General features: G+C 40.5%; 1 long non-coding RNA gene and 1 pseudogene across 2 annotated transcripts; one reads left to right on the forward strand and one right to left on the reverse strand.

Moving 5' to 3' along the window:
- Nucleotides 1-21,669: 21,669 nt before the first annotated feature.
- LOC144702960 (auxin efflux carrier component 7-like) lies at nucleotides 21,670-30,590 on the forward strand (annotated as a pseudogene). The gene is made up of 7 exons (XR_013581430.1): nucleotides 21,670-23,095; nucleotides 28,805-28,876; nucleotides 28,930-29,051; nucleotides 29,180-29,265; nucleotides 29,928-30,085; nucleotides 30,151-30,227; nucleotides 30,306-30,590. The product of XR_013581430.1 is annotated as an auxin efflux carrier component 7-like (transcript).
- A 5,098-nt stretch (nucleotides 30,591-35,688) lies between these two features.
- Nucleotides 35,689-39,454, reverse strand: LOC144703844 (uncharacterized). The gene is made up of 2 exons (XR_013581648.1): nucleotides 38,357-39,454; nucleotides 35,689-36,115 (listed from the first exon to the last, which is right to left on the reverse strand). It is a non-coding gene; the product is annotated as an uncharacterized LOC144703844 (long non-coding RNA).
- Between the last annotated feature and the right edge of the window lie 32,635 nt (nucleotides 39,455-72,089).

Consider the following 72,089-nt stretch of genomic DNA (forward strand, 5'->3'; position numbering starts at 1 on the left):
TATCTAGTATCTCTTCTTTCCACTGTCTCTTATCTTAACCACTTTCTTAATCCTTACTTTGTCCTAAATATCAATCTTAACCCCAAAGCCATATAGATATTCCAACAATTTACATACAGCAAAAAGGGAATTGTTGTTATTTATAACTTGTATTGCATAAGTGTCAAAATTACACATCCACTAGTTTGCCAACCTAGATTTTGACTTATCAGCATTCCATTGACCTGAAGGTTCTTGAAATAATTTCAAAGGAGAGTTATAAAGCCAAATTCTTTGATTCCCATGCCGAATTATTATTTGCAATACCTTGTCATGCAAGTGATTCATCTTCGACTTTTAAATAAGAGAATTCTTAGAGGTGTAATTTCTCAACTTTGGAAGTTCATGTAACTTCAAAATGCGACTATTTCCCGCATCATCTTGACAGAGATTAAGTTTTCTAATATCCCAATGTGGCTTATGTTCAATTTCAACAGGACAGTGACAATATTTTCCATAAACTTATCTCTATGGGGACATGACTCAGGGTGTTTAATGGGCAGTCCTATATGCCGATAAAGTACCATAGAGTATACTTGCACAATCTTTCCCATCTGGCCTTACAAATTTCTTCAGAATCTGTTTAATCTTTCTATAACTAACTTCCACCTACCTATTGGCTTGAGGATGGTATGGGGTAGTCATCTTTTGATGGAGTCCATACCGTTCCATCAAATTCCTCAAGTGGCAATTCTCGACGTGGCTACCACCATCACTAATGATTTCTATTGGGCATCCAACCTTGCTAATAATGTACGACAAAAGAAATTTAAGCACCACTTTGTGATCATTTGATCTAGTGGACATGGCTTCCACCCATTTGGAAACATAATCAATTCCTATTAGGATATATTCATATCCATCAGAAATCAGAAATGCTCCCATGAAGTCCATTCCCCATAGATCAAACACCTCAAGTTTTATGATTGGATGCAAGGGCATGTAATCTTGCTTGCACAAATTTACTGCATCTTGGCATGTTAAACAAACTTTACAGAATTCAGAAAAAATATATATGTGTAGGCGAGTAGAAGCCAGGCTGCAAAATCTTGAAAGCTGTAATTAAAGGAGAATAATGTTCCCCATATGGATAAGAATGGCAAGATTCTAAAATCTTCTAGTATTCTTCATAGGGTTCACACCTCCAAAGTATATGGTAAACCCATTGATGAAATAATTAATGTTCTTCTCAGAAATAGGGCTTTGTTTATTTACAGAGCCACTTTCTAGAATTCACATCTCAATCATTAGGTAGTTAACATGAATCTAAGTAGTCTACAATGTTTGCATGCCATGCTATTTTTGTTACTTGTACTTCCAATATCTGCTCATCATGAAAATGATAAAAACTGAGTGATGGCGAGTTGAAAGTAAATCAAAAATGACGCAGTGGAATAGGATTATCACACCCATGCCTTTCCTTATGTTCTAGATCAAAAGTTTTGTTAATAAAATCCATATAATGGGTATAGGTTTAGCTTGCTTTTTATTTAGTAAAACTTTCAAAGCTGCATAATCAGAAAAAAAAAATATCTTACGGCCAAATAAATATGCATGAAGTTTTTATAAACACAAAAAACTGCTAAGAACCCTTTCCAGTGGTGAAGTAGTTCACTTGTGTTTCTCCCAAGGTCTTTCTAGCGTAGTAGATGGCCACCCGCTTCTTCTCAACCCTTTGTTCCGACATGCCACTAGTGCAAAATCAAAAGCATCACACATTAGTACTAATGGTTCATCCTAGTCAGGGGTTGTAAAATTGGAGTTTGCATGATGACTTATTTGATTTTTAAGAAGGCAATCTTAGCTGGAAAATTAAAAAATGAAACCAACCTCTTTTTGAAGCACATTACTTAAGGGTTTTGAGAATTTAGCAAAGTATTTTATAAATCTCGTATAGAAGCCTGCTAGGCTGAGGAACCTGATAAGGTGCTATAGTTATCGTACAAGTGAAGTCCAAGGAAGGAATAGTTATACGAGTTCATATCCAAGGAGACAATTGTCAAGGGGTTCATGGTGGGTGTCAACTAATGGCTGACCCAAAGTCAATTTCTTGAAATGTAAAAAGTTGTCATCGGGATTGTCACATGATGACTTAGTAGGAAAGGGCTCAATCAGGCCTGTTAAGGAAAAGATGATGTAATAGCCCACGAGTGAAGAAGGGAGAAGAACAAGTATTAAAGGAGAAGGAAGGGCCCTTTTGAAAAGGGTGTTTAAGGAGGATCAGGAATCAGTTGGAAATCTGTCCTTCTAGCCTCTAGGTTGCATTCAACCAGGCTAAGAGTGGAGAGATGTATTTTCCGATCTCAAGCTTCATTGGAGGTCGATTTGTCAAGCTTATTATACAGTTGATCCAGCTCGGTGTTTAATCATCGACAAGCCAATGGAGGTGAGTTCTGTTCCTTATTTAATGCATTTTCTAGGAAATATTATACCAGAATCCTCTAAGTTGCTCGAGGTTCGTGGGAGGAGAAAGGCCCTTTATCACTTCTATTTTGACCTTGTCTACCTCCAGCCTACATTTGCTGACTTGATGCCCCAAAACTATCCCCTTTGGCAAATTAGAACCAACTTAGAACCAACTTAGAGCCAATTTAGAACCAGCTTATGGCCAACATATGACCCACTTAGTGTTGGATTCTACAGGCCTTGACATAGATGAAGATGATGATTCAACACAGAGGAAGACACGTAACAAAATCATAAGAACATTATTAAAACCGTGAAACAAAGTAGCTTTACACGAATCACATCCGCGAATTCTTGGATCTTGGAGCGAGCTGAGTCGAGCTACTCAAATGTGCAGCCTCCAAATGTATCCACACGATCCTTGGTGCATCGGGTCTCCTCCTTCGCATTGACGAGGCCCGTTCTTTCTTCGTCGTCGCCGTTATGTCATCCCTATCGTATCAGGGTTGGAGAGGGGTTGTCGGGAGAAGGGAGAAGAAGGCAAAAGGCCCCTGTACAATTCTGGCCTAGGTGAATTTATTTCAGGGCCTTCGCCTATTTATACTATGTATTGTTTATAAAAACCCTTAAAACTTAAGTATATCTTTTGACATCCAAAAGACCATTTGTATGTGATCCTCAAGGCCCATGTATCAGTCTAGTTAACGACTCCTACGGCCCAATAACTTTATTGGCCTTTTAAATTAATTACCTATATAGTCATATAGATTAATTAATATTTGAGTGATTTAACCCAATCAATTGGTTGAGTCTCCAAGCTACACCTCGTGTTTAGAAGTTAGAAAGGAGTGTGTGTCGACTCATTTTATGTAACCTATTCGTCATCGGTTACCGTGTATGTATAGTCCCTCATCGACTTGATGCTCCTTAGATGACTTAGGTTATGGTCAACTGCTAAACCCTAATCGGTTATCCGAGTTAGTACAAATACATTCGAAAATCATCGGAGAACTTTGCTCTGATATTTTACTATTTTGGCCAAAGACTTCATCACATCATTGTCCTTGAGCTATGTCACCTCATATACCAAGGGTGGATGATCCCATCTCGACCACTCAACCGTCTTTGTGAACTTCTTGATGTACCCGAACTAAGACCGTTTAGAATTCCATGATTAGAGACTTGTTGGCCATAGTCAATGTACAAATGTCCGTCCACAATATGTCTTTGGTGTCTCAGGTCTAAGGAACACTTACACAATTGTGATGTGAATCAACCTGATTGACAATTGCTTATAATACCATTCAGGTATTCGTACGGATCAATTCAATGAACTTTGTTCGTTAAAGAGCACTCACTATCTATCCTTAGTGTCCCCACACTAATGGCTACGGCACCGGCCATACGCATCACATGAGTGAGGCTAGATAGTACTATTCTTTCCGGATACTTTGATGACCTTCTCGCGTATCCTTCGAATAGGAATGTATAGAACACAGGCTTAAAGATTAGTGATCTCCATATTATGATCTCATCATAATTCACTTTGTCCAACCATGTATTTTTGTACTATAGTGAATATGTTCTACTAATGAACATCGAACGAGATGTGGAATGTGTGATTGGCTTACCGATAGAAAATATTTCCATCGCTTAGGACCAGCTTGCGATTCACCCATATCTGCAAAACCTTAGGTCAATTAGGCAAACATTCATCGAACGAAGAACCAACAATAGTAAAATAATCAATAAAGATGTCATAATAATATCCCATAAGTCAAAGGACATGGCACTCATGCATCGTTAAAAGGTGGTCAGTGCATTACACAAACCAAACGACAGTCTCCCAAAAGCAAAGGTTCTTACAAGGCAAGTAAATGTGTTTTTTTACTGATCATGTTCATGTATTAAAGTTTAATTATAACCATAATAACCATAAAAAAAACAAAAGTATTATCCCCCAAAAGCGTTTCTAAATTTGAGAAATAAATGTAATAGAGTAGTAGTCTTTCTTAGTGGTTAAATTTATTTTTATATAAGATATGTAAACTCTCCATGTTTGAAGTCTGGCTTGGAGTGTTTCTCCATGTTTATTCCTCTGCACAATCATCCAAGACTTCTTAGGCACATCATGAACAGGTATCACCCATGGGCTTTCAGAAATTGTATAAATAAAATCAGCCATCAACCATTTAATGATTTGATTTTAACCACTTCTAAAATATGAAGATTTAGGCACCTTTAGCCCTCTCTATATGGTTTGATGTTTTCGTAAAAAAAAAATCTATACTCATAGACCTCTCCACTAATGTCATGGATATAATTAATAAACCATCATATAGCTGATTTGTGCAAAGATAAAACTTTGAATGCCTCTTCTTTATTGAATTATAAATGAGGAAAAAAAATAACCGGATAAATTCTATGAGGTTCCAATATGCATACTTGAGAGACCTAGGTACAAGTTTGTGTTCTAGTTCACAAGAACAAATATTAGGTGGAACATGAACATCTAGATCATCTGATTCCTTCTCATCTTCATTACGAGTATTTGAACTTAAGGGAGATGCATGCAAATCAAATTATTTTTCATCCACAAATTACACTCACATGCTTCCTTGCCAGAATTTTATGAGAATTTCTATCTTCTCTTCGCCAAATGTCCCCTTACCCCAATTAGTCGTTGCTTGGACTGTTGCTAAGAAAGGTCTAACAAGAATTATGGTTTCATGGCCCAAATGTTCTGTAACCTTCATATCTGCCACAATAAAGATAACAGGAAAAAAAAATCTACTCTCGCAATCACATCCTCGACCTTCCTATATGGTTGTCTAATTGATCCGTCATCTAGCTGAAATTCTATCAAAATTGGGTATAATCTATGAAATTTAAACTTATTATAAATGGCTTTAAGCATAATATTTACACTTGGTCCCACGTCCAAAGGTTATCTACTAAATATCATCCCTCAATCTCCCATTTAATAAATGGCGCTTGTAGGTCTCTTTTATTCTGAGGAGTCTGATTAATAGAATAGAACTGATGCTTTCAGATAATCGAATCCTGCTATTATTCAAAACCTTTGAGTATGAAGGAATATTTTGAATTGTATCTACCAAAGGAGTAGTGATATTGGGTTGCCTAAAATATTTATGCAAGTGGCTATTACTAGGATAAATTTTGGAGGGTTTTAAGGCTTAGGGGGAAGCATTGGGAAATATCTAATATTTTGGGTTAGGCTCTAGTGTGCCCTTTTTTCTCTAGGGATTACTTAGAATCTTCTCTCAAATCATCAGCACACATAACACCTTCCTCTATAACAGGTTCTGCATAATGTATTTTCTCATATAGAACACTTAATTCCTTCTGTTTCCTTAATCTAGAAATTTCACTTAGATGCACATGTCAATGAAAAAATTCATGAGACTCAAAATTTTAAGTAGATGGAGAATGTTCTGAGTCATCAAAATCATTGAGAATAAAATAAATACTTTGACATTAACATAAGGTTGGGTTGGAATTCGACCTGAATTTCGGCTAGTGGTGCGAAAGTCATCGATTATACCTTTATTCTTATTAACTCTTAAATTCCCATGAGAATTTTGTTCTCATTGTCCAGTATTATTCCTCTCTAAATTATCCATTCTGACATCCATTATTCTTTGTTTTTCTAAGAACTCCTCTTGCTTTAGCATCATCTGCTTCAACATATTCATCATAGAGCAAGAAGATATATCTTAAAAAACAAAACTCAAATAAGTTTGATTGTTCTGCTGATGAAATGGATATGGCTGGAAGCTGTTTTTATATTCTCTAATCCATCCCTTATTTCCATATTTCCCTCTGATTTAAGCTACTTGCGTTAGATTATATCCATCACATGCATTCACCAATTCACTGGTAGGACAAGTGTCATCAGCATGATCAAAACTCTTACAAATGGAACAAAGGTGAGAAGGATGTTTGCGAACAGTATAGGGGGAAGTAAAATTTGGAGAGGAATTCATTATTTTCTTCATATTCTGGGTAAGCTGGTCGACAACCCTACCCACACTGCCAAAGTCCCCATCCACCTTCTCGTTCAACATGTTTGATTGCACTAGCATCAATCAGACCTCCATGTTCTGGCTCTGAAACTCTATCGCGATGACTCAACCCTGAAGAGATGCAGAACTATTTTCCAATTTCTCAACAATACTAGTAGCTTCAACAATTGTTTCATGTATAACGGTACATCCACTAGCCCTACCTACTGTACCTCTCTTGAGGTCATTAAATCCATTATAAAAAAAATTGAACCATTTGCCAAACAAGAAGACCACGATGACGGCATTTTCTAACCAGATTTTTCAATATTTCCCATGTCTCAATAAAAGAATGAGTTACATGAAAAATATCTAATTGATGTTCTATAAGCACGAGTCCTCCCAACTGAATATAACTTTTGCAATAAACATCTCTGCATTCTCCTCGAGTTAGGAAAACTATTACCCTTAGTCCTGAACCAATCTTTTGCCTTATCCCTTGGAGTATGCGGGAACATTCTCACATTGAAAGCATCTGAAGTTACGCTTGCAATGCAATAAGAATCCAATTTCCCACAAATTCATATATGTACTCATAAGTATCTTCATTAAATTTTCCATAAAAATAATGGCAAAATCTGTCGAAGATGAGGATCTATTTTAAGATTCACATTTACATCTATGGTTCTAGAGACTCTACGATGAATGTTATACTCAGCAGGCTCATAGCATTTCCTCAATCTCATCATTCTATTCACGTCATTAGGAATGTTAGCCATATTCTTAATCTTGTCGGCAAGTATCACCTCAAATTATGCACCTGACTCCTCCAAATTCATTGACTTTCCACAAATTATAATGTTATTCAATGTGGGTTCTGCACTCTTAAACATCCAAATAAAGAAAAGCAATAAAATAAATAATTACAGAGAATATCAAGGAGAAAAGTTTAGAGGTCACCTAGTGCTCATTTTTCATTCCTCTCATGAAAGATATTTATGCTTTTTGTACGTCATTCAAGCATATATTAAATATATAAGGCAGAATTTGCAAACTTTGAAGCGCCAAAATTACATTTGCCTAGCCTCTCCCACAACAGCACTAGTTGATAAGCCCAAATTAAAGGTTTTAATGTCAATGTTTCAGTCCAGACATAACCCAAAGAATTTATGAAAATTTCAATTTAATTACTCCATAATTAGTATACGGCAAGTAAGGGGTCGATCCACAAAGTGGCAGAAATTTAATTTTTGGATGTTATTTGTATGTATTAGCATAAAAGAAATACCTTTAAGAGAGGGAAATATATTTTTAGTTTTTTTGGATTTTTAGTTAATTTATATACTTCAATATAGTATTTTAATCTAGAGCATAAATATAAAGACAAAACATGAAAACTGTTTTATACTAATTTTCCAAACACCAGAAATAACAAATCAATATTTTCATATTTTCTAGAATTAAATTCACAATGAACAGAATTAAAAATGAGATTAAGAGCTTAAGTTTGCTTAGATATTGGAATTCTATAATTAAAAGAAAACACTATATTAATTTACAAGATCTTTTCTGAATTTTTTAAGATTTTCTTAAACGCCTAAAATGATTTTAAGAATGTTTCCCAGTTGTTTTGAATTTCTTAAAATCCTAAAATAATTAGTATACATTTTGGGAGATTGCCGGCGACAACACCGGTGGCAGACGCCCCGCGATGGGTGGCGGATGGCGATGTTGGGGGTGTGTGTTCTTCTTTGGGCATTTGGGTCATTGAGGTTGATTTGGGTCCATTTAGGCCGCCCTATTCTATATGGCCCAATAGGTGTGGGCCAAATCTGGTCAGAACTTGACACACCCACTGTTCGTGGGGGGACTAGCAGGCTAAACATGTGCTGCACGACAATTACGGCGGTGATGGGGGGATAAGAAATCCAATTTTTTAAAACATAGACGATGAAGTTGTTGTGCTATTTTTTTGGGAAATGTTGCATACTTAGTATCCAAGAACATGACAGAGAAAATAATCAAAATGAGAAGATAGGGAAACAAAATGGAGAAAAGGTGTATATGCAGTTTGAAATGGAATTTTAAGGCAATCTTGGTGAGATCTCTTTTCACCAATTTGGGGGAACAAATAAGCGATATGGTTGAAGGCCCATAGAGATAAAAGTCGATTGTAGTGAAAAATGTGGGAAAACAAACATTTAGAGTGGCAATGTAAAGGATTTAAAAGGGAAATAGAGAGATAATGATAAGAAAATGGAAATTTAATGTCATAACCCTCGATGCAAGTTTACTGAGCCCCGAATGCTTTGTCTCAGTATAAGATCCTTATATGTTTGCAGGATCATGCACTTTTAAATGTAAACAAAATGAGAAATTGAATAGAAGCTTCAACAAATTTACATCAAGTAGGTTTAAAAAGTTCAATTCTAAAAAAGCCTTGTCCTGTTGGCCAGCCTCTTGCCAGAGCACTACCAGAACTACGGGAAAATCATTGTCAAAAAGAGTATTTGTACATAGGAAGAGTTACTGAAATACCCCTTTGGGAATTTCGTAGTATATTTTCTTTTCATTTCGCCTCTTTCTCTATTGGTTGAGAAGATTGCCTTGTGATTTTAACATTCTTTTCTTTTAAGGTGTTTGAAAACTAATAAGCACTTCCAGTCGTTTCCCCACACCCCTGGTTGCTCTTTCGGAGAACCACAAGACCATTTGTTCATTTCAAGCCCATTGGAATAATCATTGAGCTCCCAATTACTGTCCAACGCCTTAGGAATTGTATCTTCTCATTCAGTAAATTTATTGCAGATGTGGGAGTCTGAAATACTAATCAGTAATAAAACTACTCGACTTCAAATATTAAAAGCAAACTCATCTATAATGTCTGCAAATAACCATGCATGTATCAAGTTATCAATTAGAATGTCATAGACTACCAATAAAATTGTACCACTGGTGAGGCTTGATGATCAGACCAATTTCAAGGTAATTTCTTATAAGGCTGACATGATACACATCACAATTTAGTAGCAGAAACTGCATGGTATGCATATTTATCAAGGTTTCATATACAATTGCTTCCTACTGGATTATCCAGCTTTGTGTACATAATTATTTTTTAAAATAAATTAAAATTTTCTTTTAGTATTGTGAAAAAATAGTATGAGATATTTCTGTATAATCAAGTCGACATAATTCAATAAAAAGTAAAACAATTAAACATTAGACGAGCCAATAGCAAGTGTCCAATGCGCCGATATCTGGAAATAACAACGCTATCAAACTTCAGGGAAAAAGGAAAAAAAATAAATCTGAAATAAATTTATTTACACATAAGGGCTTATAGATCAGATGCCCCATAAAATTAGGACATTGTTGTAGGATGGTATCATTTTATAATGCCAAGAATACAACTCGTTTGCGAATGAATTATATTTAAATTTTGATATTACTCAAGTTATTTTATAACACATTGCAATTTAATTGATAAACAGCTGGACAAATAACAGAGATCATCAGTCAAGATGCAATTGCTGCTTGTCACGATTACTATACTCAAAAAGAAACTAAGGTATAGAAGGTTATAAATAGTGGGTAAGAGAGTAGCTTATGTATAAATTAAGCGCTTTCTGTGTTATTATGAAAAAAGATTTGAAGAAAATTAATTGATTTTAATTATGGTAGAGACAAATATTATCTAAAACAGATGTTGTGTATGAGAATATAAATTTATTTTGTCGTAAGGTTTAAATTGTTTCTGGATTTGTAGCACAATTGAAATGAGTTCCGGACGTAAAGAGTAAGTCAGAATGCGGCAATAAAATAATAAAGCTTGGTGGAGAAGAATCCACTATAAGATGAAACCATAATCCGTATTAGGCCTGTCGTTCTAAAGGTAACTAGGGAAAACTAGTTGCTATGAGCCAGAAATTAGATTTTTGTGGTATGATTTTCCGCATTTATTGGGTAAGCGCCTTGTTGGGCCTTCTTACGTTCCTTCATGTCAATAATTGGAATAATGAATTATATGGAAAGGACCTTGTGACTGCATTTTATACATGTCTGCGATGCTCCTTAAAAGCGATTGAGACTCTGCCAGGAAGGAAGGATCGCACATATGAACAATGAAGAATTACATCCACTAAAGAAAAGGAAAAACAGTTGGTTTCTCCACCGGGATAGCGCGTTCTCTGACGAAAAAATAGGTGTTATTTAAGTCATACAGTCGTTGGGATTGTTCACTTCCTAAAAACTTGCCGCGTGTGAAGGTTGCCTGGTTGACTTTAAAACTGGCAAATAGAAGTCAGCGCCACAATAAGTGAAGGCATTAGAGATTTGAGGTCCACTTTGATCATCAGAAATCAGTGGGTGAGAAAAGGGGTGTAAGTGGAGGACGCGATAAACGATTAAAAGTTCAATCTGGCTTGCAATCTGGACGACTTTTTTCTTTTCCAAAGCCGTAGTTATTTAAACGTAGGCTGAAACAATTAATGTTTGGGATTGGAGACGAATAAAATAGAAAACTTTTATAGATGAATCGTAAAAATTACCAATAACGTAAATGTTTGAATGGTTGGTGATTGCTTCATCGGTTGTCGCAAGGCATTTCTCTATTTTTCCTCTAAGCGATATACAAACCGATAGATGGTAACAAAAATTATTTGATAAAATTGATTCTCTTGCTTCTTGATAAAGTAGTTTGGGTTTTCGATGGCAAAATATGTAAGACATCTACCTAAGCTGTCAGCTAATGGGAACTGATATGTAAAGATATCCGTACAAGAATAGGGCGGAGGATGGAGGGAGACCAATAATGAGCATGATCGAAATAAAGAGGTTGATTGTGAAATATATTTGTAAATATATAGGGAGCAGATAGAAAGATAGAAAGTGTTTAAGATCCATTTGCGTTACGTGCTTTCATTTTTCTCTAAAGCTGCCAGTTGCTCTCCACCTTATATCATTAAGATAATGTCTTTTATATTTAGTTACCAAGATGATTTTTCTTTATGATGCTCCAACGGCAGCGAGACAACGGTTTCATCAGGTGATACTGCTATGGCATCACAGCAATCTTTCTATTCCACACCTACTAACCTAGAGGGTAAAAACTGTTGCTTATTCAAACTTGACGGGCCTTTCTTCTCTCCTTTACTCTGTCAATTTCGTCGTTGTTTTTTCTTTCGTTCATGGCAAGGCAGTAACGACCAAGCAATTATCTTTTTGCTCTATAAATGAGCCACTTTTATTTTCTACACAGAAATGCCATCTAAAGTTTTGTTCAAAGCTGTAGCTCTCTCCTTCTCTCTTCTTTCTTCTAAGTCGTAAGTGGGTGTAAGAGCTGCCTACAAAAATGACTTCCCTTTGAGGACAACGGTAACAGCTCTCCTTCCCTTTGCAATCATATTCCGCATCCTAGAGATAAAGGGAGATAAACAAGGAGATGGATAAAGGGACAGAGCGAGAGAGTAAGAGGAGAGAGAGGGAGAGAGGGATGGGGTTCGGAGAGAGAGACTGAGAGACAGAGAAACTGGGAGAGGGAGAAAGAGAGAGCATCGTTGGTCGGTCCCATAGAAAGTGAGAAGCCCATAGATCAGGTCCGCCTTCTTCGACCATTAACTCTGCCCACCACATTTGAAGCCCATTTATACGTATGTTTTATTAGTGCTATGGATGGGAAATTCCCTGTTCGCCGTCAAACGTGTTGAAGCTGTTGGAAGCAGAAATGCTAGCAGTCTCGTGAGAGTGCTTGAGACGGAAGTGTAGCTTGAAGAAGGAGAAGTTAGATACAAAATGAGAAGAAGAAGAGTAGTTTTCCTTCCCTGATGATTGTGATATACACTACGCTCTTTATAGCAGTGTATGTGTAGCAGTTTGTGAGGAGATGTTAGTTATCATGGAGGGAGATGGTGGTGGTGCCTGGCGGCAGGTAATGATGCCACCTGTACTGGCTGCTCGTGCGCAGGTGATGATGTCTTCAAGTGACGAGAGGGTGACGCTTTGAGAAGCCGGTTGGCGCGTGGAATGATGTCCTCAACATTCCCCCGCAAGCTCAAGCTAGAGTGAAGGTTGAGCTTGTTCCTTAGAAGTAAAAAACATTTCTTGGTGAGGGGTTTGGTCAGGAGGTCAGCAAGTTGATATTGTGTGGACAAGAACGAAACCTACATTGAGCCTTGTGAGACATGATCACATACAAAATGAAAATCGATTTTGATGTCTTTAGTCTGAGCATGAAAAACCGGATTTTTACTTCGATATGTGGCTCCAATATTGTCACACCAGAGTACGGGACATGGCTGAGTTGGAATTTGAAGTTCTTGAAGAAGGGATCTTACCTAGATGAGTTCGGCAGTGGCATTGGCGACAGCTTTGTATTCCGCTTCAGTGCTGGAGCGAGCAACTGTAGTCTGCTTCTTAGACCCCCAGCTGATGATATTTTTCCCTAAGTAAGTTAAAAAACCAATGGTGAACTTGCGATCTGTAGGATCGCCTGCCCAATATGCATCACTGAAAAGGTGCAGTGTTTAAGGCGTTTTAGCATAAAATCAAAGTGAGAAATCATATGTACCTCTAAAGTATCTTAGCAGATGTTTGAGAAAGACCAAGTTACTTGGGTTAGATTTGAGCATGGATTGGCATGCTTTGTTCACTGCAAAGGCAATGTCGGGCCGCGTAAGAGTTAAGTATTGAAGGCTCGCACTATTTTTTGATATAAAACATCATCTTCTTTGAGATGTGATGACCACCTGATTTTAGAGGATCAGTGGTGGAGCAGGGAGTGTTAACTGGCTTACAGTCAGCTGTTTTCGCCAATTGTAAAATTTTTATGGCGTATTGTTCTTGAGAAAGAGATAAACCTGTGTGATCGAGACTCAGGTGGATCCCGATGAAGCTTTGGGCTGGACCGAGGTCACTAACGGCAAATTACGTGCCGAAGTTGTTGATGGTTTGAGAAATGAGTTGTTGACCTGGACTGAGAAGTAACATATCCATAAATGAGTATGTATAAGGGAGTTTGATTAGGAAAATTAAAAAATAGAGAGGGATCTGTGCAAGAACCAGTGAATTGTTGGTTAGTGAAGAAGGAACTTAGCTTTGTGAACCAGGCTCGTGGAGCTTGTTTGAGGCCATAGAGAGACTTGCGTAGCCGACAGACATGATCGGGGAGCTTTGAAGAGGTGAAGCCGGGGGGTTGTCATACGTAGATGGTCTCGCCCAGATCACCATGAAGAAAAGCGTTAGAGATGTCTAGTTCATGAATTTGCTAGTGATGATTGGCAGCTAGAGACAGAAGGATTCTTAATGAGGTCATTTCGAGAATTAGACTATACGTTTCGTGATAGTCCACTCTTGGGGTTTGACTGAACCCTTGGGCCACTAGTTGAGCTTTACACTGATCAAGTGACCCATCCAAGTGGATTTTGGTGGGGAAAATCCACTTACACCCCACAATCTTTACATTTGGAGGTGGGGGTACAAGATCCCATGTAGAATTCTTTAAGAGAGCCGAATATTCTTTGGACATGGCTTTGTGCCATAGAGGATCCAGTGGATGGTTCTGGAGGCAGTTTTGCAGAGAAATAGCAAGAGTGAATGGGGTATCTAGTCGACGGAGAGTATAACTCGGCTACAATTTTGAAATGTCTAGGTGGGGTCGAAGAAGGTGAGGTAATCAAAGGGCTAGAGGGTGTGAGTGTTGCCGGAGTGTCAATGGATGATTGTACGAGTGGAGACTGTGGTTCCATCGTAGATTGTGATGAGCAGAGACCATCTAGTGGATGATGGTTTCTGAAAGATGGAGGAACATGTACAGGTATATGTAAATTTGATAATGGTGACATAGAGGAATTGGGAGACTTGAATGGAAATATGTTTACATGAAAAATGACATCTCAGGATATTACTATTTTAGTTGTGTGTAAGTTAAGACATCTGTACGCGAGATGGTGAGAACTGTACCCAAGGAACACACACCTTTTGGAGCGAGAGCTTAGCTTTGAGCTGGTGTATGGCCTGAGATTTGGGTAACAGAGACACCTGAAACCTTTGAGAAATTTGTAATTGGGGGGTTGAGAATGGAGTACCTCATATGGTGATCGAAACTGCAGTTGAGCCATAGGTAGTCGGTTGATGAGAGAGACAGAGGTGACCGTAGCTTCATCCCAGTAGTGTTGTGGTATGGCCGCGTGATGCATAAGTGACAATGCTGTCTCGATGACATGTCGATGATTCCTTTCTGCAACTCCGTTCTACTGACGAGTGTGTGGATTGGATACTCTATGCTGAATGCCCTCCAGACGTAGATCATGATGTAGAGATTGGTATTCTCCCCCCCCCCCCCTTGTCGGATTGGAGAGCTTTGAGTTTGCAGTTGAATTGTCGTTCAACTAGCTTTTGAAAAACAGTGAAAGTTTCATACAAATCGCTTTTCCTCTTAAAGGGAAATAACTAGGTATAGCGACTAAAACCGTCAATGAAAGTAACATAATAGGAGAAATTGAAATGTGAAATGGTAGGATTTGTTCCCCAAAGGTCCAAATAAATTAGCTCCAGAGGATTGGACAAAGAAATATCATATTGTTTAAACGGTAACTGTTTTGCTTTGGACATTTCACATGATTCACATATGTTATGTCTGGGCAAATCAGTAAGTGGAACTCCAAAATGCGTAACTATGTTGTTCAAAATCTTAAATGCAGGATGACCGAGTCGCTGGTGCCATAGCTCGTGGGATGCCCGCGCAGCAAAAACTTGCGGAGGTTGTACCGTAGGCAGATGATATAGACCATCTCGTACGTCACCCTCGAGGAGTGTTTCCCTTGTCTGTCAATCCTTGATAAAGCAGGTGTGAGGGTGAAAGTCAACATAAACATTATTATCAAGAGTAAGTTGTCGAGCAAAAAGTAGATTTTTTTGAATTTTTGGTACATAAAAACATTGTGAAGTTGTATAGATTGTAAATAAACTAGATTTATCGGTGGCTTTGGTGGACAAACCTGTTCTGTCTCCTATGTAGAGCTTTTCTATGCCGGTGTAAGGAGTGGATGGATCCACAATATGTGGATCTGCGGTGACATGGTGTGTCGCTCCACTATCCGGATACCAATGGGTGACGTTGGCAGTCAACACTGATGGGGTAGAGGAATGTCCACTAAGGGCCATGAAATAGGCCTTCATAGGTGGATACATAAACTTCGTGTTCGGATTTGGTGAGCGATTTTGGGGAGGTCTTGGGCCGAAGCAGTCGTAGCAGATATCCGCACGATGACCAATCTTCCCACATATTTGACATTTGGGGCCATTCCTGGTGGCCTGATTTCCACCTTGTCATCCTCATCCTTGATTTCATCTTCCCCTATTTTGCCTTGACGACTGCTCAGCTTGAGTTTGATTTGCTTCGGGAGGAAACTATTCTTCAATTTGTTCTTCGTCACCAAAGGTGATTAAGTTCTCTTCAGCTCGAAGCATGGCAACAATAGAATCAAACGAAAGGAAGCTACAGTGTGTATTCACGCTAATTCTTAAAGCTTGATACTTGTGTCCCATACCTCGAAGCAAAACAATTTTCAGTGTTCGTTCGTGTACTATGTGGCCTATGGCACCTAGAGATGTAGCAATGTTGCGTAATTCTTGAAAGAATTCATCAATCGTATCCATACCTCTTCAGATGTTATGCAACTTGTAATGGAAATATATGTGGCTGTCAAGTCATTCACACATTCCATATCTCGTTCCATGTTCATTAATAGAACATATTCATTAGAGTGCACGTGTGATGCGTATAAGTAAGTCCATGAATACATGATCGGACTTAGTGAATTATGATAAGATCGTAATACGGAGAATACTGGTCTTTAAGCATGTGTTCTAAACATTCTTATTCAAAGGATACGCAACAAGGACATCGAAGTATTCGAATAGAATCGCACTATCTAGCCTCACTCATATGATGAGTATGGCCGGTCCCGTAGCCATTAGTGTTGAGATACTAAGGATAGATAGTGGGTGCTCTTTAGTGGAAAGAGTTCACTAAATTGATCTGTACGAATCCCTGTATGGTATTATACCGAAATGTCAAACAGGTCGATTCACGCCGCAATTGTGTAGATGGTCCTTAGACCTGAGACACAAAAGACGTCTTGTGGACGGACGATTGTACTTTGACAATGGCCAACGAGTCTCTAACCATGGGATTCTAAATGGTCTTAGTTCAGGTACATCAAGAAGTTCACGAAGACGATTGAGTGGTCAAGATGGGATCGTCCACCCTCGGTATAAGAGGTGACAGCTTATGTAAAATGATGCGATGAAGTCCTTGGCCAAGGCAGTGAATTATTAGAGAAGAGTTCTCTGATGATTTCCGAATGCATCAGTACTAATTCGGATGATCGATTAGGGTTCGACAAATGACCATACCCTAAGTCGTCCAAGGAGCGTCAAGTAGATGAGGGATTATAAATACACGATAATTTATGAGAAACAGGTTCCATGAATGAGTCGATACACACTCCTTTATATCTTGTAGGACACGAGGTGTAGCTTGGCACCCCACGTGTCGGAGTCTTGACCTATTGATTGGGTTAAATCGCTCATACATTAATTAATCTATATGATGATATGTTGAATTAACGTGGAAGACCAATAAAGCTTATTGGGCCACTGGAGTCGTTAGCTAGACTGATGCATGGGTGTAAAGGGTCACACGCAAATAGTCTTTTGGACGTCGGAAGATATACTTAAGTTTTGGGGGTTTTTACGAAAAATACCCACTTAGTATAAATAGGGGAAGGCCCTGAAAAAAATTCATGCAGGCCAGAATTGTTTAGGGGCCTTTCCCCTTCTTCTCCCTTCTCCCCACACCCCCTCTCCATCTCGGATGCGATCGAGACGACGTAACGACGACGATGGAGATTCAACGGGACTCATCAATGAGAAGGAGGAGATCCGATGTGCGAAGGACTGCGTGGATAGGTGTAGAGGCTGCACACGTGAGGAGCTTGACACGGCTCACTCGAAGATCAAAGAAATCACAGATGCATCCGTGGAAAGGTACTTCGTTCAATGTTCTTGTTGATGTTGTTCGATTCGTTCAAGTCTTTCGCTGCGAATCATTTTGTTTTGTTCATCCATGTCAAGGCCTCTAGAACCCAACAACTTGTTCGTCAACTCCATGACTTGTGCCTCTAAGCTGGAGGAGAGTTCATCCTTGAGTGTTTTCCATGCGTCAAGAGCAGTGACGCAGTCTTCGATAATTGGGAGAACGTTGTCGCTTATCATCGACATTAATATGGCCATGACGTTCATATCTTTCTTCCATCAGTTGCTTTCTAGATCTGAAAATATAGATTCAGACGAAGGTCTTTCATGAGTTAAGTGCTTACCCAGTCCCTGGGCCATGATGGTAGCTTGCACACAGCGTTGCCACACCAAGAAGTTCGGCCGGTTTAGCTTGATTCCTATATGTGGAATGTGGGTCACTGAGGCTTTCGCCGGCAATCGAGTTCTTCGTCGCCTTTGATGTTGAATGACTACTTCATAGGAGGATATGTCTTCAGCGCTCGTGGGAGCGTGCTCTAATACCATGTTGAAGCTGTTGGAAGCAGAAATGCTAGCAAACTTGTGAGGGTGCTTGAAACGGAAGTGTAGCTTGAAGAAGGAGAAGATAGATACAAAATGATAAGAAAAAGAGTAGTTTTCCTTCCTTGATGAATGTGACATACACTACGCTCTTTATAGCAGTGTATGTGTAGCAGTTTATACATTGAGTTAAACGAATTCAAATGAAGTCCGCCGTTTGTGAGGAGACATTAGTTATCATGGCGGGAGATGGCGGTGGTGCTTGGCGGCAGGTAATGATGCCACCTGTAATGGCTGCTCGTGCGCATGTGATGATGTCTTCGAGTGACAAGAGGGTGACGCTTTGAGAAGCCGAGTGGCGTGTGGACTGATGTCCTCAACAGAACGAACGGTGGTCGTGGATAGTTCCCGAATACAAACCCGCTTTTAAAACGGTCAACAAACCTATATTATCAGAGAGATAGAGAGAGATCGAGGGGGAATGGAGAGGGGACAAGAGGGGAGAGGGGCACAGGAGTACGGAAAGGGAGAGAGAGAGTGCATGGAGAGCGGAGGGAAGGGGGGCACAGATGGGGGAGCAAGATGGGAGGAGGCCATGGGAGAGGGAGAGAAAGGGGGGAGAACGGGAGAGGGGCGGAGAGAGAGAAGGTAGACCGGAGAGGGGGGCGGAGCGAGATAAGGTAGACGGGAGAGGGGGGCGGAGCGAGAGAAGGTAGATGGGAGAGGTTGGCAAAGAGAAAGAGAGGGGAGGGCATGGGAAAGAAGAGGTGGTCGAGAGACGGAGACAAAGAGGGAGAGAGGGGGGGTTACGGGAAGAGGGGTAGAGAAGAGAGAGCGAGAGAAGATTATGGGAGAAGGATGCGAGCAAAAAGAGAGGGAGTGAAGAGGTGGGAACCGGAGCACACTCCTCTCTCTCTGCTATTGTAAACAATCACCATTATTATGATAGAATAATGTTATCACTATACTATAATACAATTTCTCTGGGAATGCCACCTGTTCTGAAACAGGTTGTCTGCTCGCGGACTGTTTTCTCGCAAGTGTGTTCATGTTGGGGATCGTCAAACATCATCCGTCACGTCACATGTCACCATGACGGGCATGTGATGGATGACGTGACTGTGACGGTGACGGTGACGTGTGATGAGCTGTACGTGATGGTGACGTGGCGGTGACGGGATACTCTGGACGCGTGACGTGACCACAGGTCTGTCACGAATGACGATCGTGATGGATTAACATAGTGAAATAAATAATAACATAGTAAAATAAATAATATTATATTTTGACTATGCTTATTAACATAGTAAAAGTAAATATTATTATTTCCATCACCGGTGATGATGACGGTGCCACGGTGGCGGTTACGTGACGCAACGAGGAAGAAGGGACGTGTGACGAGTACGTGATGGAATTTTTCAAAATCCTCGGATGTGTGACGAGACGGTGGCGTGATGAACATTTCATCACGTCACTATTCGTCACGCATCGTCATCGGTCCCGTCACGTCTGAGGCGTCACGTCCCGGACGTGCCGTTCCCTAGTTCATGTTCATTTTTGTTCATGTTCATTTACACGTTAGCGAACGAAACATTTTTTTCCTATCCCTAATTTGCACTGTTTTAATCGATGGAAAACGCTGTATACAGTAGTGAAAATCTTCTTATGACAAGAGGGTCTTTTTTTTGGAAGAAAGTATATTATTTGGGTCCTCTGTTTCATAATGCACAGACAGGGATGGGACTTTTGTCCGCATACTAAAAAATAGTTCAGTCTAGGAGGTTTTTGTTCATGGATGAAATAACTGTCCCATATTGGGCTTTGGATGGGAGACGGGATGGTTCATGCATTCCATGTGAGTAAAGTCGGGGCCTGAGACCTCCATCTTGCCCTCTCACTTGCTGTGCCACGCGTTAAATTCTGAGTGGTTTTGTGGTACGGACCATCTTCGTCTTGGCCCACCATGTCCCGTCCTGGACGGCCGTGCACTACACTCTCTTTACCTCATGTTTTCTGGGTTTAACTCTAGAGCTGTCTTAAACTTGGGGTTAACTATAGACTGATCGGACAGCGGCGAACATTAAAAATTTGAAGAAATCAGCAATGCGTGATATTTTTGATCCGTCATCAGAGATATCCTTTCAAATTTACCCGCTAAGTGCTGCAGGCAATACTCTTAAGTTGACTTTTCGCTTTGATCTGAGATACATTCTGATGTGGGCTTTCTAAGAAACAAGAAAGTTTGTCAACAATGATTGTATTCAGTACTGGGAAATCGGTCTGGTAACTACTACAGAAACCAATGGTCGGTCGACCATTATCTAATATCCTGAATAACCAATAGTCGTTCGACCTCCTAAGAAACCAATGGTCGTTCGACCATTAGGTAACTTCAAGAGAAACCAATGGTCGTTTCACCATATCTTATAGCCACTGTTTTTGTTACTTTATTGCCAATAGATTAGGTAGAAAATGATTAACCGAAGTCATGCTGGAGATGTAGTTTGACCTTTTGATGGGAAAATATGTATAGATACCCTGTGACTTAATAAGGACATATATATATAAAGAGAGAGAAAGATAGTGCTAAAAAAAAAACAAGCGGATGGGGGGAGACCATGAATGATGAAGAGCCAAATAAAGAGGGAGAGCGTGAGTTATATACATTTACATTTGAGAGGGATAGAGAGAGAAAGAGATGGCAAATTGAAACCCATTTACGTTATAGCTTGCTCTCATTATTCTGGATACCACGAGTTCGGCTCAACCTCCCAACACCTATATTTACGGTCGTGTCTTCTCAATTAAGCGGTGGATAGCCACGACGGCGACACTGCAAGCGCAGCCAGGAGACGATTTTATCAGGTGATACTGCTACGGCAAAACGACAACCTTACTCTTCGACACTTTTCATAGCGTGAAAATCAACTCTCGGTTCACGACGACGACAGTAACGTCTAGCCAGGCCCTTGGAATCCTGATCCCCATCCGAGAGAGACAGTGAGAGAAAAAAAGGAGAGAGAGATAGAGAGAGAGAGGGAGATGAAGAGGAGTGCAACCTAGAGAGAAAAACGGAGAAAGAGAGAGAGAGACAGGGCTAGGGTGAGAGGGAGAGGAAGAGCTAGTGAGAATGAGAGAAAGCGTGAGAGAGAGAGAGAGAAAGAGAGAGAGAGAGAGAGAGAGATAATATCGTTGGCTGGTTCCACCTTAGACCAGGTTGGCCTTCTTCGACCATTAACTGTGCCGTCTGCATTTAGAGTCCAGCTATAAACGAGTCGCTTGATTATACTGTTTTTCTGAATGGATTTATTGAAAGTTTATGTCGACAGCTTAAATATCTTCTTCTTCTTTAAGCCTAAAATGTTATCTTGAAGTTGGGTCAACATTCGATTTGCAGAGTGTGTATGTAATATTCTTCAGACAACAGGGTCTTTTTTGAAAAAAAAATTCATTGTGTTATCTGTTTGTCCTAGTTAAGGATATCAACGTTGCACTGCTATGTTTCCAGGATTTAACTCTAGACTTGCCTAGCATTTTGAGTTGAACGGATACAAATGAGAGGGCGGCGAACAGTAAATATAAAGTAATTTACAATACGTGCTAATTCTTTGTTGCCGGCCGGATCATATAAATAGAGAAAACAATCTAAAAGCTTACTCTTAGTTTTAACCTTTGGTACCTTCCGATGTCGGCTGTGTAAAAAAAGGAAAGAAGTTCGGTCAACTATGATTGTATTTAATACCGGCAAATTGCTCAAGTGTCCCGTTGGGTAACCCCTGGCGAAACCAAGGGCTGTTAGTTTGTTATATATTCGTAATGGGACCTCTGACGCTCTGATTCTCACGCGACGTGTACTTTTGGGTTCAATGTATATTAGTGGATGTGGGCAAACACAAAATTTAGAACTAATCAAGCATGGCCACTCATTTTTTGTTCCTTATGAGACATGGGTGGTTTCACCATATCTTATATCCTGATTTGTTTATTACATTATTGCATATTTATGGTGAGACCTCTGAGGGCTTCACTGTCTCCGTCCTTCGTTATTATATATACACATCCATCTCTCTCTCATTCCCTCTCTTCGTCCGCCCTCTTTTCTTTCTCATTTCCCTCTGCGAAACTCTTTTTCTTTCTTATCTCCTCTCCTCTCTCCCGCCCATTCCGTTCCAGATCTTTTTCTATCTTTCCGTCTGTCTCCCCTCCATTCCTTTCCAGATCTTTCTCTCTTTCTCTACCGGTCCCTGCCCTCTCCGTTCCAGCCCATTTCTTCCACTTTATCTCATAGTAGCATCACTGTGCTACATATCTTTCTCTCATTCATCTCTTCCTCCTTTTTGTTTATCCGTATCTTCCTTGCCATCTTACTCTCTATCTCCCTCGCGCGCGCATTCTTCGTGAGATCTCTCTTGCCTTCTCCGGATCTCTTTCCCCCGCATCTATCGCTTTCATTTTCTTTTCTAACCATCCTCTCTCTTTCTCTTTCTCGTACTCAGTATTTTTGGCGCCTACCGATATTCCAGGAGGCGAAGCGGGTCTCACCGGCCCTATAAGTCGACTCAACCCACTTCAAAGGTGTCCCTCACAGACGAACAGTCGAATAACAACACCCCTTTCACCTGCTTCCCTCGTACCTCCATGATCACCGGGGCGGAGTTCTACACCGTAATGGAGGCAATAATGCCGCTGTACGTGGCCATGATCTTGGCCAACGGCTCTGTCCGATGGTGGGCTATCTTCTAGCCGGAGCAGTGCGCCGGTATAAACCGCTTCGTCGCCATCTTCGCTGTGCCTTTGCTTTCCTTCCACTGCATCGCCTCCAACGACCCATACTAGATGAAGCTTCACTTCATCGTCGCCGATTCGCTCCAAAAGATCATCATTCTCTTCGCGGCGGTGTTCTCGATTTGGCAATCTCCGCCTTCTCCCTCGGCACCCTCCCCAACACGCTCGTCGTAAGAATCCCCTTGCTTACAGCGATGTACGGGGATTCTTCCGCCAGCCTCATGGTTCAGATTGTTGTTCTACAGTGTGTTGTGTGGTACACGGTATAGGTGATGGAGGCTTGGAACTAGTTGAAGAAGAACTTTCACTACACAGAGAAAAATACAGGAGATGAAATACAAAGCTCTCCACAACGCACTTGCTCTTGCTCCTTATCATGCACACACTGGCTTGTGCTATCACTTAGCTCAAAGGAGGGGCTACTATGGTGCTTATATAGGCACCAATGGATGCTTCTTGAAAATCATTGAGATCTCTAGAAAGATCCTCCGAGAGAGACACAGAGAGAGAGAGATATTTCCAGATACTTCCATGTTGCTTCTGGAAGGTCTGTGTTTTTTGGATATTTCCAGATTTTTTCAGAAGTATACAGCGTCAATGCTTGATACCTTCGGTCTCCCTCCCAAGCATGATGCCATCTGCTATCCTCTGTATACCCAATCGTTGACAGAGTTCTTTTAATTTTTGTCTTCCTAACACCTTCGTAAGTATGTCTGCAAGCTGCATCTCCGAGCTGACATGCTCTACCTCCATCTTTCTTTCTTCGAGGCAATATCTTATGAAGTTGTACTTAGTTTCGATGTGCTTCAATCTGCTATGAAATACCGGGTTCCTTGACAGAGCAATGGCTGAATTGTTGTCCACCAAAAGTGTCATTGATATCGGCTCCACTTGCATTATCTCACCGATCAGTCTGGCCAACCATAATCCTTGACAAGCTGCCGTGCTCGCTGCTATGTATTCAGCCTCGCATGATGAAAGAGAAACTATCTTCTGCTTTTGAGTAGACCAGCATACGATGTTGGATCCCAAGAAAAAAACATCCCACTTGTGCTCTTCCTATCATCTGGGTCTCCTGCATAGTTTCTTTCAATATAACCGATAAGCTCCATTCCTTGTGTTCCTCTCTTGTAGACTAGACCAAGGTCCAATGTGCCCTTCACATATCTCAAAATTATTTTAGCTGGGGCCATATATTCAGTAGTTGGATTCTCTATATATTGCTGAGAAAGCCAACTGCGACCATAAGATCTGGTCTAGTGTGAGTTAAGTACCTCAAGCTCCCCATTAATTTTCGATAACTTTTAGGATTCATTGATGACCCTTTTCCTTCACCAAACTTACATCAAACCTCTAGAGGCGTTTGTGCTGTATTGCACTCAAACATCCCATTTTCTTATAATATCTTAAATGCATAGTTCTTTTGGCTCAACTTGATTTGACTGGGCTCTTGTACGACTTTGATTCCGAGGTATGACGTGAGTAGACCAAGGTCGCTCATCTCAAACTTGCCCTTCATCTTGGTCTTGAACTTTTCGATAAGCGGGTACTCTGACCCTATGATGATTAGGTCATCAACGTATATTCCAATTATCAAGTGTGAGGTACCTGATCCTTTGAAGTAGACTGCATGCTCTTGAGTACTTCTATGAAAACCGAGCAATCTCAAATACTTGTCTAATTTAGTGTGCCAGGCCCTGGGTGCTTGCTTCAGTCCATAAAGAGCGTTCCTTAGTCTCATAACCATGTGCTCGCTTCCCTTCTTCACATATCCCTCGGGTTGACTCACGTATACCTCTTCTTCCAGGTCGCCATTTAGAAATGCAGTTTTGACATCCATACGGTGAACTTGCCATCCTCCTTGCACTGCTAGGGCCAATAATACCCGTATAGTCTCCATTCTGGCTACTGGAGCAAATACCTACTCATAGTCAATGCCATACTTTTGCATGTAGCCCTTTGTCACAAGTCTAGCTTTATGCCTTCCTATATCACCTCCAGCATTCTTCTTCACTTTATAAACCCATTTGAGGCCTATGGGCTTGCATCAAGGTGGAGGAGTTACCATTTCCCAAGACCCATTTTTCTCTATTGCATCTAGCTCCTCTTCCATTGCATTTACCCAAACAGGTTCCTTTGATGCATCTTGATATGAACTTCGTTCTTCTCGATTCAAGTAACACATTTCTGGGGCTAGACTTATTTCTTCTGTCCCTTAGTAAACTCGATCAAGACTAACAAATCTTCTAGGGATGCTCTCTTCAGTAGCTGAGTGATCTTCCTCCCTGCCTACTGCTTCTTCCTCTCGAGCATCTCCATAATCCGAATGATCGTTAGGTAGAGGGACTTGATCTACCTGATTCCCATCGTCACTTGTGAAGATTAAGGAACTTGGAGAGCAAAATGTACCTTCATGTTGTGTATTTTGACTGCTCCAATTCCATTGCCCATTTTCTTCGAAGATCACGTCTCGACTAACATGCACCCAACCTGACCGTGGGTCATAACATTTATAGCCCTTCGTGCCAACTTCATACGCAATAAACACCATTGGCTTGCTTTTGTCTTGTAGCTTCTGTAATCTTTCTCCCAAGGTCTTCACGTGCACCAAAGATCCAAAGATTCTTAAGCGCTCCACATTTGGCTTTACTCCTGTCCATGCCTCATATGGTGTGGCTCCATCCAAGCTTCGAGCAGGAGCTCGGTTCAAAATATACACACTTGTATTAACAGCTTCTCCCCAAAGCTCCTGTGGAAGATTCTTATATTTTAACATACTCCTTACCATATCCATGATAGTCCTATTGCTCCTCTCAACCACCCCATTTTGTTGAGGAGAGTAAGGTGCTAAGAACTGTAGCTGGATTCCATGCTCAGTGCAGAATTTCAAAAAAACTGATGACGTGAACTCTCCTCCTTGGTCAGTTCTCAAGCATCCTACTTTTACTCCCTTCTCTGCTTCAGCCAAATTCTTGAACTTGACAAAAGAGCGGAGGGCTTCACTCTTTTGTTTTAACATCGCCACCACATGCGTCTAGAGAAATCGTCAACTAGTAGCAAGAAATACTTACTCCCTCCGAATGTGGCTGGGAAATAGGTCCACATGTCTCCATGGATCATCTCCAGGGGTCTACTTGCTCTATATGAGGCAACAGATGGGAATAGACTTCTATGTTGCTTACTTGCAACACAATCCCAACAGAATTCCTTAGGGTCCTCTATTTGAGGAACTCTCTTTATCATATGCTTCAAGGATAACATTTTTAAAGATTGAAAGTTTAAGTGTCCATACCTCATGTGCATTGACCAACTTGACTCTCAAGTATCTTCCATAGTGAGGCAATTCAACACTGGGTTCAACTCAATAGATATAACCTGCTAGCACTTGCCTTCACCTTTAGCAAGAGTTTCCCTTGTTTATCGTGTATGGTTACGAACCCACCTTCCCTCAGTATTTGACAGTGTTGCTCGTCAAATTGAACCAAAATCAGAATATTAGATTCAAACTTGGGAGCATAGAGGACGTTGTCTATCCTCCATTGGCCTCCATCTTGACAATGTTGTAGGATCCACCCTCGGCCGCCTATCTTTGTAGTAGATCCATCCCCAAATCTTATGGTTTCATGCGAGACTTCATTCAGCTCTTGAAATAAATTTCGATCACCTGTCATATGATTGCTAGCACCATTATCTAGGTACCACATACCTTCATTTTGTCTTTTCTTAGTGACCCCTTGGAGTAGAAGCTCTCCGGGAACCTCCGTAGTGACGATAAGCAGAGTAGGTTGTTGCTTCTCCTCAACTTCTGCTACTTGGACATTCTCCTCCTTTCATTTGTAGCACTCATAGGCAAAGTGTCCAAGTTTCCCACCATCATAACATTTTACCTTTGACTTGACTCAAGGTTTTCCTTCAAAGGCATTTTCACTTGATCTTTCTTCATCTCTTCCTCTTCCTCTTCCTCTTCCTCCTCTTCCTCCTCTTCCTCCTCTTCCTCCTCTTCGGCCACGTCCACGACCTCTTCTAGTGTATCCTTCGCCATAATTTTCCTTACTCTTCTTGAAAGATTTTGATAGTGGAGGTTGCTCCTCCTTTCGAGCTTGCCGATCACCGAGTTTATCCTCATGGATCTTCAATGAACCAACCAACTCTTCAAGTGTCATTGAGTCCATGTCTCCAAATTGCTCAATGGCTAAAGTAATGGCATCAAACTTGGCAGGTGCTGAGCAAAGAAACTTGGCGACCAAATCACTCTCTTCAACGGTCTCCCTCAGACTTCTTAGTTGTGTAGTGAGTTTTCAAAGCTTTCCAGAAAAATCCACTATTGGCTCTTCTTCTCCCATGACCATGGGCTCAGACTCACGTCTAAGAGCTTGAACTCTTGCCTTGATCACTCGAGAGGCTGCCACATGCCTTGTCTTCAAGAACTCCCACGTTTGCTTGGTAGTCTTCAAAATATCCAGCTGTGCCAGGATGTCTTCGGACAATGCTCCAAAGATTACGGACAAGGCCTGACAATCCTTCTTCCTTGACACAGTATCGGACTCAACCATCTCCCGTAAAGCATGCGCTTCAAGATGCACTTGCATCCTCATAGCCCACACCAGGCAGTTTGTCTTACAGACGACTCGAAGTGACTGGATCACCCAGCCCCTTGCTTGATCCAGAACCGGCAACAACAAACTCCCTATCACTCGAGGAAGGTCCACAAGCTTGCGATGGCATCTCTCCCTTCTTTGGCATGGTAGCAACTCCCTTGGATCAGACTCGCTCTAATGCCAAATGTAGGTAATTAAAGCTTGGAACTAGTTGAACAAGAACTCTCACTACACAGAGAAAAATACAGGAGATGAAGGACAAAGCTCTCCACAACTCACTCGAGACCTTCACTCATTCTTTGATCTTGCTCCTTATCACGCACACAATGGCTTGTGACATCACTTCGTTAAAATGAGGGGCTTCGATGGTGCTTATATAGGCACCAATGGATGCTTCTACAAAAACATTGAGATCTCTAGAAAGATCCTCCGAGAGAGACAGAGAGAGCGAGAGAGATTTCCAGATACTTCCATGTTGCTTCTGGAAGGTTTGTGTTTTTTGGATATTTCCAGTTTTTTCCAGAAGTATCCAAGGTCAATGCTTGATACCTTCACACGGTTCTCCTCTTCCTCTACGAGTACAGGACCGCCCAGGCTCTACTTTTGGTCTGATACCCCGGCGCTGAAGACCCTTTCAAGTCATCTGGCAGCTACATAACAATGATTGTGCCAGGAGACGAGAGCTCCATCGCCAGCTCTCCGCAGACCTTGAGAGAGCTTCCCACGTTTGCGCGGAACACAGACGAATTGTCAGTGCCACATGAAGCCGCGACGGAGATACGTTTGACAGTCTCGCATCCTAGAGGTGCCTATTTTGCCGTTTTTCCTTTTCATCCGCTCGTCTTGCACAGTTACATCAGTAGTCGCCGATCACGTTTACAAGTGTTTTCAATCCTCGCAGCTGTAGAAATCTCTCTGCTGGTACCTTGATCTCCTTGCTTCAAGAAGATGATCTCCTCTCAAGAACAGTTTCAAGAAGAAGGAAGAATCAAGATATTAACAAGAGAAAAATCGTTCTGTATTTAGCACTAAGAGTTCTGTCCTATTTATAGTAAAGGACAGTTAGTTACACGTGGGGGGGAGAGAAACTGAAAAAAACAGAATAACAGACTTTTCTTCTGGAATCTTCAGCCATGTCATCGATCTAAGTCATCGCTTGTGAACTGAATGATTTTTATGTGTTCCGTCCAGCCCCGTTTTCGTTCAGGTTGTTGGACATAGACGATGACGGAGTTTGGGGTAAAGGTAAATAAAAGAGCGGAGATTGAACGGGTAACGGGTTGTTCCTCTAAGACAAGGCCCAGACAGGTGGTGGGTTTGGCCCCATCATGTTCCCGTCGTCATCTGCCCATGATCCTGACTCGTTATTATCAGGTAATGGCTGAAACGCTTGTCGCTCTTTTTTTTTACTCTTGCCAAACCATTTGCCAGAAGCGGCGAAAGGAGGTGAGGAAAGATCTAGCTCGCTTGCAATGGAGGATGCAGCGGGGAACGTGTAGCACCTGCCAACAGCGCGGATGATGACGAAGACAATACTTATCACGATGTTGAGGAAACTCCTTCGAAACCCAAACACATACTGCAGCGTAGCAGGCTTGGCATGGTCTCTCGTCTCATTCAGGTAAGTTCACAGGTCAATACACTACCGAGAAAAAATCTACGAGGAGAATAAACACTCTTGCTCTGGGTTCAATCTTTTTGGTCATTCTGTTAGGATTGAGATTCCTCACCGGTTCATTTGATTTGCAGATGGCATATTGGGATGCCCAGAGTAGTGCAGAAGTCCATCTCGATTCTCTCCGATGCTGGGCTGGGAATGGCCATGTTTAGCCTGGGTGCGTTTAAGCTTCTTCTTTCATTATTTTATCCGTTTTTTCCACTTCTTGCCAGCCATTCCAAGTCCTGTGACTACCACTGTGCTCGAAGTTATCGCTGAAAACAAGGACTATTGTTCTCTTTTGATCTCCAACAACTCCAGGGGTGACTCTGGTACTGTGTTAGGATTTAAGCGCGCACTATAACCAGGGTGCTACTTCTTTTCTGAGCTCCAACAAATATCTTACCTATCTCTGACTCCTCACTAAGATTCGAGAGCTTTGAAACCTATAGCTGATTGCCAAGGGACTAGTTTTGTTCTCTTGTATAAAAAACCTGCCACGTAGCTCCAATTTCACTATGATATAAGCTTGTAAGGCCTACAACTGAGAGCAGTGAGTTTACTTCTTTTGTCATATAAATAACCCTCTAAACCTAAGTCTGGTACTTCATTTAGATTCACGCGCTGACTATTGTGCGAAAACTGATAACTCATATCTAGACCATTTCTTATATTGTCGTGTCCACCAAACCTGAAACCAAGATCTGACACTCTCGTAAGATTCAGGTGCCTACTGATGCAAGATAGACTATAGCTGAAAGCAAGGGACCTTAGTTTGCTTCTTGACTCAGCCTGAACATTTTATCCTGACAGTAACAGTTTCAGTTATGTGATCCCCAGGATTGTGCATTGCGCTCCAGCCTAAGATAATAGCCTGTGGGAGATCCACCGCAATCTTCTCCATGGCGATGAGGTTTTTCACCGGGCCGGCGGTCATGGCGGCGGTGTGCTTCGCTTTTGGCCTAAGAGGGACCGTTCTCCGCGTCGCAATCGTGCAGGTAATGATAAACAAGTTTAGAATTCTTTTGCTCAGTCCGAATTCTTACTCTGGTGCCATCGTTAGGCGGCGTTGCCGCAAGGAATCGTGACCTTCGTCTTCGCCAAGGATTACGACGTCCTTCCCACGGTATTCAGTACTGGGTAAGACCGAAGAAGAATCCAAAAACTAGAAGATCTGAAAGCAGATAAAGCGTACTGTAACTGGCAATTTTTACGCAGGGTAATCTTCGGAATGCTGATTGCACTGCCCGTTACTCTCGTATATTACATTTGCCTGGGCGTTTGACATTTTGGTACTTGAGGGTAGAACCAAGTGTAAGTCAGCATTAGTCAGTAGTCCGTCGTTCGAAAGGAATTTACTACGTTTTTAGTTTTTCTGGTGTCGGAAAAAGTGTAGAAGACAAGGGGACTTTCTGTTAGGAGATTTTCTTGCACCATCATGTCGGACTGTGTATGAGTCCTGGTCTGAAACATGTAATACTGTTCGGCTTTTCAAATTATAAACAAGAGTTCATATCGCCGTTGGGGGTGATACTCCTAGTTAACAGCTGCCGATTGGCAATAAAGATCACCATGAATAGACCAGTTTACATATGTGCGAAAATGTAATCATTCGTCAACGTGTCTGAAATAAAAGGAATATCGAATTTCATCGAGAATGGGTTTTGTACCGTATGGGTAAGAACAGGGGTCGTTGATATATAAGGAAAAGAGGGACAGTGAGAATGAGAAAGATATAGAGAAACAGAGATACGGATATATGGAGAGAGCGGGACATAGAGATAGACAGAGACGCAAAGAGACAGAGAGAGGCAAACATATATTTATAGGGGGAGAAAGATATATAGGGGCACAGTGACATATAGATTGACAGGCAGAAACGGAAACCGACCGAGAGAAAGAGAGCTAGATAGAGATACATAGAAGAAGAGACATAAGAGTGACAGAGAGCGAACGGAAGAGAGAGAGATAGTGAGAGAGAGAGAGAGAAGTATACAGGAAGAGCCAGCGTTAGGGACAGAGAGGACAGAGAGATACATGGATAGAGAGTGATCTGTTAGAGTGTATAGGTTTCGGATTTCATTTGTATCAGCGTCATGAAAGGTGCCCAGTAACGTAGCGACCACGTCCACTCTCATCCTCTGGCCATGATGGTTCCATATGGATTTCGGGGTTATTTTGTAGATGCAAATGAGTTCTCTCGTTTGATTTATGTTATTGAAAGAGACAGGGGTACGGAAAGTATTATTTTTAGGGGGAATACAACCAAACGTCATGAACTCATGTTTTTGTCAGCCCAGCGGCACAAACTTTTGGTCTTGTTCAAAAAATAGCACGGGCCAATAAGAAGACGCCAAGTGGCGCTTCTTATTTTGTTGCCAGCGGTGGTCAACTGCTGACGTGTTAGCCACCGTGGCAGCCAGGTGGACTCCACGGTGGCATCCACGTCAGCAGCCGCCGCCAACGCCGCCCGTCACCGTTCGCCGACGCCGCGGACCTCCGGCCGCCGCCGACGCCGCCTGTCTCCAGCCGCCGCCGATGCCGCCCGTCTACGTCCGCCGACACCGTCCGTCTCCGGCCGCCGCCGACGCCCCCCGTCTCTCTCTCTCTCTCTATCTCTATCTATCCATCTGTTTCTATCTCTCTCTCTCTCTATCTCTATCTATCCTTCTCCTTCTCCTCCTCCTCCTTTTCCTCCTCTTCCTCCTCCTCCTTCTCCTTCTCCTTCTCCTTCTTCTCCTTCTTCTTCTTCTTCTTCTCCTCCTCCTCCTCCTCCTCTTCGCCCTTCTTCTCTGCGGTTTGACATTTGTCGGCGGGCGAAAAATCAAACGTGATGAAAGATGATTTGGCGTTGAGGAAGGAGTGAAAATCGATATTCCAGAGAGAGAACGACGTTGCAGCGTTGCGAGGAGAGAAAAATGGCGAAAACGGCGCGAAGAGAGAGAGAGAGATAGAAACAGATGGATAGATAGAGATAGAGAGAGAGAGAGAGACGGGGGGCGTCGGCGGCGGCTGGAGGTCGGCGTCTGCGGTGGCCGGAGACGGGCGGCGTCGGCGGACGGAGACGGGCGGCGTCGGCGGTGTCGGCGGTGGCCAGAGACGAGCGGCATCGGCAGACGGAGACGGGCGGCGTTGGCGGCGGCCGGAGGTCCGCGGCGTCGGCGAACGGAGACGGGCCGTGTCGGCGGCGGCCGGAGGTCCGCGGCGTCGGCGGACAGTGACGGGCGGCGTCGGGGGCGGCTGCTGACGTGGATGCCACCGTGGAGTCCACCTGGCTACCACGGTGGCTAACACATCAGCAGTTGACCATCGCTGGCAAAAAATAAGAAGGCGCCACTTGGCGTCTTCTTATTGGCCCGTGCTATTTTATGAACAAGACCAAAAGTTTGTGCCGTTGGGCTGACAAAAACACGAGTTCATGACGTTTGTTAGTATTCCCCCTTATTTTTACAATGCAATAACATATTCTGCGTCGAGTACCACAGTGGGCCCGCTAATGCAGAGCCACTCACACTCGAACCAATTGTTTGTGCTGTGCAGAGATGGGATTTTTATTGGGCCGAAACAGTTGACGGATGTGATGTACTGATATCTCGCACTATGGTTCGCCTAATTCTGAAAAATACAATTTCCCTAACATGCTGTAAAGAGATCGAGTCTCCTTTCTTGACTGCTTTTAATATTCAAAGCCGCCTCTATATCACTAATCTCGAAGCGGAACCTTTCAAGGGAACGTTGTGCTTTTTTTTCTCCGTCATTGATCTCACCACATCCACTGACCTATAAAACATAGTTGTTTTCTGTCCATAGGCAAGACACACTTTTAATACTTCAATCTAAAAGTCAAAATCTAACTGTCGTGGCTCTCGTTGGCTAAACAAATCATAATTAGCAGTTTGTCGATACTCAAAACTTTGCCAAATTTGCCAGAAGCCGATTTTCTTGCTGTCAGGAAAGTAAAGGGAACACATCTTAAATGGCTCGGAAAGTTGAGGGAACAAATCTTAAAGTGTTAAGGAGTTACATACTAACAATGGCACTTATTTCATAGCTTTCGCTCTGTCCCTTGAGTCACCACTTGGATCTGTGTCATCCAAATAGCCCAGGGATATGGCTAGCACGACTGCTATCGCCCTGTAGCCTTGATGCGTTTATGCAAATTTTTGCTGTCCATAGGAAGGCATATATCCTTATAGCCAATATACAAGCACATATCATTCAGTCCAACTTTTGAAACTAGTCTGTACCGATTACGTGTCCAAATATTGAGGTCTTTTGGCTATATACCCCAACAACTATTTATGTATGTAGTAATGACAATAATTTTAGGGTATTATAGAACTCTCGTTAGTTGATTGATTTTCCTAAATCCTAACAGATGATAAAAATATCGGATTAACTTAAGTGTAACTTGTCATCCCATTTTTATTAGCAAAATTGTACCGAATCGTGTTAGTTCAAGCCTGAAAATTTTGCATTAAACTAATACTTAAAGCAGGAATCATATTATCTCTGATGGTTTTGTACTTCAATAATTACTTTCAGTGTAGAATATATTGTTTTTTTGCAAAGCATTTATGATGCACGTGAAGAAACTATTAAATGTAACTATATACAGACCAACTATTTACATGAAGACCTACTTTTCAATTTATTTAACAGAGTAGTATATTTCTTGTATCAAAAATTTAGTTCCCTAACCTTTTTTCATCCATAACTCATTTCTCCCTAGTGGTACATTACATGCCCAGCTAAAGAACATTGGTTTCATTTTATCTATTTTTAAAACAAAGAGAATAAATTAAGGAATAAAATAAGTAGAATAAATATGATCAGAACACTCTGAATTTAGCAAAAATGTCTTTTCGATCTTTCCTTGAAAATGTGATTGCCCAAGTATGATACAATTGGGATGTTTACATCTTTACTGTATCAAAGTAAGAAGTCAAACTAAGCGTACTTGTAAACTCGTGGTGCGTGGAAGGTTTATTGTCAGATCAAGATCAAATCATGTTGCCACCCTCACCGTCTGCCCTCTCAAGAATCTCACATCCATTGACAATATTTTTGTCAATTTTTGACATGCTGCAATCTTAGTTTTTGGTGCAACAAACACGCCTGGAGATCACAGGAAAGAAGTTGTTATTTTTTCTATGTCAGTTCTATTTCCATGAGTCCTATGGATAAGAAGTAACTGACCCAACATGCCAAGCCCCACTCAACGTCTAATCATTGCTCAAGGCATTTACTCAGACCCATCTTGCCAGCCACGAAATTTGGATAATTATAGTAACCCCCAAATATCGAACGCCTTTGATGCCTACCACTAACTATGCAGCTGACTTCTCTTTCCAAATTATAAAGTCAACCACGCAATAATAAACACGCTACAAGTTTCTGGGAAGATATCAATCGCAAGTACTGTATGACTTGAAATATATATATTTTTCTGAGCGAAAGCGTCATCCCTGTCGAGGCATCAAAGTTTTTCTCATTTATTTAGACAAGCAAAAACTTGGTTTCTCATCTGTATGCCGAGTCTTTCCTGCAGAGAAAGAATCTATTTTGAGGAATGCCCCCTGCATGATCGAGTCCCACTGTACTTGTGTTATACCTCTTTTTGTGTGTATAACTATTGACGTATGCAACGAGGCCAACCAAGTGTTTTGCCCAATAAATGCTGACAAGTCATAAAACAAAGTTCTAAGGTTCTTACTTTATGCAGTTCTTTCCCCATAGTTACCTATGCAAAGATAGACCTCATATGGATCCTTTATTCCAACTTTAGGAGGTTTTCCTCCAATTTTTGTTCATTATTTATCATTTTCTGACTTAGCTCCTCGTGTAAGTACCTAACTTTAATTTCTCCAATAAAAAAACAATAATTAAAACTTTATCGAAAGAGTAAATTTACATTATCTAACATCAGATCGATTTTTTTATTATACGTCTCTTCTAACTGAAAATTAATTAAATATCTCTTTTTTTTCCAAGAACATCATGAAACCCTCATTGCATGTCTAAGTTATGCACTCAACCATTATTTTTTAACGCCTATGGCTCAACTTCTATCTTAATATATTGATCTTAACAGTGAGAGTAATACAAACATGACTCGTGATCTTTATTGATCCACTTGCTGTTAATAACATACCTTAAAAGTTTTGCTAATTAAATATTATGTCAGATATAACTAGTAAACATCAACTCACGCTGTTCAGTAAAATTATTTCAACAATAACTCATATAAATTTGTCTTTGAACTTGACATACTCTAATTCAGGAGCAAACTTAAACCACATTTATTGCCATACTCCCCTACTTTTAGTACAGATTCTATTTACAATCAAGAGCCTGCTTTATTATGTATCATCCCATAATTGTATCATACCACATCTACAAAAAGCATATTAATCTGTATTTGTATTAATTTTCTACTAAATAGATTGTCACCAACTTTTTAAGTGGATATATCTGTTTTATTAAACTATTGATCCAAACTATCTGTAATCTATAATATTTTCATTATTTTCTTGATTTATTTTGACTACGTTATACCTTAAAATCAATTAGGTATTATGAAAATTTCCAAAACAATAGAAACTTCAAATAGAACTGCACATCCATAAGAAAAAGTGAAAATTACAGGACTTTATTTTTAAACAAAATAAAACGGTGAAAGGAGAAATGATCTTCTAGAGACACTACATGAACTAGGTATATATACATGGCTCGATATAGGGAGATGGGGCTAATAAGATCCTCTTGGGATTCTCCTCGCGAGTATAATAAATACCTCATAAAAGGGCCACTTTGATTGGGTGTTTCTACTAAACTGGGGGACAGATAAATAAATGTTTCCACTACAGGACATTTGAAAAGCACCTTAGCTGAATCCGCAAAGGCATGAGGCTCGTTCAGCAACCGGATTGAGAGGAATTGCTGATGATTATATTGTGGGCCCCAGGGCAATCATGCCACTTTGTATTCCTCTAAGTTGATTGAAATATTTCTTCATCATTATTCCCCTGTGATGTTTATCATGAAGTCCATGAATACATTAAAATGACAAAGTGAATCACGATAATAACATAGTATAGTGATATCTACTCATTAAACATGTCTTTGGAATATTCTTATTCCATTGATAGTCAATACAAATATCTAAGTGCCCAGATAAATAGTATTGTATAATCATACTTTTACAATAAGTATGGTAGGTCTTCTGTCGTTAATGTTGAGAGACTAAAAAAAGATTAAAGGTTCATTGAATTAATCCAAATGAGTCGTATGATGGTGTTATACCTACATGTCAATCATCTATATTCATGTCATAATTGTATAACAGATTTGTTGCCATAAGACACCAAGTATATCTCATCGATGGACTGAATCTATTTTGATTGTGGCTAGTGAGTCTCTATCATGGGTTTCAAACATGTATTATCTCATGTATACCGAGACCTACACAAATACCTTTGAGTTGTCAATATGGGCTCATCAGCCCTAAGTGCAAGAGTATATTGACTCAAGGAACAAGATGCAGTAAAATCCTTGAGAATATTTGACAATGCGTTCTGAAATGATCCACTTTGATTATCACTACTAATTTAATGACAAAAAAAGCTTTGACAATCAACCATATCCGAAATCAGTTGGCATTCTTGAATGTATGATCATTACACATATACAATAACTGATGAAAGTAAATGCTCCATTAGGGAGTTTGAATACTTCCTGGTATTTTCTAAGGCGCAAGGTATACCTTGATAGCCCGTGGAATGGAAACATAACCTCTCTGTCCGACTAAACTCACCCTTGGTTAGTAAATCTATATGTGCTTATATGGCCACTGAAGTTATCAATAGAGTGATTCATGTGCCTAGAGTGTGTTACACATAAGATCATATGAACCTTGCTGGTATATTTTACTTGATATGATTTGGTAAAAAATCTTATGTGAACTATGAACAAGGGAGGGGCACGTATTTTAGTGACATAGGGTTAGCCACAGCTTCCCTTCCCCTTTCTTCCTGCAAACTATTATTATCCAAGAAGAGAGTGTTCATGATAAGATCTAGAAGAACTTCAAGACCATCGTGGATCCAAGAATTCGAGACCATGTAGCAGCGATCCAATACTTCTAATGGCTACACACATCTAAATGACTTCAGAACTATCTCCAAGGGATCATGTAAAGGGTAGAAAAAGTTCCCACATGTCCATACATTGTCTGATGTGTCAGCTGTTAAATTGCAATCTATCCCAACATTCGTCATACGTATATATTTTTTGGTACCCTCACATCAAGGCATCAAAACCTATAATTTGAGTACCAAATTTGGCCATACTCTTCATTCAATCATGTAACATGAAACTATGTGTTTTACCAAATATAACTAAAGTTGCACTTGCATGATTCACAGCTTAAGGATAAAGTGACATAGTTCTGATTTATTTCCCTTATAACCTTTTATATAATATATTTTTTAGACTCTTTTAGACTAAAGCAGAATTCTCAAAACGTTTAATGAGTTTTATTTAAAAACAGGATTTAGGAAAAAAACAGGATACACATGGGAGAAAATGAGAAACAAAAGCCATTTAATAAATCATATGAAGAGGCGAGATACACAAGAAGCCCACTCTAGAAGCCGATTCCAACCTCCTTAGAAAACAGGTAAACTGAATGCAAGAATTGTGGAACTAACCCACATTTTCAATGTGCAATATCTATTTTCAAACCCGGAACGTGGGAATGTAGATCCAGACTTGAACTCAAGTTATCCTATCCATCCACATTGATGCCGAACGTCGCCTCAGCGTCGTCCGGTCATCACCGAGGGTATGGGCTCAGTGTCGTATCACTACTAGTCGGTCTACGACAATGGACGTCGTCCGATGAATGCGAGGGACAGAAAATAATGACGAAGTAAATAAATGAAAGTCTTACTGTGGTACGTGCATGCGCCGACAAGCAATGAATTGCCGCTCTAGGGAAATGACGGGTCGCCTGAGTGAAGCCTGATGGGCCTCCTGACCCTCGCCCGAGAGGGTCGAGGGCGAGTACGTCACCAAACGCGGAATTCCTGCTGATGTGCTCACACGCGTCGGGTGTTCCCGACTCGTACCGGACGGGTAAAGACCCTCAAAGATATCGTCGTTGTCTCAACCTGTCTCACGCTCACCTATCTAACCCGAGCGCGGAGGAGGCAATACGAAAGTATACTGAATAACGTAAAGGACAAAGGAGAGCGGGTGAAGGGTACCGTCGTCGCGCTGGCGACAGATTGTCGTACTTCGGAGATCCGTAGAGGTGCAGAGAGTCGGGACGGCCGGAAGTCGCAGTCCGAGTAGAGGCTCACACTGCTGAATGGCGCCGGGACGAAGGACGGGAGGGAGAGTGATCAGCCGGACGTGTCTAGTGCAAGGTGGATCAGACCGGTCGCGCAGTGTGATGCGGAGACGTGCTGCCAAGGGCGCTGCGCGTGTGGCCGGCGGCGATCGAGGCAGCGCGAGGGCAGAGTAGTAGCACGGACGCGGCGACCTCGGGTTGGCGCGATCGGTGAGGATGGGAAGAGGAGCCGCCGACAACGGGGAAAGGTAGAGAAGTACGGGGGGGGAAGAAGCGGGACAGAGTGAGAAAGGGATTGGTGTGGTGTGGTGAGAATCTGAGGGTTAACGAAGTGTGAGTATGGTGGGGAATGGTAGGTGGAGCACATGGTCGTGGCAAGAGTGTGGGGAGAAGGGGGGTCAGCGGGGAGGGGATGATCGGGTGAGACTCAAAGGGGCGGAGAGAGATAGAAGGGTCGGCGGAAGGGTCAAACGGGCGAAGAGAGAGAGAATGGTCAGCGGGAGAGTCGAACGGATGGAAAGAGGAGAATGGTCGGCGGGAGAATCAGACGGGCGGAGGGAGAAAGACTAAGGGTGAAGGAGGAGCGCAAGGGGCAGTGGCGCAGGATGGGAGAGAGGGTAGGTTGGGGAAGCGCCGGGTCGAGGTAAGATCGTGGAGAGGAGGGTGATCGGCGGCAGTGGGCGGAGGCCGGCGGCGCGACCGGCGGAGAAACTACGAACGGCGACAGAGGACGGCGCGAGCGGCGGAGGTAGGGTCGAAGACGGTTACGGCCGGCGGGGATAGCGTCGGGCGGCGGCTCAGATGACGGGGTCGGCGTTGGCGGCGGTTACGACTCCAGGTGGCAGCCACCTGGCTGACGACGGCGTTCGGGCGGTGACGGCGACAGCCGACGGTGGGCGGCGAGTCCCTCTCTTCTTTCTTCTTCCTTTCTTTTCTTCTTCTTCTTTCTTTTTCGTCCTTCCTCTCACGAACGTGACTCTTCCACTTCTATGAAAATAATTGTCAAATTCAGGAAAAGAGTAGTCTTGGGCGCCCACCTCTTTCCCTTATATAATGGTTGAAGGTGGGCCCCCTTTTAACAACAAAGAAATAACAGGAAAATAGTAAGATAATGGGCTTGTCAGCCCATGTGAGGGGAAGACGTCCTCATCTGGGCTCTTCCCCTCACTACACGATGGCGCACAAGATACGAAACGAAACGAAACAAAACAAAACAAAACAAAAGCGAAAGGGGAAAAGTGGCAGCTCCGAAGGTGACGTGTGCGCGCGTCATGCCGAGTATTTGAACTCGGGGTCGCGTGTCGCTACGGCGGCTCATCGTGTCGGCTGGACAAGTGGCGGTGGCAGGCTCGATGACGACGGTGGTTCCTCGCGTGCAGGCTCGATGACGTCCGGAGGCTCCTCGCGTGCTGGCTCGATGACGTCCGGTGATGTTGCGCTATCACAAACCCTTTAAGGTTAATTTATTATTCCCTCATTTTATATATCATCTTTGACTTTTCCTCACATTGTGGATATTTGTTTGATCCATTCTTGTTCTACAAGAGTTTGAGAGGACGACATCAAAGGGTATCAAGAGTCTTGAAAAAATAGCACCACATGGCCCTTGGCGGAAGTGACCACAGGGTTTGTGTAATGTCCTAAATATTTTAGTTAATTTCTCTCACTGTTTTCTATATTTTCCAATGGATAGCTTTTACTTAAGCTTTTCATTGCATTAAACAGCTTAAATAAATGCTTCCCGAAGCAAAAAGGTTGGCCTTTTTCATCCACTATTTTTTCCACGACCATACGGCATGACATAACCCCCAAATTTTACCGCGGAAATGGCACCCTAAGACTCTATTTATCCTTAAAATTATTTTTTCCCGACAAACATCAAAAAACTTTTAAACTCATAAAGAAAAATAGAACTTCATATAGGAAAAATAAATATAAATTTTCATTAATATAGAATAGCTCTCACAAGTTTTGATTCACTTTGTTTATATTCTGTTAAAAAAATAGTTAAAAATAAATCCAAACAAATACAAACTCACATAAAATGCCATTATAAAGTATATATAAAATGCAATCTACACTCTCACTTACTACTCCTTGTGGATTCGACCCTTACTTGCCCTATTTTCATAAAATGTATCCTTATTCAGTTTAATATTCACTTACTCGTGCATCAGTCTACTCATGATTCGCTCTTATCCTGGCCAGACTGAACTTCGTTTCCATTTATAACAACATTAAACAACATTGAACTTTGTCTTCATTTATATCTGGTTATCTGGTTATTATGTCACTAGAATTCATAAAGTAAATATTAAATTCGAATTTTGATATTTGATATGGTTTGTCTACTAGAAGTTATTGCAATTTATTATCCAACTGGCATACACATGTTTGTGTACTAAAATCAAACTATGGTCAAGAGGTCAGCATCTCATATTGCAAGCATGAATATAAAAAATAATCACGTATATATATTAGATTCAGAAATCATGGAATTCCCTGATACTGCATAACCATATTATGATTATGTGACAACTTTACACTGGCAGACATGGTCTATGTCATGACATCTATTTCTTGGAATATTATGTCAGCTCCTTTCATACTGTCCCTACATATCTAAAAATATAGAAGAAATGCATCTTATCATCGATCATTTTTTCAAATTATGTTCGTGATAAGTTGAAGTGGTTATTGATGATGAGTAAATGCTTCTACGCTATATCAAAAAATGGAATGTGACTCCCTTCACATAAATTTTTCTCTTATTAATTTAACTACAATTGTTACACACAGATATATTTTACAAACATACACCATTATTTTTTTTGATTCCAGTACTTTAACTAGTATGTGTTGTATTTCAATCCTTCCATCCCTGGTAATTATTTAAAGATATTATTTCATCTCCAAAATAAGATTGGGTGCGCCCTGAATGGGGTAGACGTGATCTCCCATAACACAAATTACTAACATCAAACTAAAAATGTATGGATTTACCACTGTAACTCAGGTGGAATTATAGTATTTTAAAATTGTGCATACAAAAAGAAACCTAGGGATTTCAGTCATCCTTTCTTATGTGGACATGTTGCAGTGCATTTTCCGGAACAGGTTATCCTCTCAGTTCTACATGGACATAATAGAACTGTCAATTGATAGTATTAAGGTAAGTTGTAGCAAATGATTAGCACATTCCCAGATATGATGCGAGTGCAAAAAAGATAGACCATTTGAATTCAATTGAGTGCATGGGGTAACCCAATATCAATGTTTGATATCTGACAATCAATAAGCTTGGTGGATCAGGAATTTATTGGGGATCTTCATATTCATCCACTTTTGATCCATAAACTTGTATCTATAAGATGATTGGCACATCATCTTTTGTAGTTGGATTCTGTCACATTGATATTTTAATGAAAGAGTATAAGTTTGAGCTACCATATAGTGCTTCTTGGTATTCGGTTGATGATAGGGGGCAAAAGATAAGTGGAGAGTGTTGCCTACATCAGCATATAGTCATGAGTTTGGCTGAATTTGAGTACACAAGGGCACATTTTATTATATTGGCTTCATTAAATTCATCCTCTTATATATTTACAAAACATTTGATGATCATCATCCCTTTTGCCTTATAATCTTCATATGGCCTCATCATTCCGTCTTTCCCTCTTTCGCTTTTAATAATGTTAAATTGTAATTGTTTTTTTCCAAGTGAGGATGACATGTACCCATCATCAGGCATAATAAACTATTTAGACAGATTTCTAAACTAACTAATGAAAGTCCAAACTAGAAGACTTATAGGCGTAAACTTTAGTAATGAATTTATAATTAACACATAGAAATGTTCTCCATACTAAGGAAATCATTCTAAGGCACATATTTTGTCACTGGTTATGATAGGTTTTCAAATTAAGTTAAATTCACATTTGGGTCAATATATAATTCATTCGATTAGTTTGCTCTTCTTAGTAGTTCTCAGCTACTTTTCAAGGTTGCGTTTACGAAACAATAAACTAAAAAAATTATAATTTTGGGTAAACTTCAATTGTAGTATCCATATAAGTTGAGTGGTTCAACCAATATTTAGTAAATTGAAAAGTTTCTAGTTTTTTAAATGATTAACTGGGTATGGCCTTTGTTAACAAGTTTACTTTTTAACATTTGTTTAATGTTGTTTAATACTTTAGTTCACGAATGTAACTAAATTTGTAAAATAGTCAATCCCAATATTTAATTATTATTTTAGAACTCCTGCATTTTATTTCTACTAATATAATTAGAATTGGGTTTCCTTGAATGCATTATTAAACTCATGGAATAATATATCATCATGAATTTCATTCATCAACAGTAAAAAAATTATAATTTTTTTCTTACTTTTAGATGGTGTAGATGAAAATATCTTAGCGAGGATTACTTTGTTAATCCTACTTGGAAGCAATTATTATAAAATATAAACTTCCAAATTTAGACTGGGTTCATTATATTTGTTTCTTTGTTTTATCAATACTTTTGTTATTTTTTTCTGTAAAAATTAGACAAAACGAGAACAATATTTATTAAAAATAGGTTAGTGAACCACTAGGTTTAAATAATCAATGTATTAATAGACTACAAAATTAAATATTTAATAACCTGAATACCCTAATATGTTAAATCATTAAAAAACTAGGTCCTGATGTAAACATCAATTAGTATGTAACTAATTAGAGTTATTTGTTTGTTTAGGTAGTGCTTTGGAACTGATGACAGGAATACATAACTAGCAGATACAATTATCCTCATTTTTAGTGTTTTACACCATGATACTAGTTTAATGAAATGTTTTCAGGCTTGAGCAAGTATGATAATGTATGAGGCCACTACGAAAGTTTAAGTGATTAATTAAATCCAAGTCAATCAAAATAATTTTTTATGATAAAGAAATATTTATTGAAATGATTAAACTGATTAAACTGAATAGATTTTTTAAATAGCCCAAAAGTATGGTACTTACTATAAATCATAAAACACCTCGTAGTGTTTTCTCTGATCAGACCTTTCACATCTAGCTTTTGACTGCTGGATTTTAAGTATTGGATTTATTGCTCGTCAATGGATAACTAATAACTACTGCTTTTAGAGTGTAATGTACATGGGGAGATAAGTGAACCACAAAAAAAACATAATGTTCCCTTTGAGGGTCCTGATTTTGAGTTTCATCATATAGAGGCACCTCTGATCTAAAAAAGCAGCTAAGGAGAAAACATGGGACATTTGGTCACCATTGAGATCTTAGAATAAAGATCTGTATGGTACGGATGGACTGCTCTTGATTAGAGGACATACTATGGTACTACATGTAGAATATGATAGACCCTAGTCAAACTAATATATTCCACATCCCGAGCTTTATTTGTAGCATCAATCATACAAAGGAACTCTCTTGCATCCATGCAATAACTCTAAAAGCCACATGGTAGCATCAAGACCAGAGAGTGTGAGTGGACGTAACAATCATATTACTCGACATCATTCATGATGCTGATCCAAATTAAATCTGAAATTTGTACACGATAATATCTTTCTTTCTATCTATCCAGCTACTTATGTTGTGTCCCTTTGTCTTTATCGCCTGTTGCTACTTGTCCTTTACTCTCTTTCTTGCTCTATTTCTCTCTGTGCTTGTCGATCTGTGTCTATCTAACCCTCTCCCTATTTGTTTAAAGGTGAATAAATAAGTGACAGAAGTAGAAGCCTAAATCTGAAAATAGTCATATGTGTCAGAATAAGTTAAAATGTACACGTATTTATAGTGGCAGATGTCCCCCAACTGAATGAAATGAACTTAAGAAGTTCAAATGGTGGCCAATGGATTCTTCGACATGATTACAATGAATCACACTTGGTCCGGTTAAGGGCGTCGTTCCTAGTGTTGGGAAGTGACGTTTCAGCCGCTGCCTTGATGTCTTTGGAAATACATGTCTTTAATTGCCATTGGCAAGCTCAGGGCTGGTCGGAGATTGATTTTATATTTTAGCAATGAAAAGTGGTTGCGTGCTAGAGGTTTGGTAAGGATATCAGTGATTTGATCATGTAAAAAAGTAATATAAACATGTAGAGAGCCTTCAGAATCACATGAATGTACAAACTGATAAATAAATTCAATGTGCTTTCTGTGAGTGTGAAATATAAGTTTTTTGCTAAGACTAGTATCGCCAAGATTGTCACACCACAAAGTGGAAGTTAAATTAGTGTTTATATGAAGTTATTGAAGAAGAGACATAACCTATATAAGTTGAACAATCGCATCAGCTACATCTTTAGATTTTGTTTCTATGCTAGAGGAGGTGATAGTGGTCTGCTTTTTGGATGCCGAACTAATCAGATTGTTGCCAAACAATATTAAAAAACCATTGGTATATTTTTTATCAGTAGAGTGGCCAACACAGTCTACGAAGCATGTTTGATGAATTATTAAAAATGTTGTACAGAATAATGAATGGTACCTTTAATATAACAAAGAAGATATTTAAGATATCTCCAACTACATGTCTAAGGGTTATGCATGTATTAAGATGCCTTGTTGATGGCAAATGAAATGTCATGACACATGATAGTTTGGTATTGTAGACTGCCAAGAATTTTGCTATAGTTCGTGCTATCGCAATCGAGATATAATTTATTTCATTATGTTCTTAAGATTAAGAAAGGCCTACCTACTTTTGCTGGAGTTGAATACCATGGAAGCTTTTGGTCAATCCCAGATGACGTATGTCAAACCGAGCACTTAGAGCTTTAATGATATGAGAAATATTGTGCAAGTTTGGAATGAGGAGTAAAATATCATCTACATCAACAATAATATATTGTGTTTCTTTGTCACTTAGTTTACAAATAAATGAGTAATTGATGTGCAATCCTATAAACCCATGAGTAGAAAAGAACTTAACATGTGGAACCAAGCTCGAGGAGCTTATTTCAGTTTGTATAATGACTTAAGGAGACAACAGGCATGTTGAGGGTGTCGATTAGACACAAAACCACGTGGTTTGTGCATGTAAATGTTTTCATTGAGATCACCATTAAGAAAGGCATTAGAGATGTCTAGTTGATGAATTTGGTGGTTGTGAGTTGCACCGAGGGAAATAAGTATGTCGAGTAATGTCATCTTCAAAAGGTGTTGGGTTCTGTGCCTTTATTGGTCCATCAAAACATGTGTCCCTCCATGCAGATTCGTGTCAATCAATTCACAATCAACCTTCAAAACAAACAGTGAACGTACCGTTCGGGAATGTATTCCATCCTTGACAGGCTCACTTTGAGATCATTCAAACCCATTCATGCGTCCGGCCTCTAGAAGTGGCAATGCGATCACTCAACGCTTGGATCTCCACCTCTTCTTGTTCAACTATCCTAGGAGACTCTCTCCTTGGTTGAGTAGTGATGTAGACAATGAAGAAAGGGAGGAGCTATCAAATCAGGCTTGCATGGGTGCTTAACATGAGACCCCTTTCCCTCTTTCTATTTTGCTTAAGGTTTTTCTCAAAATATATCCACCAATGCCCTTATGACCTTGTGCGTGTAACCCTCTAGGCCCGTGTATCATTATAGTTAATAACTTTAGTGGCCCGATAACATTTATTGACCAACCTTATTAATTAACTATATCGTTATATAAATAAATTAAATAAATATTGATTTCACCCAAACGATAAGTTCAGTTTCCAGCCTGTGGGGTGCCAAGCGTCCCCTCATCTCTAGAAGATACAGAGCAGTCTCGAACTCTCTCATCAAGCCTTTACCATCATCGGTTACCATATATGTATAATCCGTCATCCGCACGAGATTCTTGAACGACATTGGGTACGGTTTATCATCAAACCCTAATATGTGATTCAATTAGTATTGATGCGTAGCGGGGATCATTGGAGAATGCTTTCTCTAATATCCTCACTACCTTAGCCAGGAAATTTTCTACATCATCTTCCTTGAGTCAATCTCCTCTTATACCGAAGGTGGATGATCCCATCTTGACCACTCAATCATCTCCGTAAGCTTCTAACTACATCCAATCTATAACCTATTTGAATCTAATGATTAGAGGCCTATTAGTCATAGTCAAAACGTAGACATTCACTCATGAGATGTCGTTGATGGCTTAGGTCAACGGATCACTTATACAACTGTGACTTGAATTAACATGATTGACATTTAGGTATAATACCATTCAGGGATTAGTATGGATCAATTCAGTGAACTCTTTCTCCAAAGAGCACCCACTATAGGTCCTTAGTGTCACCACACTAATAGCCATAGGGTCAACTATACTTATCATATAAGTAGGATCAGCTAGTGCTATTTTATCTGAATAATTAAATGTCTGTCTTGACTATCCATCAAATAGGAATATTTTGAATACATGGTTAAAGTTCAGTGATCACTGTATTATGTTCTCGTAATAATTCTTCATACGTGGCTTTATGGCAGAGTGGAACTTGTAGAGTGGAGTCTATATTCCTAGGTTCTGTTGGGATCGTGGACGATACATGATACAATGGACGTGGATATTTTATAGAGGCGTAATATAATTCAGATACTTTTCTAAAACATTTCGGATATGTTGAGGCAGGTTGTGTTATTTGACTTGCGGTCTTTGGTATGAATCTTTAGGATGAAGTAATGTTAGGTGAGGACATATTATAGTGGGCAGCCCTTCTTCTAGTGCTTCAGATTGAGAATTACTATGATATAATGGTTTATCTAGGGTGACCAATGTCAGGCTTTGGTTGACTGTTCGATAAAGACGCTACGGACATGGTGATTGATAAAAACGTGTATACATTGTCATCAAATACAATATTTTTAGAGATGATAATTCAATTTGTGCGAAGGTTGAGGCATCTATACTGATGATGGTGAGAGCTGCAACTAAGAAACACACGCTGTTTGTATCGAGAACTCAGCTTAGAGGCATCATATGGCCTGAGATTGGGAAATCCCAAGCATCCAAAACTTTTAAGAAACATATGTTGCTTGATTATACAGTACATCAAAGGGGGGCTTGATTATAAACTACATATGTTGTGGTTTTTGATGTTTCATTCCAGTACCGGTGGGGAACAACTACATGATGTATCATTGAAAGCTATGCTTCAATGTTATGTTGGTTCGTGTGTTCTGAAACTCCATTTATTTCGCGAGCATGGGAACAGGAAATATGATGTCAGATGCCTTCTCTCCATGATATTTTTGAAAACTTTGAAAGCATGATGGCCAAGCCACTGGAGCTAGAGCTCCGTGGTTGCTTGTCCACAAAAAGATGGTTGATATGCATAAAATGTTTGATGATATAGTTTGTCTCGACATCCCGTTGAGTCGATTGTCCCTTGTTCGTCGATCCTTGTTAAAGTAAATCCAGTAACTACTATCTCATAAACTCGCCTTAATCTTCCTAGAATTGAAACCTTTTCTACAAACTTTTAAATCTTAATTTCTAATTCGAATAGCTAGATAGATTTCATGATCTTTCCTCTCAATCCTAGTAAGGGCTTATACATCATGCTCAAGCTAGGTGATTTACAAATGATGTCCAACAAAAAGAGGAAAAACACACAACTTCACTAAAACATAATTCAAATCACACTAAAAATAAATGCAATAAAGAAAATGTGTATATTCCCCTACTAAATGTGTGCTTGCAAAGGGACACCCCAGAAAAAAGTATATATGTATATTCCCCCTTCTTTTCTCTCTCCTCCATATTTCCTAAAAATACAAAGAATTCTTATAAAGTTTATGAAAAATGTGAAACTATTTTAATTGTACCTTCGCGCCTTGCATACACGAATGAGAGCTGTTTCAAGGGCATAATTACAACAAAAAATTAAGAAAAACCCCTCATACTTTACAAATTCCTTTAAAACTCATATTTGCCTTATAAATATATGTTTTCTCTGCTTAAAATTCATTTCTTCCTCGAATAAATTCCCAAACATACAAATGAAATTTCAGAAAGTTATAGAAAATTCAGTAATTTTTCCCAACATTAATTAACATAGCATTTAAATTTTAAACCCGCCATTGTCATTTATAAAGAATTATTCCAGGCTGAAATAGATTCCAGTAAATTCATAAAATTAAGATAAAATTAGGGAAAATTAAGAAATTATTTGTAAACATTAATTACATGTAAATATATGATAACAACCCTATTTTGAACTCTTCATATGTATAAATTTGCCCTAATTACTTGAATGAAACACCAAATTTAGAGTATTATCATATACTCGCCTACTTAAACCTTGCTAGTCCCCTGACAACATCTAAGTAGTTTGCCAATTATTCATTTTACACATTGTAGGCGAAAGAAAACATGTGTGGAAGTGGTAGACATTTTAATCACAAGCTGAGAAGAAACATTGGGTGACAAGTTGAGCGTTGAATTTTTCAGAAATGTGGGATTCCTTTCTCCTTGGCTTGGATCCCTAATTAGATAAAAAGTGAGTGTACTTGTTGCTAGGTACGATAATATACTCCTAAGGTAATCTTATTGCATTCATTTGATACTGGCCTCACATCTCTCACAAGCAAGATCACTCTCTCCCGAGGTGACAGCCACCTAGTACTTGTCTCTCCTTAAGCTTTCATCCTACCCAATAATAGAAGAAGCCAATTTCCTCCTCCTGTTGAGCACAGAATATGGAAGATAATGTGAAGAATATATCGCAAAACTTTTGGGATTGTGATAGGAAAGTTGGAAATCTCATGAATGGGATGGGGTAGGTGTTAAAAATGGGATGAATTGATCGTCGAATGGATGTAGTGTTACATAAGATAACATACTCCCAATATTTTAGAAGAAGTGGGGAGATAGAAAATATGTGACCAATATGATGATACAAAAATATACATCCATATGCCCATGAATTGAATATTAACACAAGGATTTCATGCACCAATATATATATCAATATTTTTTTTGACTTTTTTTTTCTTTTCTTAATAGAAGAGGGCATCACAAAAATAAAACACCTTCCATCCTATAAATGGTTTCCAAACATCTAACCACAACTTGTATGAATGACATAACAATCACATAGGTCAAGAGAAAATGGGACAGAAGAATAAGATTAAGATAATGCAGAGTGAAGCATGGACAGAAAAAAGAGACAAAGAGGTGATATCGTAGTGATATTCTGGAAAGGACGATAGACATACTAGGGAAATAGGTATACCCTTGGTAGTGGAAGTAAGGTGATGACTGGTAGAGTGTGAAATGTGTCGGAACAATGAGGTAGTGGAAGATAATGTATTCTGTGCATAGCATTTGGAGAATGTCTCACTCTTATCTTGAAATAAGAGTAGACTAATGGTGAGACAAAACAAATAAGTGGGATCGGTAAGTTCAAGCTGATGGAATTGGGGCCCTCAATTCACTCATTACTTCGCCTTTGAAGCATACAGCTTTTATCCTTTGACTTTCCATCATCTAATCACCCACCAAACACTCTCCCCAAGTTGAAATTGAACCCACATTGCCCAAATTTACACATTGTTCTATCCGCAACATGCTCTTGATCTGCTCTAGGAGCTTAACTTCTCCACACATGATCCCTAACCAACGGAAGAAAAGTGTGATGAAGGTTAATTATGGTTAAGAGCATGTTCAGTTCATGCAATGCATTGTGGTTTGCCATATAAAATAAGCTAGGTCCCCTCTACTATAACATGCATGGTCCTCAATGCATAATTGAACAAATATCCAAAAAAAAAACTGAGAGAAAGAATGGTATACAATGGGGATGGACGTTGTGGCTCGCCGTTGAGATTATATATTTTAAAATCCTGAATAAATCATCGCTGCATTGTGCATCATAATTGCTCCAAATTGGTCAACATCCTGGTAAAAGTAAAAAATAAAAGCACAAAAACTAGACTAATTGAGTATCCACATGAACAAAATAGTTCAAGTATTCAGAGAGATAGAAATTTTAGAGAGCAATCAGGTTGAGGACTTGGGTCCTTAAAGATCAAGCCATGGCTAGGTCTTCAAACTCGCTCCTCCTTGTGGTAAGGTTGCATCCCTCTATTCTTCCTTTATGTGGGATCCACCTACAATGTTTGACATCTATGTAAAATAGAAAAAAAGACGTTAAGGGGAACTGGAAAAGGATCTCATATTCCATTATGAAAAGGAAAATAAATCAAACTAAAGATTATCGTAAGGATAAAACTAAACTCAAAGCCTTGCGTACAAGAAACTCGATACCCATGTGTATGTACCTATATTTAAGATTTGATTTCCTTGTAATTTTGGGCTAGAAAATATCAACGGTAAAGGGATGAGAAATGAGGAAAACCACGATAGAAAATTTCCCTTTCCATTCAAGGAAATGATCATGCCCATCTATAGAAACAATTTTTCATACGAAAGGTTCAATATCAACTTCATTACAAAACTTTGTCATCCTTGTCCTAGGTTGAATTTTAAATAATTCCTTTGGCATACTGCAAAATTTGTTTTTCCATTACTATTTTCATGAACGTCATCCTCATTGAAGCCTTCACACTGATATTTCCCTTCGCATGATTTCCGTCATTAAGAAAATCCATGTAAACATAAGAGATTATTTAACTCAGTTCTTCCGTTGAAATGTTTGATTCCACAAAATTATCCTTCCATGAATTCATTAATCTCCTATTGTACATGGGTATACATACAGTTTCAGTACGCATTGCTTGTGGAAAAAGAATAGGAGGTTGATACTCTTCAAGATGAGGATGGGTGTGCTCAATCTGACCTTGCTCGTATCTTTCCATCTTTTCTTCCATATCATTCTGAAACCTAACTCAGAAGTTGTATAACATTCTGATTGTGATTCCTCATACCCATATACTTCATCTTCACGAAAATATAAAATAAAATTTTTAGCAATCTCCATCTTAATAGTTTTCATTTTTCTGACAAAATAATCTTCATCAAGAGGACCACTTTCTGCTTATAAATCCTTCAAAAGTTTACAAACATCTTTCTCCATATGTAAGATACTTAAGAAATATTATTTCCTTTCATAAATCATTTGTTTAATTAGGAAATCCTCTAATCATATTATGAAGTAGAATAATTTTGGAAAACCTTTATATTTTAACTCATCTTCATATTCAAGAAAATGATTTTTCATAAACTGGTCACTTTCTTCAGAGTCATAAAGCTAAAAAAAATTCTCTTGAATCATTTCAAAGTCATTAACAAGTATCTGATGCTGTTTCGAAAATAAAGCTGATTCATTTTGCACTAATTTAGTAGAGAAAGATCCTAATGATGGTAACTGCCCCCACTCACAACGTGGACTCTCTAAAAGAGGCATGGCATGAGTGTGGAAGTTATAATCAAGGGTAGTGTATAAAGACAATTTAGGGGTTGCTGACTCTCTAGATTTCAAATTATATAAACGTACATGATAATTAGATAATGCCTCGTGTGAATGGTTACAATCATACATATAAGGATTGATGTCACAACATAGTTGCTCACCGTGATGCAAGGAAACTATATGATCAATAAAATACTCAGTTTGTGAGCTTCCACAAAAAAAATTGATCATGGCAGATAAATTTAATGGAACTAGTGATAACAAGAACTTTGCCCATAATAGTGAGACATGGTTCCTTCATATGCTTAGAAAATATTGTATATTATAACCAATAAATTGCAGTGCAATAATATATGTTAGACTTATAATTATCACATTACAGAAAATTAAATCAAGCACATTTTGAACCCAATTTGGGAAGCACACAAATGATAGAAATGAAAACTAGTTGAACTCTATTAGCATTGCTTCCCTAGAAACGACGCCAAATGATACATAAAAAATAAGGGTGAATTTTTCAATTTGATAATCCCTTGTCGTTGTTAATTTTAGCTTATACAATAAAATTTATAAAACCTTAAATTAAGATTTATAATGATACTTAGAGGTATTGTCCATGGGAAGCTAGAAAGGTAATTCAATTGTGATATGCTTGAATAATTAGGATATGATTGGAGCTAATTAGGATTAAATTAATCTTCAATGAAGATCAAATGTCCCTAATAAGATGAAGAGTTAGAAAGGGGGGTAGAAGGGATAGGAAGAATAGAATAAGAAAGGAGCTCTAGATTGACTTCTTTGGTCCAATAAAAAAGATCAAAGGGGTCAATTAGAGGAGATGAGATGAAAATTTGAGCATGATTGTTTTGGGGGAATTATGCATCCAAATTGACTTTATCCTATCTCATAAACACACCTTAATCTTCCCAGAATTCAAACCTTTTTTTTTTATTTTTAAATCTCAATTTCCATTTGGAATATTTAGATAGATTGGATGATCTCTCCTCCCAATCCTCGAAAGGGCTTATACATGGCAGTCAAGCTAGGTGATTTACAAATGATCTCCAAGAACGAGAGGGAAAAAACACAAAATTCACTAAAACAAAATCCAAATCACACTAAAAATTAAATACAATGAAGAAAAAAGTACCAGACAGGGTTGGTCATGGATGACGCTGCTCTCTGTCTTGCAGCTTTAAAAGAACCACTTCTAGAATGACCACCTCCTCTCGAACTTAGATATTATGCTTAGGTTAAATGGTAAAAATACTCATTTTACCCAAACCAGTAATTAATTTTTATATATGAATTTAGGCTTGACGTAAATGAGGCAACCATACAGACACAAGTAACAAGTCAACAAAAGAAAAGCTATTAAAAAATCACCTCATTCGGAGTTTAGGATCAAACTTTATTAATAAATGAATTTTGACAAATCAATAGCCATTGAATAAATTTTCATTTATTTAATTACTTTTTTTGTTACACCCAATGATGTGTCGACAGCTGATTGGCTGGCACATTTTGAACTTCAAATGGCAAGTTCATTCTTCGGCATCACGTACCCCTGTGCTGAAATCAAAATAAAGAAAAAATATAAAAAATACACAATGTACAAAGCGCTTTGCACATATTTGTGTGCTTGTACTGCATTGTCTTAGTCATGAAGTGCAACGTCATCTATCGTGTGTGCGCTGTGTATGTTCGCACGGTAGGTGAACTTACCGCATGGTAACGTAATTCCCTAAAATTTGCAGAAAAGTCCCTTATTAAATGTGGGCGTGAAAATAGACACTGTCGAAAAAGTATTTAGGAATATGCCCTGTTCACTTTCTCTCTCCAACATATTTCCTAAAAAACAAAAACTCCTTATTTAGCTCACAAAAACCCTGAAACCGTTTTAATTGTACCTTCACGCGTGCATACATGACTAGACATGGTCATTCTGTTATTTTGGTGTGAATTTGTGCAAATTGTTCGTTCTGTTTGGTTTTCCAAACAGAACCAAAACCAATTTGAACAGAACATCGAACAGATCAGTGTTCTGTTCTTTTGTTCGCTTTGTGCGAATTTTAGACTAATTTTGTGCATATCTGCGAATGTGAAAATTTGTGCGAATGTGGAAATTTTGTTCGTTTTTTTAAAAGAAAAATAACAGAACAAAGAGCAAGGGCATGAGCGGTTCTTTCGTGCGAATTTTATGTTCGTTTCAAACGAACAGAACAGAACGACCATGTCTAACACGACTGAGAGCTGTTTTAAGGGAATAATTGCAACCAAAATTAAAGAAAATCCCTCTGACTTTATAAATTGCTTTAAAACTCATATTTTCGTTAGAAATGTCTTTTTTCTGCTTTAAATTTTATTTCTTCCTCCAAACAATTCCTAAAAGTGCCAATAAAATTTCGGAAAATTGTAGAAAAATCAGAAATTCGTCCCAAATTTTATTAACATGAAAATGAAATTTTAAACCTACCATTTTAAGTTATACAAACTTATTACAAGCTTAAATAGATTCCATAAAATTCATAAATTAACAGGAAATTAGGGAAAATCAGAAATTACTTGGAAACAATATTGAAATGTAAATATATGATAACAACCCTATTTGAAACTCCTTAAATTCATAAATTTGGGTAATTACTTGAATTAAATAATTAGTTTAGGGTTTTATTACTGCCAAATAGGCAAGAGATTCATAATATTTTTAGGAATGTTAAATATAATTTGAAGAATAATGTTGTGCGATTTGTAAGAAAGTATTAAACTACTAGGAGCATAAATAGGCAAACCTGAGTGGTCATAGATGAAAAAATTGTATGACCCTTGATAGGGTGTTGGTTGATTTATCTTTTGAGGATTTGCAGTGACATGATGGGTTGCTCCGCTATCTGGATACCCGTGTGTTTCAGGATGAGTCAGCTGGGAGGTTGTGGCTCTTAGGTACAGAAAATATGCTTGAGAAGGAGGATAGTTGAACTTGGTGGTAGGTGATGGAGAGGCATTTTATTGAGTTCTTGGGTCGAATCGATCATAATATCTGTCAGCCCGATGCCTGATCTTTGAGCAGATTTGGCATTTGGGACCTGCTATCATTTGCTGATGGAAGTTTTGTGGACCTTGAAAACTACATACTTGAGCTTAACCTCCATGACATGTGTTTGAGTGTGTCGGTTGATGTTGATCTGAGTGAGCTTGGTCTACTATCGGAGGTAGTTGCTCTCTTCCCTCTTCCATTTCACAAAGGTTTGCATAATTTCTTTGGGTCTTAACATATCTACTATAATATCAAATGGGTGAGTACTGGCATGAGTATTCATACTAGTACAAAAAGTATGATACTTTGTGCCAAGTCCCCAAAACAGAGTGAACTTTAGTGTGTGTTGATGGACGGAGCATGTGACAACACCAAGTGATGTGGTGATGCTTTGTATTTCTTGAACATATTTGTTAATGGTTCGCATACCTCGTTGAACGTTAGGACACTTGTTGATTAGCTTATATAACGAAGTGATGGGACAGTTTACCGAATTGCACATACTGAATGCAATCCTAGTTGACCCATTTTTTTTGTTTCTCTGACACCCGAAATGAATATGCATCACAGGCAGGCCAATTAAATTTGAAGATCATTTCCTAGATAATCAAGTGGTTAAATGTGGATGGATATGGTCTGGTAAGCAACAAAGTCATGGTCATACATTATTGATTTCTTCAATTTTTTAAGATTGGGTCCGTCCCGTTAGTCTATATTTTGGGGCGGCTCTAGAGACAAATCCAGGAAAGATAAGACGGCGAGGTTTATGTGGTCGGGTATCACAAAGAGAGAACGCGTTAAAAATATCTTTTCCGAGGAACAACCCACTCGTCTTAGAATATTAAGAATACAGTATAAAACGCTTTCCATTGAAAAAGACAGCACGATTAAGGGACTCCTTTATAACTCGGCTGCAGTTGCAGCCGACAGAGTTAATGCTCGAAGAAGACCAACCTGGTTCATGCACTTCTCCTTTACCGTGGGACCGGCCAACGCTGTTGTTTATCTATCTTTCTCTTCATCGCTCTCTTTTTTTTTCTCTCTCTATCTCCCTTTCGCTCTTTCACTCTGTCTATCTCCATCTCTCCTCGATGCGAAACCGAATCGCAAAGGGAACGCGAGTCGCGGTCGCGTCGTCAAATAAGAAACGCATATCATCGTTGTCGTCATCCTCAACCCACTCGAAGAGTCCTTTTTATCATCGGGAAGGCGTCGATGAGTAAAAATGCCGTCTTACCGTGGTAGTATCACCTGATGAAATCGTGGTCCCGCTGCCGTTGCTGTATCGCAAGGAAAATCGTCTTTGTTGCTAAATATTGCCATCGATAGCCAGCAATGGATATATATAGAAACGCATTATATACTCATATTTTGCATCGGTCCCTAAATTCTTGCTAATCATAGCTACTTAAAGGGAAAAACGTGGTACTTATATCGAAAAATGGGAAGAGATTGTTCTGATGAGACATGATCATTAAGGTATCACGGTAGAAGTGTCTCGCAGCTGGGGCCTGTTGAGACCAAGGAGAGAAAGAGGATATTGAAATACGTTTTAAATCTTGCCCATCACTCTCTCGCTCTCTCCATCTCAAATAGATATATATATATACACTTTACGTTCACCCTCGTTATTTCGCTCATTCTCAGTATTACGCGCTCTCCATTTATCGCATTATCATTATATGGCTATGTTTCTCTATCTATCACTATATATCTGTCCCCATTAGCTGAGACACTATCTGTACATGTGTTGCATATTTGCCCATCTAAAGGTCAAACTATCTTTCCATTGAGAAGCCCCAACATACTTTCTATCTGGTCTTTTTTTCATTCCATCCATCGTATTCCTTTGCAGTTGGAGGAAAAATAGAGAATGCCTTTCGACGATTAATGAAGCCATCATTAATCGTTATTCCATAATTTCTAACATGTACATTATTCCATACTTTTTTACGAATCACCGCATGCATTTCTCTATTTTTGCGTCTTCACTCGGAAAGATTAAATGTTTATTTTTTGTTTTTTCCCGTACTCGTTCCTCTTTGATGCGTCCGTTGTCGAAAATAGGTATATGGATAGAAAGTAATTGCTGAACACTGCTAGCCATTGTAAACTTTTAATCGTTCATCGTGGCGTGATCGGAATAAGCCTGGATGGTTGGAGTAATCATTGAATATCTGACGGCCCAGACGTGTACATTTAATATGCTGCTGATTTCTTTTTTCAAGTTACAAAGTCAACTACGGAGCCTTGACACGTGGCAGCTTTTGTTGTGCGGAGAGGAAGAGAGCGGAGATAAGTGATGTAGAAGAATGAGGAATAATAAAGAAGAAGAAGACTGCAAATTAAGATCTTGTAGCGAAGGGAATAAAGAAGTAAGAACAAGGAAGAAGGAGAAGGGAGAAAAGAAGAGGAGGCGGCATAAAGAGTCGATTATTTTCTATACTACACCAGTACTCCCTATGTACAGTAAGTATGGTTTTCCACTTTGTGGGATCCACATTTGAGAGTTCACAACACTCCCCCTGCAGTATGTGTTGTTAACTAACATCCAGCCTGATTAAAACATAAGCACCAAGTAAACAACAACAAACAAAAACAGTAGCATCATGGATCATCGCTTCGTAGAGCTCCGTGAATCATAGAGCTCCGTGAATCATAGAGCTCCGTGAAAGTGAATATTATGCAGCTTCATTTTAGTACACATGGAAGTGAATATTGGTGAGTTTACCCCCTTTCTCAAGATGCCAGTAATTTTGCTAGTTGATCTAACATGTTTTAAGTATATGATACCAGTTTCCAATGTTTCCTTCATGAAATGGTGATCCGTCTCTATATGCTTGGTATGCTCATGTTGCACGAGATTCTTGGCAATATTGATAGTAGCTATATTATCACAACATAAGATAAGTGGATCAGGACTAAGTAGATTTATTTCCACCAAGAGTGTCCATAGCCATAATATTTCATAGACACCTAGGGCCATTGATCTTTATTTGGCTTCTACGGTGGATTTTGCAACAACACATTGTTTCTTACTTCGCCATGCAACTGGATTCCCTCCAACAAATAAGCAGTATCCTGTAGTTGAGCAACGATCATCTTTGTTTCGAGCCCAATCAGCATCCTTGTAACATTCCACTCTCAAATCCTTTTCATTCGAGTATAGTACTGCACCTTAGTATCTGCATGACAGCATCCAAGTGCTGTGATATTGGATAGTGCATAAATTGACTAACCACATTCATAACATAAGCAGTAACAAGGCGTGTGTGCGACAAATACATTAATTGTCAACCAATCATTGATATTTTAATTTATCAACTTTCTCCCCCTCATGAATTACAAGCTGATGACTATGTTGATAGGAGTAATAATTGGCTTACACACTAGCATCCCAGTATTTGTAATGATATCGAATGTGTATTGCGTTGAATGAGAAAGATACCTTATTGTGACTATGAAACTTCAATCCCCATAATGTACCTCAATTGGCCAAGAACTTTAAATTCAAAGATTTATGCCAGGTTAATTTTTAACGTGTTAATTGATTTTTCATCATCACTACTGATAATAATAGCATCAACATATACAATGAGGATAGTAAGTTTGTCCACGTGTCTTCGGAAGTAGAGAGAGCGTGATCAGCATTACGTTGTTGATGTCCAATTCCATCAACAAAATTGCTGAAGCGATCAAATTATGCCCTCGGGTATTGTTTCAAGCCAGACAATGGCCTCTTTAGAGGACATACAGTGCCTCTTTTTTTGTGATGTATCAAATCGTAGAGGAATTTCCATGCACACTTCTTCTTTGAGGTCACCATATAAGAATGAATTCTTAACATCAAGCTGATATAGATCCCATCCTTTATTTAGCTCACATGAGATAAAAGTCCATCTAGAACTCATCTTTGTAACAAGTGTAAAACTCTATGTATAATCTTGTCCATAAGTTTGAGCATATCCTTTATCCACTAATGTCGCCTTCTATCGATGATGCAGGACAGTCTTGCGGATGAGGGTGAACAGTCTAGTGTCGACGGGTTGCAGGAGTCCGTAGATGGAGATTTCGCATGGCGGTTGACTGTTGACTTGTCATTGAGTTGACCATTGACTTATCACTAAAGAGGGTGGGTAGACCAAGGAGAGACTAGCCGGAGAGAGAGATGTTTAAAAAGGAGAGAAAGAGAGCGAGGGTCAGAGGGAAAGAAATAGCGCTACCGAGAATGGAAAAAAGAAGGTATTAATGAGAGATAAATAACGGGATAGAGAGAGAGGGGAAACATGTTTGAGAAAGAGGGTAAGAACAAGCATACTATAAAGAAAGAGACGAAGATAATTCGATCAATCGGGAGAGAGAGCGAGTTTGTTGGAACGAGCTTGGATGAGGGAGAGAACGGGAGAATATAGAGAAGATAAAACGAAAGAAGATCGAGAAGGAGAGCGTGAATGATAGAGCGCATGATTGAGAGAAGAATTAGGCGACAAAAGAGAGGGGGCAGGCAACGGCGAGTGAGGATGCACGATAGACAGATCGGGACAGAGAGGCAGCATGATAGAGCTAGGGAGAGATGGATCTGACGAAGTATGGAAAGAGACTGATTGAGAGAGAACCGGAGAGAGAGAGAGATGGTCTAATAGAGAGAAAGAATGTTGGAGAGAGGGAAAGAGAATAGCGCGATAGAGAAAGGAAAGATGGCGATTAAGAGAGAGCACGATAGAGATAGAGAAACAAAGAAGAGAGAAAGCGAACGAGAGAGTATTGTAGGGAAGAAGAGAGACAACAATAAAGAGAGAGAGAGTGCGATTCAATAAGGGAACGTACTGGAGAAGCGCAAGCGATAGAGAAAGAGGGAGAATTCCAAACAGAATGTGATAGAGAGAGGGGTAGTGCGCGAGAGAGAGATAAACAAATCAATGAAAGAGAGAGGACACATTTTTTAGAGAAATAGCGATAGAAAAGAGGGGATCTAGAACGGGACGCGACTGAGAGAGAGAACGGGGAAAGAGAGCGATAGGGAGAGGACTAGAAAGAAGGACGATCGTGAGAGAACGGGAAGAGAGAGGGCGAATGAGAAAGAGTGGGATGAACGTGTCCAGTAGAGAGAGACAAAGAGAGCCTGATAGCAAGAGATTTAGAACATGAGAGAAACAAGAGAGGGAGAATGTGATAGGAAGAGAGCCAACAATAAAGGTAGAAGATTGAGAAAGGGGAAGGGGTAGGAAGAGAAAGAGAAAGGGAAAAAAAAGGAACTATCAAGCGATGCATGGCTGGTTGATTGAAGGGAGACGGTAGCAGGAGGGCGTCTCCTCAGCGGTGGCAATGGCGGCACTTCCGGCGGCGACAGCGGCGGCGGCTGAGGAGAAATAGAAGAGGAGAAATCGAAGTAAACTTTTCTTCAAATGAAATTCGCCGTCGAAAACAATGGAAGTTTTGGGATCTTATAGATCCATAGAGGGGAAGAAGAAAGTGGGAAGCGTGGGGGGAAGGGAAAAGGGTGGCAGCGGTTGCTACTCCAACAGCCACAAACGTGGTGTCGTTCATTGTGCAATCTCCACCAATCGATCTACACTCCTTATGGAGTTTGCTTTATAGTGAATACCACTTACATCCTACTGACTTCATCACTTCTAGTAGTGTAGTAACTTCCTATGTTTAATTGTTTTCAAGAGCATCCATTCCCTCACAGGTTTCCACTTTGGCTCTTCCCACGCCTTTTTTCGGTTACTATGAATATTTAATAAAAGTATAGATGGAATAAAGCTTCCATGGCATGGTGCAAGGGCTTCAAAGTTGCCTATCTGATGCTTGTACCCAATTCCATGATGAAATTTTCAAGGGAGTACACTGGAATGTGCCCTTTTGTGTAAGGTGATTGGGAATCTAAGTCTCCTGCTGGCGGATTTGACAGTGCGTCCACCTGTTGATCATTATGTGGGAAAGGTTGTGGAATTACCTTTGATACTACATGAATCTCTTCATCTAGAGCTCAAGTTTCTTACAATAGTTACTCCCCTTAATTTTCTCTTGAGATAACTTGTGTGTCACGTTGGAGTTTATGATGTATCTGTTGAGTCTAGTGGCGTGCATGACAACACACCATCATTTGATCTGACACCAATGCCGTAGCAGATATCCTGTGTCATGATATATCGCTAGCACCAAATTCCGACCCAAAGTCTGAGCGTCAATTAAGTTAGATTTCATTTTTACACATATTATATTTGTATTTCCTCCGTGACCTATAAATGGGCCAATGCTGTACTGAACTCCTCAGTAATTACCTTTAGAATTAATTTTTTCTTCAAAATAAAGTACCCTAGTTTCTCTCCGTCGCCGGCGTTGTTGTCGCAGCTGAGAGAAGGCTGCCCTCCCCGGCGCATTGGTCTGATCGAAATCACATGTTGCGCACAACCGCTCGCACCAATGCACGCCAGGTCGTTGCTCGCTATGGGCAACTACCGCTTACCCACGTGGACGCTGCACACAGCCGCATGCCCATGTAGTCGTGGCACGCAGCCATCCAGCCCCGCCCGTAGCCGCCCGGCCATGTGGTACTGGCGTGCAGTCGCTCTGGCCCGCACTTCCACCGCGTGTCGCACTTGCCTGTGCGCCACGTCTGTCCCAACGACCATTACACACTACGGCCCCCCGCGCGATCACTGCGCGCCACGCCTGCTTGCATGGCCACAGTGCGCCTGATGGCGAGGACGCCAACATCTCATCGACAAACGCGTCACCACGGTCAACCGGAGTCAACACACATGCTTTGGACCACGGTCAATCGGAGTCAACCGAAGTCAACCCGCCACGATCAACTGGCGTCAACCCTAAAGCCGACACGCCACAACCGCCAACTTGCACGTCTCCACCCGCGCACACCTCTACGCGCGTCATGACACGACGCCAAAGGCAGATCCACAACTGCCCTTTGGCGTGACATGGCGCACGTCTATATTTTCTCGTCTTTACTTTCTCTTCAATTTCTCTTTCCTCCAAGGCCTATATAAAGGCCATTGTTTTCAAGAAACTTTCAGGCAGTCATTAATTCAAGAATTGAGTTCTGTTAACTCTTCTTGGAGGACTGCCCAGCCTCCCCTATCCTTCTCAACCCTAGCCGTCGTCGCCGCCGCCGCCGCCACCGCTGCCGCTACCGCGGCCACCGCCTCGCGACGTCGGCCTCACATCTCTCTCTACTCTCTCTCTCTCTCTCTCTCTCTCTCTCTCTCTCTCCCTCTCTTGTCCGCCAATTTTGGCCACCCAAGCAGCCCCGAACAGGCCGCCCAACAAGAGCCGCCTAGGCCGCCCAGCCAGAGCCGCCCAAGCCGCCCAGCCAGAGCCGCCTAGGCAGCCCCGACCAGGCCGCCAAGCCAGAGCCGCCCAGGCAGCCCCGACCAGGCCACCCAGCCAGAGCCGCCCAGGCAGCCCCGACCAGGCCGCCCTAGGCAACCCTCGCTAGGGCTGCCCAAGAACGCCCAAGACTGCCCAAACCGGACCGCCCGAGGCAGCGCTCAGGACGCTTGTGTCAGGGCGCCATCCGCCCGCTCAGCGCCCCCGCGCGTTGCTCCGCGCACCCTTCGCGCGCTTCGCGCGCGCGGGTGTTCGCCCACGCTTGACTCTGCGCCCGTGACAACTGCCACTCAACCAGGGTCGTTCAACGCCCGGAATGTCCAGCCTCGTCTCATCTAGTGGGCCGCTCAATGCCCGGACTCGCCCAGATTAGTCACGATCAGAATTGTTCGCGACCTCCTCACGCACTAGGGTGCCAAGGTACGCCTGAACTCTTTGGTGTCGAAGTGTTCCTCGTTCAGTGTTTTCTCAAGAAGTTTCCACCTCCATCAGAAATAGATTTGGTTTGGATTTTCACATTCTTCTCCCTCTTTCTCGAGTGTTTCCTCGCGACACGAATTCGGGTATTGATTTTGGTGCTTAGGCATCGTCGCGGTGGGGTAAGAGCGTACTCCCGCCCTCGAAAGGGTCGGAGCTGCACCACCAGATTTTCATCGGTTTTTAAATCCGAATCCAACCGTGAATTCTGTGGATTGTTTTATCCCTCACACACCCATCCTACCCCTAGCCGGTATATCCTGTCGTCCCGCCCTTCCTTGCTTACCCCGTGGTCGTCCTACGTCAGCGCCGCACCTGTCCGGCGCCCATCGCACTTCGTGCTTGCCCGCACAGCCACTACGGGCCGCTGCATGTGTGCCTACGATGTGCCATCACCGCCAGCTTCAAAAACATTACAACGTGCTTTAGAAACATCATTCTGCAACTACATGCCCCCTTTACCGTTTAGGTTTTCGGCCGCTGCCCCAAACCGTGGAAAGGGGTGATTCCCACTTGAATCCCCGCCAACTCACCCCGCAATTGGATCCGCATCACCCTGTCGCAGCACATGTCATTTGCTCTACTAGCAACGCGTCGACAACTTCTACATCGCCCTCTCATGCTACGTTGGTGCTAAAGGTCCACCCTTCCCTATTTGGTGATCCATATTATGTTATCTAGTGTTTTATCGCGTGTTTTTTCACCGCCGTCCGACTTCGTAGAATGGGTTTGAATCTTATCGTAAACGACCATTTGAGATACTGGATTTAGAGTTTTGTTTTCACCATGGTGGTTGTAAGATAGTCTTCCCGGCCTTTCCTAAGGAAAGGGGCTGCACCATCAATATTTTGGTCAGATTTAAATGTTCAAAGTCGATTGTTTATATTTGTTGTCTGTTTTACCCTTGCCTTGTTGAGTTAGCCATCTTACTCGCGTCAGTCTTAGTCATCCTGCATCATAGACTGATCTTCTGTTGCTATTGGTGGCTCCCAAATTATAGTGTATTCTTCTCTTGGAGAAGTCCCATAAAATGGTTCATTCTCCCAAAACGTCTCATCTATACTCACAAATATTTTTTTCCTGAAGGCGACCAACATTTGTATCCTTTGTGTGGCCGTATATATTTCACAAATATACATTTGATGGCTCCATGGTCAAGCTTACTCATAGAGGGTCGATGATCCTGCACTAAACATACACAACCGAATACATTGGGAGGTACAATAAATGAACTATCAACTTGCAAATATTTAATGGGAGTTTTCAACACTAGCACTCATAGCTACAACAGTTTATAATATTGGCAGCTATGAGTACCGCCCCATTACACAGAAACATTGGAACATTCATTATCAACCAGCGAGCCACTTCCGGCAAGTGTCTATTATTTCGTTCAACTATTCTATTCTAGGTAGGGGTATTTAGGCTATAAGTCTGGCGTATGATGCCTAGAGATGATATATAGTCTATGCCATTGTCCGAGCGTAAAATATTGATTGTGGTTGAGTATTACGTGGATAGCATATTATAAAATGAGTGGAAGCAAGCAAAGGCTTGACTTTTATGCTCCATGTGATACACCCAAGTGCAACGACTAAACCCATCAATAAAAGTAATGAACCACCAATGGCCAGAATCAGAGGACATTGAACACAGTCCCCATATACCACACTTAATAGTTTCAAATGAGGATGATTTAGAAATGTGCGAAGATTCTGGGTAGGAGACTCTTGTATGTTTTGTTAATTCACAAGCATCACACACTAACTTTGATTTATCACAATCATCAAGCAACATTGGATAAATGCCTTTCAAAATATTAAATGGTATATGCCAAAGTCGACAATGGCGCAGAAGTAGTTTATGCTAAGGAGAAGATAGTACTAATAACTCATGGTTGGTGTCATCATGATGATCCCAGACATCCAAATAGTAGATTCCACAAGGCATTTGCCAGTCTCAAGTGTTCTCTCAGTTATGAGTTCATAACGGGTAGAACGATATTCAGAAAAACTTGCAACAAAATTGAGTGTCACCTGTGATGGCACTAATAAAGAGAGAATTTATTGGAAAATTTGGTACATGGATTATAGGTGGGAGAGTCATAGTAATATTACACTTTGTAGTTCCATTGCCAACACTAGAGGGAAATGAACCACTAACTAGTCCTACTTTATCAAGACTATAACTTTTTAAATATGAAATAAAGACCTTTCAATTGGAATCTTCTCTTAGGTCCTTTGATATTGTGCATACATAATTTCAAATATTAGTAAACTCTAGAAGAGTCGTAGTAGGCCATTTGTTATCTCTTCCAATTACTCCTCATGATAACTCAAAGAGGTTTACAACATGATTCTAGGACCATATCCTACAAAGAAATGGGGCGGCTTAACTTAGTTTTTTTCTGAGAGATTTACCTAAAATGGTTAGATACCTCTTTGCTTTAGAAACATATCAACATTCTTTCTTGATTCAAATACTTCATTAACCAAGCCGTGTGTTTGAATCCTTCCATTACGAGGTAGTCATTGCTAGATAATATTCAATATTCGTAATGATGAATAGGTGACCCCGAACAGGACAAACATCTTCTGGATAAAAAAAAATACAGATGCGTAGAGTTAAAATGTGTTCATTCATTGTCCTAACTAAGGTGAATTCTCATATTATTTTATTATGGTTAATAAAAAAATGTTGGGGACATTGGGAATCATCTCTCATAGGGACATCAAGAAATGCACTCTAGGGCCATAAGGATGACACGTGAGATGCGTTCTTGTGTGACCTGTCACAACTTTACATGTATATTCATTAGGTTTACGTTCCTTTTATTTTTATAGTATGGCCACATAGAAGAAGGGAAACTGTTGATTGATAATGTTAAACCAAATTGCAGGCGAGCAGTGGGGTTTCTAAAAAATGCTTAGCACAAACTTAGATATGGTGCAATAGCAGCTGCAGCTAGGGTAACAACAAGATTGACAAATTGAGTTCAATGAATTGGCAGGATTAAGCGAACATCATAGTCCCATATTTGACAATGCAAGAGGTGGATTGAGTTGGAATTTAGAGGGGATTTTATCTTTCAATTGCATATCAAGTGCTTCTTGATGTATTGGTTAGTAGCGAAGGGGCAAATGAGAAGTGAAGGGGCTTGCCTACATCAGCGGATAGCATTAATAATGGGGAAAATAGCAGTCTAGTATCACTAACCTAAGTCGAGTGAGGAGTTCCCTTAATTAAGCAATGAATTTATATTCCTTGTGGATAGGGGAATGAAGGTCGAACCAGAGAGAGCACAATACCAAATCTGAGTGGAATTAAGTGAAAAAATAGGGGTGTAACAATTTGAGGAATTAGTTTTACTTTTATTTTGGTTAAATGAAATGAAAAGGATAGTTTTTTTAATAAGTCTAAATGTTTTTTAATAAGTCTAAAAAAATCAGATAAGGTTGGAATATATTTTAGTGATTTTCAGGTGTATTTAATGTTTCTTCAGGTGGTTTAGTGCTGAGTCGTGATTCAATCATATAAATCAACACTCATTAAGTATTTTGAGAGATCAAGAAGAGGGAAGAGGCATGCGTTTCTGTGTTAAAATTCCTCAATTATGCAGTCTTTCAAGCATCATGTGCATCATTATATTTCAACAGGCTTTTGTGTTAACAAGCATAGCAATCGTTCAATCACTATGTGCGACATTATATTCTACGGGTAAACGAATGAACAAAAAGACAAAAAAAGAGGGTAAAAAAAGATGGGTCGCTTCCAAGCAAGCCAAGGCGCAGCCCTGGCTAAGTCGTCCCTGAACACGCCGCCTACAGCCGCAGCCAAGGCCGTGACCGCAAGCAATGCGCGCAGCACAAGCTCAGCCAACGGCCGCTGCCTCAAAGCGAGTCATGGATTCGTCAGCGCCCAAAAGTATGTGTTGATTCCATTTCATTAATGGAGTAAATGCGGAATTTATATACCCATAGGAATTTTTCAAATCGTTGATGTGGGATTGCAGAATCCCATATCTCACATGCAATCGGGCTGGGCCAGTGTGGGAAGAAAACAATCTTAGCCCATCAGGTTGCAATCTAAGGGAAACGAGATCAAAATTTTGAACGGGCTCTGAGCTGACCTGGCCCGAAGCCCGTGTCAGATCAGGCTTTACTTAAAGCCATGTCTTAATCTTGACCGTCGATCTTTCTTTGGAAGATCGAACGGTCAAGATCATCCTTATATTTTATCTCTGTTTTCTTTTATTTCAGGTAAGACAGCTCAGCGTCGCGCTCCATCCTAGACGAATTGGAGAGGAACAAGTGGGCAGTCAACGATGACATGGAATCACAGCTGGAGCAGGGCTCTACTGAACTTAAAGGGGTCCATGGCTACGATTTAATCATGGCCGTTGAACCCCTAATGACTTAGACCTGACGATCAGTGGGATCTCAGCATCTTCTCCACCGTCGACCGCTGACTCTACAGCCGGCGATATCACTCCGGCAATAAGAAGACTGTTTTCTACTAATTCACCGCCGGAGATTTGGCCTGAGATATCCCATATCGGTCAGGCTGGTCTTTGGACCATTCCTAACCTATAAAAGGATCATGAATCATTGAAAACAGGATCTTTTTTTTTTTTGGCCGCTTAATTCAAATCTACAAATTCACGTTTTTCTGCACGGCGGAGCGCCCATTCTCCCTTCTCTCGTTCTGGTTCTCTCGGTCGTCAGTGGTGAGAGCTCCGCGACCTGAAGGGAGTGCTGAAGGAGGAATAAATTCACGGAAGACCACATTTTCTTACCTGAAGGAAGACGCGGCCGGAGCAGAGGTCTGAAGCCGTTGGCGACCTCCGTCCCCCTCCAAATCCGGTAAGATCGACACTTTTACATTGTTCTGGATCAGTAGACCATTTCGTAATTAGAAACACTAAAGAGTTAAAATCAATCAAGTCCTCAAAATCGATCCGTATCAATTTCGAGCAAAACTAAAACAGGAAAAAGAAAACAAACTCAGTCAAGCATTTCGTCGAGCACTTTGCAGTTTATATTTGAAATCGATTTTCTTTAAAGCCAAATTAAAGGATATAATTCTTGAAATACTTCCATAACTCTATAAAATACTTAAAAAAATTCCCTCTCGTTCCTCGTAAGAAAAACACAAAAATTAGATATTCTCTTTCGAACATTTCAACAAACACCGTGCAACCGTAAATTCAACTCTCTTTTCCCTATTATCTGATCTCTAAAAATTCCATAAAAATATTCAAAAATCCTTAATCCACTTCCTTCTCTAGTGTATAAAGTCTGAAATAAATATAAAATCTGTAGCGAGGATTTTCCTTATAAACAGCTTTAACAACTTCTCTTTATTCTTTCTTCACCATTCTACTCATTAGTCGAATTTCATCTCTAAGTGCCAATCCCTGAGGAGACGACCTTGCTCATCATTATACGATTTGAGTAAGTTACACAACATATTTTCATTTGATTGAAAGCGAAAATAACAACAACGATTTACACCCCATTTTCGCCTTCATTTAGTTATTCCGCGATTAATCTGGCAAGAATTCGAAAGGAAATGAATTTATAATTGTTGAACAAATCTTAGTTGAAAATGAATTTCGACCAAGATTTGCAAGATTCTATTTTTATCCCACACTTGTGGGATCTGCAAGGTATTGTCAAGGGAATTGGGTGCGTTCTTGGGCCAAGAACACGCGATCCCCATAGGGAAGGTGGTATAGAGAGAGAAAGAACCACTAATCTTGATTTGTACCACAAGAAATTTATATTATTCAACAAGGAGAATGGTAGAGAGAAAGAATTGGCTTACCTGAATGGTTGGCCTTTCCTTCCACCTCCACTATCCCAGGACACTTCTCACTCCTTAGATCCTTTGGAAGCTCCAATCTAGAGAGAGAGAGAGGATGGAACCCTTCGGAGAGGGAGCAGAGAGAGGACTTCTCACTTCCACATAGGCCTTCTTCTCAGCTCATCTTTAACTTGCCTCTCACTAACTCTCGAAAATTTAGAGAGAGAGAGCAGGAAAATAATCTTCTCATCCTTTCACTCAAATTCCAAATGAAAATTCAGGACGTCTTTTACAAAGGAGTCTAAAGCATTTATAGGCGTGCATTAGATAATGGATCAATTTGAAGGGTGATATTCGGGCCAAGCCCGTAGGCCCACTAGACCCCTTTTCAAAGATCTGAATTCTATTAAAGTGTCGCTTAGAGTTCATTCTTGGGCCTTCTCTCAAGAGGGAGACTGATGGCACGGCACCGCCGAACGTCATCGAGCCAGCACGTGAGGAGCCACCGTCGTCATCGAGCCCGCCACCGACACGTGTCCAGCCGACACGACGAGCCGCCGCAGCGACGCGCGACCCCGAGTTCAAATACTTGGCGTGACGCACGCGCCACCTCACCATCGGAGCATTCCACTTAACCTTATCTTTTCATATCTTTACTTTTGTTCTCCTTTCTTATCTCTTATCATCGTCGTTTCACATGTTGTCGTGTAGTGAGGGGAAGAGCCCATATGAGGACGTCTTCCCCTCCCATGGGCCTGACAAGCCCATTTTCCCCTTTTATTTTATTTTCCTTTTGTTGTCCAAAGGGGGCCCATCTTCACCCATTATATAAGGGGGGGGTAGGCGCCCAAGTAAAGTACTCTTGAATTTTTAAGTTATGAAGAGTCACGATCGTGAGAACAGGAAGAAGAAAGGAAGAAGAAGAAGAAGAAGAAGAAGAAAGAAGAAAAGGAGGGGGAAGAGGAAGAGGAAGGAGAGGAAGAACGAGAAGAAGGGAAAGAAGAGAGAAGAGGAAGAGGAGCCGCTGCCCGCCGCCCGGCCGCCGCCGTCCGCTTCCCGGCCGCCGCCGTCCGCCGCCCGCGGTTGTTGCCTCCACCTGCGCCATCTCCTCCATTTATGCCGCCGCCCGCGCCGTCTCCGCATCTCCTGCCGCCGCCCGCGCCATTTCCCTACTCCCCTGACGTCGCCCACGCTTTTCCCGCACCTCCTGCCGCCGTCCTTTCCCCTTTTCCCCGCTCTGCTGCTGCTCGTCCACGGCCGCGCCCTTTCACCTCCCGTCGCCGCCCACGCTATCTCCCTACGCCTGTCGCCGCCCGCGCTCTCCCCGCGCCTCCTGCCGCCATCCACTCCCCTTCCCGCCGCTCTGCCGCAGCGTTCCACCGTCGCGCCCTCTCTCATCCCATCTCCGCCCGCACTGCGCAGCCTGTTTTTTTTTTCCTGTCGTGCGTCGCCCATAGTCGTTGGGCAGCCTTGCGCCCACGTCCCCTTCTCCGCGACCGCTGCCCGCTCGCGTCCCTTTTCCTCCTTCTAACCCCGCCATTCGACTCAGCCTATCCGCCCGCGACACCCCATCCCACTACCGCTCACTCGCCACCCGCACCAGAGCTATTCCATCAAGGACATGCCAGATTATTTTTAGGAAGAACTAGAGCTATTCCATCAAGGAGCTGATCAAATTCTTAGAAGATGCGTACCCGAAGAAGAACAGAACTGCATCCTTAAATTCTGCCATTCCAACCCAGGAGGAGGTCACTATTCAGTTAAGGTAACAGCCCATAAGGTAATGGAAAGTGGGTTTTATTGGCAAACTTTATTTAAAGATGCACATGATTTTTATTTTAAATGTTTAGCATGTCAAGCATCTATAAATATTGATAGAAAAAATCATATGCCTCTAAAACCCATTTTATAAGTAGAAATCTTCGATTTATGGGGCATTGATTTCATGGGACCATTTCCTAATTCGAATGGATATGAGTATATTTTAATGGCTGTAGACTATGTATCAAAGTGGGTAGAAGCCATAGCCACTAGGACCAATACCAGTAAAGTTGTCAATGATTTTGTGGAGACTTACATTTTTTGCAGATATGGATGTCCTAGGGCTATAATTAGTGATGGGGGGTCACATTTTGTAAACTTTAAATTTAGACAGCTTTTGAAAAAATATGGTGTACAACATAGAGTAACCACCCCATATCACCCGCAAGCTAATGGGCAGGTTGAATTATGTAACAGAGAAATTAAGAAAATCCTTCAAAAAATTGTGAAGCCCAATGGGAAAGATTGGCCATACAAACTAAATGAAGCATTATGGGCCTATAGAACAGCCTATAAAACACCCTTAGGAATGTCCCCCTTCAGGTTGATATTTGGAAAACCATGTCATCTACCATTGGAGTTGGAACATAAAGCTTCATGGGCAATTAAAAAGCTAAATCTTTCTTTAGATGAAGCAGGAAAATGCAGGTTGCTCCAGCTCTAAGAACTTGAAGAAATTAGGAATGAGGCTTATGAAAACTCCAAGATATACAAAGCCAAGATGAAGGCCTTCCATGACAAAAGCATCAGAAGAAGGACCTTTGTCAAAGATCAAAAGGTATGGCTTTACAATTCAAGATTAAAACTCTTTCCTGGTAAGCTAAAAAGTAGATGGAATGGACCTTATTTGGTAGTAGAATCATATGAAAATGGGGCCATTTTAATTTCGGATCCTAGAACCCATAAACAATTCACAGTGAATGGGCAAAGGCTGCAGCCTTACCTACATGATGATCCTCCTCATCAACCCCTTAGTATGATATTGGAAAAACCTGCAGGTTAGTAATATCTATAGAGCTGCATTAAAGCTTTTATTTCTATTTTTTACGTTTATTATTTTCTTTTGTTTCTCTGTTTTTCTTTTGTTTTCTTTTCTTTTCTATGGTTTAAGAAAATGCCTACCACCAGTACATGAAATGGACGTGAAGGAACCTACATGAAAGCGCTCAACCCACTGTTTGCGCCCTCTAAACTCCTTTTTATATTTTCCTATGCATTGAGGACTATGCAACTACTATGTGGGGGGGAGATTCAATCCGCCTTAAAAGTTTTATATTTTCTATGATGTCTCAATGTTTTTTTTTTAATAAGATGGGGGGTATAAAAGATTCTTGAATTCAACATCATGCCATAACCAAACCTTGGACAGCCCCTTTTATCTTTTTACCTTAGAAGAAAATGTGGGGAAGCTAGGCTCACGGAGCGCATAATGATCATATTATAGGGGCATCAATGTTGATTTCTAGGTAGTACATGATCTTATCCCCAAATGGCGAGAGTACATGGTAGGGTGAAGGACAGATCTGAAAATCAAAAGGTGTATACCCCATAGATAAGGATTTGAGTGTTGAGTGAAAGTGTGACACCCCCACTACACCCATATTTTGATTTAACCGAACCTATCTATGTGAATGACTACCTATCAGCCTAATCATATGCTGGATAGTGAGATGCACTTCTTCAAGTCTTAAGCACATTACCCCTCCATCTCATACCTCTTATAAAATTTTCATCCCACAATTCTTCATTTGCCCTCTTCATCCATCTATGCTTACTGACCCTTTACC

The sequence above is a fragment of the Wolffia australiana genome, chromosome 5, assembly GCF_029677425.1.
Source record: "Wolffia australiana isolate 7733 chromosome 5, ASM2967742v1".
Lineage (NCBI taxonomy): Eukaryota > Viridiplantae > Streptophyta > Magnoliopsida > Alismatales > Araceae > Wolffia > Wolffia australiana.